The sequence below is a fragment of the Dermacentor variabilis genome, chromosome 4 (genome assembly GCF_050947875.1).
Source record: "Dermacentor variabilis isolate Ectoservices chromosome 4, ASM5094787v1, whole genome shotgun sequence".
Classification (NCBI taxonomy): domain Eukaryota; kingdom Metazoa; phylum Arthropoda; class Arachnida; order Ixodida; family Ixodidae; genus Dermacentor; species Dermacentor variabilis.
In genome coordinates this window covers 135,690,674-135,757,955 of record NC_134571.1, presented here as the reverse complement: position 1 = coordinate 135,757,955, position 67,282 = coordinate 135,690,674, and the positions used below count along the sequence as shown (strand labels likewise).

The 67,282-nt window shown below is 47.0% G+C and overlaps 1 long non-coding RNA gene across 2 annotated transcripts; it reads right to left on the bottom strand.

The window, feature by feature from the left end:
- Positions 1–24,333: 24,333 nt before the first annotated feature.
- LOC142579816 (uncharacterized) lies at positions 24,334–35,274 on the bottom strand. Of its 2 annotated transcripts, XR_012827467.1 has the most exons (4): positions 33,493–35,274; positions 30,270–30,487; positions 27,856–27,940; positions 24,334–27,114 (listed from the first exon to the last, which is right to left on the bottom strand). It is a non-coding gene; the product is annotated as an uncharacterized LOC142579816 (long non-coding RNA). The 2 variants fall into 2 exon arrangements; XR_012827466.1 differs by lacking the exon at positions 27,856–27,940 and having other exon boundaries at positions 33,493–35,269.
- Positions 35,275–67,282: the final 32,008 nt, after the last annotated feature.

Sequence of the window (67,282 nt, the reverse complement as noted above, 5' to 3'; positions counted from 1 at the left end):
GGTAGTTTTCGCGGCTGACACACGACGACGTCGGGTTTTCAGCAGAACGAGCTATCACGTAATATAGGGAACAAACAAGCTGCGCAGCCGTAACTCGCATCTGCCTGGGCTATCAAACAGTCAATTCGTGCATGAGACATTGCTAGCCCAAACAGGTGTTGCCTAATTGTTTCAGTTGCTGTGCGCTTGGTAGTCATCCTTAACGGTAGTGCCGAATCTTAATATCGCCCGAAAAATATGTGGTTGGACTACAATTGCTGTATGCAGTAGTTTGAAGGAACCGGAAATAATATGGATTGCAAGGGTTTTATTCACAAATGAGAAGAATGCACGCAAGGCGCAAAGAAAACTAGTGGCTTGTGAAATGTCCCTGCAAAGCGATCACTTACGCAATCCGCCTTGGCATTGAGTTGTAGAGCGATGTAATCACATCCGGTCGTCCACGTAACACCTCCCATTCCCCCTTCACTGCATCCCATAAGGAGTCGGCCGTAGTGGGAACATCACGGTGGGTGCTGAGTTGTTGTTTGAGTAGGCCTCATACATTTTCTATAGGGTTTAGGTCAGCTCCTTTTGGGGGCCAGTTTAGCTGGCGCACTACGTAGCGGTGGAGGAGGGCTGCCACTTTACGGGCTGTGTGAACTGGACTTCTGTCCTGTTGGAACTAAAAGTCACCACCAGGGAAAGGGCCGTCAAGAACGAATGGCAACAGGTGATGAGTGATAATGTTGCAGTATTCTTCCGATGTAAACGACCCTTCGATGCGAACAAGGGGGCCGAGCCCTTCCTTGCTGATCGCCCCCACACGTTTACAGTGCACCGCCCGCTGCAAAAAAAAATGTTTTGAGTGTAATCCGGGAGGTAACAGCCGATGCGGAGACGAAGCAGTAGAGCCCGGTCTCGTCGGTGAAGGCCCGTTCGCGGCAGCAGTCTCGGCGGGTTGCCACTGGCGACGCGGGGGTCCGGGTGTCGCGCTCGCAGCATGCCGGCCACGGTGTGACGGGCGACATCGAAAGGCGTCAAGACGAGTGACCGAGGTACAGGCGCCGTGTGGGCGGCCTTCGCGAGCCGGTCCGCTTCCTCGTTCCCGTGTATGCCAGTGTGGGACGGCACCCACTGCAGAACGAGGTCGCATCCCTGTTCGCAAACGCGGCGCATCTTTCGTAGGAGGCGCTGGATCAGCTGGGGTCCGTGGTCTGCCCTGGCTAGCATGTGCAGCGCTGCGCGGGAGTCCGTCAGGATGGCCGCCGCAGGGATGCGCTGTCGGTAGATCAGCTCGGCCGCCAAGTCGATGGCCGCCAGCTCCGCGTGTGTTGACGAGACCGCGCTCAACACGCGGCACTGACGCTGCGCCGGGATCTCAGGAGCGACGCAAGTGGCAGCGGCAGCACCGGCTTTACCGCGAGCGATGCAGGCGCTCCACTAGGTTGAGGGCCCGCCCCTCGGCTCGGAGAGAGATGCGTGCGTCTATTTGTCGTACAAAAATCCCTCACGTGACCTGATCCTAGGTGCCTAGGGACAGCATCGTTTAGGGATTTTTGAGAAGCGCGATGCTGGCGCCGAGCGACGCCGTGGCGTGTTCGTCCTCGGCGTGATCGTTCTCTGGACCCCGCGTTATTCAACATTGCTCATGTCATTGTATGTGCGTTGCTTGTGTGTTGGTTGTAGGTTCTGCGTTACTTGGCGTAAAGCCGCGAGTAGTGGTGGTGCGGCAGTGCGGCTTTCGCCTCGGTGAGCTCTGGCAGTAGAGAATCTGCGTTGTGTGACCCGTGCTTGCTTGACAATTGAAATGTCGAAGTGGCCTAGCGCATCGGCAGCGAAGTTCTGCGAACCGCGATGTGGCGTCGCCGTGTCCGACTTTGCTTAACGGACATCGAGGGATGTGCTGCTCGCTACAAGTCATGTAAATGCGACTGCGTCGACCGCCCACTGTTCAGTGCTGAATGTGTGTTAGGTGTGCTGTGCTTGAAACGAGTGGTTCAGCCGTGCAGCGGGGGGTGGTGGAGGAGCAGAGTGGCTTAGGGTCTCCATTTGCACGTTCACAGATATGTGCTCCCGTTTTGGTCTCATTAGCGGCTGTCGCGGAATTGTGGTGTGCTCCTTGCCTAGTATGAAGTTTACGATGCTAACACACAGCATGTTCACGTTTTTCCGTGCTATATGTCATTTGCATGACGACCGAGTTGAAAACAAGGCATATGTATCTGTTGTTTTCGTTTGTGTGTTGTAAATTACTTCCTGTTGTGGAAGTTCTGGAAGTCTTATTACGCAAGGAGTACGAACGTAAACATATAAACATATTTCTGTGTGTGTGAAATTATGAATTACCCAGAATAGCCTTTACGACTGATAAGTGGGCTACACAGCCTGTGTAAATCAGCTACCTTTTGTTGCGACGCTCTTCCGTGTGGTAGACTGATGCATGGTGCGCGTTTATTTCTGTACTGTTGTAAAAACCATTTGTTTATTCACTCAACACAAATGTACTGCTTCTTCGACGCAGTGCATTTTAGTTACGCGGTAAAGGATACTAAAAGTGGGAGGGGGCCGCTATCACCCAGCATAGTATGTCCACTCAGGCGACCTGAGAGGCGGCGGTTGCGCGAGTGTATAATCATAGGGTATAATTAAAGAACTCTTTTTATGTCCAGTGACAGTGGCCCCTTTCCACTTTTAGTATGCTTCAACGCAGTACATTGTTTAGGCTTCACCGCAGAACATAGGTGTATTGCAAAAAAGGTAATCTTAAAAAGCTCAATTATGCAAAGTTTCTTTCGTAGCTTGCTACACCGCAATACAGAGGTGGAAATAAGCATCGTGCAGTAAAGCATACTAATAGTGGAAAGGGCACATAGGTTTGCTCATTATTTTCAATTGTGATATAATTTGCAAGTGCATCTGTGCTCTTGGTAAGCTTAATTGACAATTCTTTGTACATTACAAATTCATATTGCAGGGAAGCTTACTAAGGCACATTCGTCATTTTGTAACGCATTATTCACCTTCAATGCAGGAGCACAATGCGGATTCATACCTATGCTTCTGGCTGGACTGCACATGCTCTTTGAGAATTGATTCGTTTTTCATAAGTGCACTGGTACTTTACTCTAAACTGGAGGGCTGAAGTTTATACGGAAGCACAATTTTTATTAAGGGGACAAGATGTTGCCAAGATGGTTGCAGCACAGCTTTTTTTTCTTCCAGGCACCTTTTCTATTAGAAGCTTCCATTGCAGTGTTTCGAGCATCTTTGAGCCAGCATATAGTGTATATAAAAATCGGACACCGATTGGGAACATCACCTATGCTCTCTGCAGTAAGCTGTGCACAGGATAAGTTCATGCCTATGTATAGAAAGAAATGTAGCATGACCAGACAAAATAAAAGGGGTGGGCTGCAGCAATACTAGGTGTTAAATGGTGCCTTATCCTTTCCCTTCAGTTTTGTACTTTTTATTATGGATCCTCCACAGTAACCACACGAGTGCTGAACTTGAGCTTGTTTGTTTCAGATCTGATGGTTGTTACTAACAGAACAGTGTGATACACGAACAAGGGCTTGGAGACATCCGGTCACCTTGCTTGTCTCATGGTGTCGCTTTGTGAGCACCATGAGCCTCCAGACCAACTCGGAAGAAAGGTTTCTTGCAATCACTTCTGAACTGTATTGCCACCAAACCAACAGTGCTCTCAATGACAACTTTTGGACAGTAGAATGCTTGCACCCAGCAAAGTCTAAGAAGGAAGCATTCAGGATGTGCCAAGTGGGCCTTTTGAAGCTGGCAGCATTGCTGAAGGGGCTTTGCCTATCCGCCCTCTTTATGGACACACAAGGATGATTTCTTCTTTCAGAAGGATTGTTTCAGAGGTGTCACGTGGCAACAGTGTTGGGTGTTTAGTAGCAGATAAGCTTGCCTTTGGCCACTGTCAATAATCTGTTTCTTCTCCAGTGCCCCTGTGAAGTGCCTACTTTTTGGACACAATGTGCGCTCCATGCATGCATGCATTTTTAGCTTGTAAAGATGTATATTACCCCTTGCCTAAAGCCGGTCCTTGCTGATGTCAACCAAGAAGGCAGTGGGGAGTATGGCGATGCATACTTACAAAGCACTGCTGATACCAGTGAAACCAGATTAGTGGAGCTGCCGTTTTTTTTGTCCACTCCATCTTCATCAGTTACAATGAGCAGTTCTTTGTCCAAACAGAAGGCATATGTACAGTCGCCGACCGATTTTCCGGACTCCAAAAATTCGGACATGCCCGATTATTCGGTCAGCTTCGCGGCACCGCCATTCTCCCCATAGACCATAATGTATAACAACTGCCGAAAGTTCGGACACCTTGCAACCTCTCGTCTGATTTTTCGGACACTCCTTTAGCTAACTCGGTCGAGAGGTTCGACTTGCTGAACGCCATTTTTATTTTGAACGGAGCTTCCTTGCTGCCCCACGAAGTGGCGCTACTAGAAATCCCCGCTCATCATCATCGTTTCTGCCTGGTTAGATAGAGCGGCTCTGCAGCAGTTCCGGTTTCAGCTTAGTAAGCCATGTCAAGACAATCCAGCAGCTGATTTGTTTCCTCGCGCAAGACGCTGCTACAGTGGCTACAAGGGGGAAGTGTGAGGAGCGCGCCCGGGCAGGCGAAGCGCTTTGGAAGGAAAGGGGCAGATGGCGCTGCAGCGCGCATACACGTCAGATTCTTCGGCTGCAGCGTTGGTAAACGCGTGTTTTATACGCGGCGGACGCAGTTTTTCTTTCGTCATGTTTCCATGGCTCTCACTATATTACAGAAATCGGTTCTGCTGGACACTTGGTTGTACAAGAGAGCCGGAAATATTACTGAGTTAATTCCAAATTGAGCAGAATGTCAAGAGAAAGCAGACTTACCGTTTCCATGTTGGATCGCCCAACAGCGTAGATTATTTCGCGACGGGTTGATTTCTGCTGTACTCGGACAAAGCACCACATGTTCAAATGCGCAAAATTTCTGAATAAAGCTTTATTTTGCTAAGCTGCTCTGGTAGCGGCAAAATAAAATGATTTCCTGGTACTTGGGAGTGAAACCTCTTCCAAACAGTCCTTAGGTAACCCGCCTCAGTTTCAAGTGCTTCTTTTTTTCCCGCGATGATTCCCTCTCTTTGTTAAGGGATTTCATGTAGAAATGAAGGCGTGTTAGCAGGAAAAACTTGGTGATGTGGTTGGTAATACTCAGCCCATGAAGTTCACAGCCAATCAAGACATTGTTCTTCCTGAGACAGCATGTCAGCTGATCAAGGCTGTCATAGTGCAGTTGGTTGTTGCTAAACCACATAGAAAAGGTGAGTTCTAACGCCTCTACAAACGAGAAAAGTTCGTGGGATGGGTAGAGCAGACCACCTTTGTCACAAAATTTGGTAAATGTCGAGAGTTCTTTGTTAGCATTCTCCGGATTCACGAGAAGCTGATCAAAACAGTCTTTGCAGTGAGTTTTCAGGATGGTCTTTCGTGCAACATACCCTGCAATGTAAAACACCAGGCGGCTGTCGCTCGTTTTTTCATTGTACACATGGTCAGAGAGAAGCTCAGATTTCTGGAGCCTTTGTGAAGCATCTTCTATCTGTCCTCTGTCAAGAAGTTCATCCACTTCACCGCCTGCTTCCTTCTCACCCAGCAAAAACTGCAGGGTGCCTCCTTCACAGTTTCCGCTGCTCGGCGCTTTCACTAAGTTATAAAAACTTAGGCAATTAACAGTGATGAGGAACTGGGTTGCGTTGGGGTGGTCATTACAGCCGGAAAACTGACGTATGACGCCAAACAGTTTTTCCAGGCTATCCTGACAAAGGCGGCTTGTCAGCAAGTACTTGTACCCAAGCTTGTCATGGACATACTTTAACAGATCTAATGTTGCATGGAGGGTAACCCTCAGTCCTTCAGCTGTGCTTGCTGACAAAAAACCTACTCTGGAAGGTGCCAAGGATCTTTCCCATTTGTTAAGGCACTCGATGAAATCTTTGATGTTTTTCTCTTGAATGGACCCAAGTCTTAGAGCTTCGGATGGAATACGTGCTGTCATCGCCTCTATTAGCTTGGCCATTGTGCTGACAAATGCCTCAGTTGCTGCTGGGTCACCCCAATTCCTTTGAATTTCATTCTTGTAAAAGAAAAGGCCACGAACGACTTCTGAGCTGAAAAGTTGGAATGCTAAGTTCACCCTCATTTTCTCAAAATTATTGGGCTTCACGTGGCATGCACTAATTTTTGGCATGACCTTGAGGGTGACTGCACATTTATCTTCCTCGTGTGCCACCCTGATGTGCTCAATGTAGGCAGCACCATCCGGAGTTTTGTAGAAGCACTTCAGGAAACCGTTCCAAAATGACGAATGTGCCTTAGTAAGCTTCCCTGCAATATGAATTTGTAATGTACAAAGAATTGTCAATTAAGCTTACCAAGAGCACAGATGCACTTGCAAATTATATCACAATTGAAAATAATGAGCAAACCTATGTGCCCTTTCCACTATTAGTATGCTTTACTGCACGATGCTTATTTCCACCTCTGTATTGCGGTGTAGCAAGCTACGAAAGAAACTTTGCATAATTGAGCTTTTTAAGATTACCTTTTTTGCAATACACCTATGTTCTGCGGTGAAGCCTAAACAATGTACTGCGTTGAAGCATACTAAAAGTGGAAAGGGGCCACTGTCACTGGACATAAAAAGAGTTCTTTAATTATACCCTATGATTATACACTCGCGCAACCGCCGCCTCTCAGGTCGCCTGAGTGGACATACTATGCTGGGTGATAGCGGCCCCCTCCCACTTTTAGTATCCTTTACCGCGTAACTAAAATGCACTGCGTCGAAGAAGCAGTACATTTGTGTTGAGTGAATAAACAAATGGTTTTTACAACAGTACAGAAATAAACGCGCACCATGCATCAGTCTACCACACGGAAGAGCGTCGCAACAAAAGGTAGCTGATTTACACAGGCTGTGTAGCCCACTTATCAGTCGTAAAGGCTATTCTGGGTAATTCATAATTTCACACACACAGAAATATGTTTAGTATCCTTTACCGCGTAACTAAAATGCACTGCGTCGAAGAAGCAGTACATTTGTGTTGAGTGAATAAACAAATGGTTTTTACAACAGTACAGAAATAAACGCGCACCATGCATCAGTCTACCACACGGAAGAGCGTCGCAACAAAAGGTAGCTGATTTACACAGGCTGTGTAGCCCACTTATCAGTCGTAAAGGCTATTCTGGGTAATTCATAATTTCACACACACAGAAATATGTTTATATGTTTACGTTCGTACTCCTTGCGTAATAAGACTTCCAGAACTTCCACAACAGGAAGTAATTTACAACACACAAACGAAAACAACAGATACATATGCCTTGTTTTCAACTCGGTCGTCATGCAAATGACATATAGCACGGAAAAACGTGAACATGCTGTGTGTTAGCATCGTAAACTTCATACTAGGCAAGGAGCACACCACAATTCCGCGACAGCCGCTAATGAGACCAAAACGGGAGCACATATCTGTGAACGTGCAAATGGAGACCCTAAGCCACTCTGCTCCTCCACCACCCCCCGCTGCACGGCTGAACCACTCGTTTCAAGCACAGCACACCTAACACACATTCAGCACTGAACAGTGGGCGGTCGACGCAGTCGCATTTACATGACTTGTAGCGAGCAGCACATCCCTCGATGTCCGTTAAGCAAAGTCGGACACGGCGACGCCACATCGCGGTTCGCAGAACTTCGCTGCCGATGCGCTAGGCCACTTCGACATTTCAATTGTCAAGCAAGCACGGGTCACACAACGCAGATTCTCTACTGCCAGAGCTCACCGAGGCGAAAGCCGCACTGCCGCACCACCACTACTCGCGGCTGACATAAAAAATCTGACATAAAAAAAAGACGTCTTTCTTTATCAACAGGATGAGCAACCGACGACTTCACACAGCTCGAGGAACCAGATATTCCAAATATGCGCCACATAGAGCGGTTCCATGAAGCGCCATCAGCTGTCACAAAATCAACCTTCAGGCCAGCTTTTTCGGCAAGAATCACAGCTTCTAGGACGATTTTCGACAACAGAGCTGCCTTCACATTGCCCCTTGAGGCAAAAACACCAAGTATTTGATGCCAAGAACCGCTTAGAGGTTGAAACATGACCACTAGACCGTGATCACAAGGCACATGTTTCTCACTTTCGGGGGTGAATTTTCCTAAGTCCACAAGTCCCTCAATCTTTCCCCCTCCAACTACACTGAAACACTCCGACAGTTTCATCTCATCTATTATCAGGCCACCGTGGCACCTGAATTCATCCATGGTCTTCGTTTTCTTGCCAATCCCTGCAAGCACAAGGGAGTTGAAGCCAAACCCGCTCTTATACTTCCGCATATATGTCTTCAAGCAGGTTCTGTTCGGGAGTGTTAGTATTCCCTCTCTTCTGACGTGCTCGTAGAGTCTTGGACTCTTCATGCGCATTATAATGCACTCGAGTAGCCAATCTGGGTTGTATTTCATCCCTCTCAGTGATTTGCGACGAGCTGCCTGAAAACACTGCAGTACCGCGAGCCTTTGCTTAGGTGGAAGAGCTTTTAATCTGTCTTCCAGGACGCTCTCTTCCAGTTCTACACTCTGCCTCTCAAGATCCTTGATGGTTTGTGTGTAGACTGACAACTTGGCCTTGAGTCGCCGAACAGTTTGCGTTTGAAGTTTTTTCTTCCTTGAGAGTCTGGGAGCTGAATTCTGGCTACGACGCTTTTTTGATCGCTGGTTCAAAAGAGCTTTTCTTAGATGCTTGCACATCACACATGGCCTACTGTCATGCGCTACACCACGACACTTTATGCTTGAAATGATTGCGTCAAAAAAGTGAAATTTCTTGCTTCCCAACGCAAACGGAAATTCATCGACTGTGCCGGCTCCAACACAGACTTCCATGCTGTCGACCTCTTTCAAAAGAGATGTAGGATCGGTGGATGACAGCCCCGACTGGCGCACTCCCTTTAAAAAAACATCTTGTTTCACACAGTTCGCTTCTTGTGAAAACACAACCAGCTTGCTTGCATATAGGACCCGTTTATCCTTCCCTGGTTTGCACACACTGTAAGCCACAGTCAACGGCGAAGGGTTCAACGTGTGCATGCCCCACGAACACGACGGTAAAGTGAGGTCCTGAAACGAAGCTGTGCAGTACGGAACCTCCTCGAAGCCCACACTCACAGAAACGGCACTGTCTTCTGCACATTTCTTCTTGGCTGGAGCTGTGGGTTCAGGCTTTGCGGGCCGCTTCCTGTCAGGCGGCAGTTGCTTCGATAAATACTTTGGTAGGTTTGGGAAAAGCGTGGGCACAGCTCCAGGAAGCAACAGAGGCCTGCTTCTTTCGATTCGGACGAGCTCTCCATTCACTGTGTGCTCAAAGTACCTTGAAATGTACCTTGTGTCGAAATGAAGCTCGCACACCGCAGAGTTCTTCTCGAGTTGTTTGTCAGCACGCGGTATAGCCCGCTGCCACTGCGCCAACGCCAGTTCATTCTTGGGTACACCAAACAGCGACAGTTTCATCTTGCACGATTTGTAGCCAGTAGTGCACCCAGGCACAAAACAGTGGCTCTGTTTTCTGGGCATCACCACACATACAGCGCACAAGAAATAACTCACACAACTGCCGGCAAAGCCGAGAGAAACACGTGCAGCACAGCTCACGCCAGCGTATGCCACCGCGCCTTGCCCATCGACTGACGTGCAAACGTCGTCGAGCGCCGCCTGTCGGATCCTCCTCAAAGGCCTCAGTGGACCGCATACGGCGAGCGGCGCGCTGCTCACACTTCCCCCTTGTAGCCACTGTAACGCTGCGAGCAGGCCGCGTTTTTCGTTTGTGCGACTGGTGTCGGCACGGTGGTGTTTGCTTAGTGTGCTGTGTCGAGGTTTCGGTGATCCAACGCGGCATGCGTAAACATCGCGTCAAGGGTCTAATGGCGCCGACAGTGCCCGCGCAGACTGCGCTGGGGAATGCCGGCAAGCGGGTGCCGGGAGGCCTAAGATTTGTCGCCTTCCGATGTGCTCCCTACTGACGCGGAAAATGTTCTGCCGAGACCTGCGCAGTGGTGGCTTTGCGATTCCGGACACCGTCTCATTTGACAGTTTCATAGGTGCTGACACTGCTGTATTGACATGCGCAGAACTCGACGACGGCAAGATCATTCGTTAGGTTTCTGCTGCACCGCCGGACGATGACTCCGAGTCGGAAGATGACGCACCATGTGCTACGCTGCCGTCGCATGCGGAGCGTGTACAAGCAGTGACTGTGCTTTCAGCCGCCAATAGTGACCGTACGACCCTCTCCGAGATTCAGGCTTATCTGATTACGCGTAAACGGAACAGTGTGCAACGGCGCATTCACGATTTCTTCCAAGGCTACTGCCGAGCCCGAATAAGTGCGTGGAAATAAAGGATTTCATTTTTTTTTTCTTAATCTGTTTTTTCGGACACCTGTTTATTCGGACATTTTCGCAGTCCCCGTGAGGTCCGAATAAACGGTCGGCGACTGTAGTTGGTCATGCATAGCCTGCGCACTTAAGATTTGTTGGCGTGTTACAAGAGACGTGCCTGAGAACCTTAGCAGTGCCTATACGCAAAAACCTTCTGATGTGTTGATGACTTCCTTCTCTTTATCACAGTTTGCCTGATGAAGCCAGCAACTTGGTCAATTAGATGTTCAACAGGGTTCCCACTAGTTTTCCCAGTGTCTCCTTTACCAGTGTGCTGCTCATAGATATCTGTTTTCTTGACCTTGCACTGCACTTCAACCATGGCCACACCTGCTGAACCTATAGTATGCGATCAGAAAAGTGCTGTACATCACGTTGCTCCAAACTCATGACAAGCTAGAAGGCCTTGAGGAACACCTTCATTAATTTCCGTCCTCATCATACTGTAGGAAGCTTCACATGACAAGTGCAACAATTAACATCTGCTGGTTTTTCAGTGCTATTCCTGTCCAGCTTGCTGAAAGCTATCCTGAGTGTTTCAAAAGCAAAACTGCTGCCAGACAAGAAGTGCATAAAGCAAGAGTAGCTATAACCATATGTCACACAAAATGAAGAAGGCCACCGAGTGTACAGGCGGTTTAATTCATATCCAACAAGCTTGGTTCTCTCTTTGCAAGTGAGTAAACCCAACTTGCCCCAAAAACATGGCCTGTGACAAACAATGTGCCAGATGCTGTGTCCCCTGCAAAGCTGAAGATGTGTACAAGATCCTGACACCCGCAGTGGCTTCTACACTGCGCAAACAGTTTACTATAAGAACGACTGCCTCAACTAGTATGCTAATAACATGAAAACGGGCAGAAATTTGGCTATTCATTGGGCCCCAGTGCAGGTGCAAGCCACTCTTCCGCCAGATGCGTGTTGTTCACAGGAACTGGAGCTATACAAATGCAGATAAAAACAATGATGTTTGAAAGTAGTAGAGTTGAACTATATTCTGCACAAACAGTGCTACTTGCAGTGCTGGTAACTTATAGCTACAATTCATGGCTGCCCCACCATGCAAAGGCACTATTCTTGAATTAACTTCTATTTATGGAGGCCATATATTGCAAGTACATATCATCCACATTGTGTGCAATATGATTAAATGATGTCAACTGTGATAGCCATTCCTAATCTGAGATACAACAAAAAAACTAATATAGGCAACAAATCGTAATTCAAAAAGACAACCAGTGCACAGGATAAGTGACAGACTTCCTTTTATTGAACAAAAGTCACATGTCAACAACAGTGGGTAGCAAGCTTGGGTGACAGAGGCAAAACTTAGCGAAATGCTACACTCATACTCAAATGTAAAACGGCCTATGACACAAAAAACATTATATTTTACTGAATGAAAGGGCAAGACTCCATCCAAGAATGCACTATGGCACCACATAATTGACATGGTGTAAAAGATGTTAACATGCCCTCTCCATAAAAAAAAGAAACACTTAAAACATGCCTTAAAAGGCAATGTGCAGAGTCTGAAAGCAAGGAAAAACAACCCAAAAAAGGTTTCGCTAAGTCTTTCAATGATTAAAATTGTCAAACTGTCTTGTCACTTCTTAATGAATCTTCACAGCGGAAAAGGATGAAAAGAAAGCCCAATAGCAGGGCCACAGAAAATGTCACCAAATAAATAAACCTTGCTTACCAAGGATACTGGTTTAGTTGTCTGACTCTGCAAAATAATTGTGTATGAGCTTTTCTTGTTTAGAACGGTTTAGCAGATAGCGGAAAAAATGGACATGAGAGCACCAGGTGCATGCATAGTCGATGCACGAAGAGCCACTGTTTTCTTACTTTTTTTCTCTGCTACTATTCACGAATATGTAAGTGCCTTAACAGCACTGCTAAAATCCTACTGCAAAACACAAGATTGGGCAAGTTGTGGCATAACGAAAATTGGAGTTCCACTCATACTGTGAAAGTGATGCAATAAATGGTGAAATATGCGCAGGAAGCTTGCTTCATTCGGTGTTTGTTGAAGTGAACACTTGCCAGTGCAAGTCAGTAATCTCCTTTAAAGTAAAATAAGTGGGAGTTGTGCCTCCCAGTGTTGAAGTGGAAAGACTAGTTTTCTTCCTCCTCTTTCACATCCAGACTTGGTCTCTGGTCTCTAGAAAAACAACCCTTTAGCTTCTTGCTGCTGAATTAATTTGGTTTTCTCAAAGCTATATTTGAGCTACCCATTGCTAGGTCTCGCGCTCTGCCCCATCAACCAGCCCCATCCAGCAAATCTGAGAAGCCAAGCACTAGAAGATTAATAAAGCAGACGCACCCAATCACTGTCATTACATGTAAGAAGAAAAATTAACATAGTACTGCCTTCACAAGTGGGGAAAGTGATGAGTAAGAATTTGAAGGCGTGGACGTCAGCTCTATATACAGCACGCAGACACTGAACAGGTGTTAACCAATCATGGCACCTGTTGGCTAGATCGCACTCTCCAGGATCGGTATTCGCCACGACTGTACCTTCAGCAGAGTGGCTGAAATGTAGAATTGTGGACTGCCAATCTTTTGACCATATGTTTGAATCCACACATCACAATGAGAACTTTATCTGCAATATTCTAGCAATAAATTTGGGAATTAGAGTGACAACACCAGTACACATCAGAACCAGGGGAGTTGGCCCATAGCAGCTATTGGTGTAAAAAAAGAAGACTGGCATAAGAAGAATTGAGATGTGCACGCTACATGCCTTTGTTCGGTAGTGTTCCACTACTTTGGTGCTACAGTTAATGATCTCGAATGAGTTCAAGGAGCAAGAATTTAGTCCAGAAAAAAATATTGCGCACAACAGCTGTACCTAGTTGTATCATTTGCCTATGCCGCTGTATATAACCCTGTCCACACTGCTAGGAAGGGAAGCGTAGCAGAGGGCGGCAGAAAGTTGGGTGGGCGAATGAGGTTAAGAAATTTGCAGGGACAACATGGCCACAATTAGTACATGACCGGGGTAGTTGGAGAAGTATGGGAGAGGCCTTTGCGCTGCAGTGGGTGTAACCAGACTGATGATGATGATGTCCACACTTACCTAAAGCACATGAGTGGCATCCTAAACAAAATTGAGCTTTTGATATTGCTTTGGAGAAAATTAATCTGTTTCAGCCTAACAGTATGTATACATATTGCGCATACCTGCATTCGGTGTGCCTTATCACCAACTGTTAAGTCACCTTCTTACCTCATCAGCGAATCACTCCTGCAACCAAGTGTGCTGGTCCGGGTTTTACCTGCATTTCCACCTGTGCAGTTGGTAAAAGTCTTTGGCTGTTTACTATAACTTCATATGCAAACATATGGTTGCATTAGAGGCTTTCACACCACTAATGACTGGGCAGGCTTCACGAAAGGCCACCGGTACCTCCTCATTGCAGACTGTGCTCAACATCCTTCTTGGTTGGACTGTGACTAAGAACCAATACATCTTTCCTCCAAAGCGGCTGGCATTGACGATGGTTTGATGCAGAAAGAGGCTATTGTCTTTCCCAGATGCTGGTTCAGCCTCGCGAGGCACATTCCTTCAGTCAATATGCACACTGTCAATGTGAGTGAGACTGATCAAAGGTTGTCTATGGTGTCAAGTTTCTTGCCTGGTTTCGGTAGTGGCATCATGACCAAGTGTTTCCACTCTGTGGGGAATTACAATATTCCAGATTTCATTGATTACAAGCAATAGTGCTTGCTTCCTTGTTTCGGCAAGATTCCTCAACATCTGAAAAATGACTCCATCTTTGCCATGTGCACTTTAAGTGTTGACATGCTCGAGAGCAACAACAGGTTCTGCCATCGTATACAGAGGCTTTCCATTCCTTCCTTGGCAAGTGGTCATTAAGGTGCGTACAACTCAGGCGACGGTCAGTTACTGTGAGGTGGTCGGGGAAAACATCTGCCGCTTGTTCCTCAAGTTTCTCAGATGTGCACTGAAAATCGAGCAGCATGTTTTCAATAGTATTACAGTATTTGGTGCATCCTGTTATAGCCAAGAATGTGTTACAGCTTACTGAGGCCTATATGTTTAAATGATGCGCCCAGTAAGCTCTAGTTAGCATGTCGCTCTTTGCAGTGTGTAAAGGATGCGTGTTGCTAGCGATTCTTCAACACCTTCACATTCTGCACACTCAAGTGCATCACAGAAATGGTCCCAGCCTGAAACCCCGATTTTTATATGTGGCACATTTTCACCCCTACATCAAGTATTATATCACATAATGGTCGCTGCCTCTTGGGGCAGAGTCGCATTGACACTCTGGATGAAGGCCCTAGTTTCCCATGCTAGGTAAGTGTACTGCCCTTCTGGTTTGAATGGAGGGTATACCAGTTGGGATAGTTGGTGTCATTTGTTAATTCGAAGTCTGTGGTGTCTGCTTCGTCAAAGTGGCATCCTCTTGGCCGTATGTCTTTGCATCCCCAGTGTGGGTGATGTGCACTGAGCTCACCTCGACTGAGTATTACGTGCTTGTGAAAGCGAATTTGAAGCTGTCAAAGCAAAGTGAAGTCGCCTTGGCTGTGGTGCCTGGTTTTGGGACAGAGGTAGACCAATGCCAAAACGGCTTTTAGCCTGCAGCACACCCACCGCAACTTTCTGATGAGACGTGTTTATTCAAGCAGTTTCTTCCTTGCCCTAATTCAATAATAGCCAATTTTAGCAGCTGCAAATCAAGCTGACTTCAGAAGACTGCTGATTTTTTAGCCACTTCTAGTAGATTATTGCATGGTTAATTTTCTAGTTGGGCATGACATGCTTCGTGCTTAAAAAATGAACTGTTTAAAGGGACACTAAAGGTTACCAGAAACTCAAGTTAAAGTGGTAGAGCAATCTTCTAGAACGTCTAAGGCATCAATATAATCGCGAACAGAGCTTTAGTAACCGAGAAATTGAGGTAAATGCATGAAACGATTTGAGACCCCCCAGCGACATTCCGGTACTAGCCCGATGACGAAAGGATTTCTCATAATTTGTGTTACTAATACTCAACTACTCGTATTAAAAATATCATTTCATTCGATTATAAGACGGAAAAAAATGCTACTTGTCTACGTCTATTCGATTCTAAGAAAAAATAACATTTTGACGTTGCCCTTCAGTAATATGGGTGTTCGAAAGGTTTCGTTTTCGCTAGACTCTGCGCGCTCGACTCTGCGCCGCGCACGCTTTGGAGTTTCAGTAGTTTCGTTATCGCGTCGTGCTGTGAGGGTTCTGCTGGCTCGCGAAACTTTCATTTGGAACAAGCAGCGAGAATGCCACGTCCATGTGATGTCGTGGGAAGCCCTCGTTGCTTTCCCGCTCCGGAGAGCCGGTGTCGAGGCCGCCGTCGTAGTACGCAACGACGCCGGCAGTGCGAGCCCTCAGCAGCAGGTCGCGCTCGTCGGTGCTCAAATCGCTGAAGTTGAGCCCACCATCGCGAGCCAATCTGTCGGTGTCAGGGTCCATTGCGACAAGCGTCGAAGTTAGCGTCATAGAATGAAGTACCAGCTTATGGGCGTCTTGCGCTGGAGTTTGAGGTATAGTAGCGGCGCCTGGTGGCGGTGCGGGAAACGACATCTGGGTCGTGCCAGCTTGGGTCGTATTGAGCCCTGGCTGTGGCGAAGCACGTTTCTAGGCCGAGTTTTGCGTCGATTCGCACATTTTTATGCCCTGTTGCGAGTGCGAAAAGGCTCGTCGCTTCTCATAGACCACGCCGACCACGCTGCGAGCTCGCCGCAGCCTATAGTTTAACGAAAACGGACTCTCCGTGTGCCGTGGGACGTAATGTGGGACGTAATTCGTTTCTCCTTCCGCTAGCTACCATACTAGAGTGTACTAGAATATTCTAGTACACTCTAACCATACTCCCGCTTTCGCTCTGCTCTCAAAGCCGTAGCGCCGTCTGCGGACGCCGTTCTACTCACCGATGGTGCAACGTCACTATGAGACCATGATGTCAGTACTCCTCGATCGGAGGGCGGGCGATTTGAACTGCGCTAGAGGTATGCGGACGCTTCAGAACGCATTTTCTCTTAAAATAAGTCTCTCCTTCGCACGAAACAAGCATTTCGAGGTTTCTGTGATGGTATTTCAACAGTCCACGTTGACTTAATAGTAACCTTTAGTGTCCCTTTAAAGAATTATTGGAGTAATATTAGGACAGGCAACTCTGACTGAATCATCACTGCTTTTGTCGCAAAATGTGGCAATGAGCTAGGCAGATGCTGTCACGAAACCATAGGTTGTACAAGTACAGAAGAAACAAAATTGGAGTTCTGAAATTTAAAGCCATATTTTTACAGCCTCTCTTTATACTGCTGACATTAGAGAGCTTTAGATTAGTGGACGCAAGCAGCGTGTGTAAACAAGCACCATGTTTGGGTATTTCTGGCACCCATGTGGTTTGCATAACCAAGCAGCACACGAGTCGCTTGCGTCCTCTTATGCAGTACTATTATTTTCATTGTAAAACAACCAATATCAAAGTAAGTCTGATCAGCCTGCATCAATATGCTAGAAATTTTTAAGCACTTAAGGTGTGTTGGTTGAATGTTTAAAGCACTTCACCACACCCTTGGTCACTAGACTTGAACTTTCCAGTATTACTTGCGAATCAACTCTTGAGGTGTTTACGTTGCTTTTCTGTGCCGTAAGATTAGTTTGACAGTCCTAATAGAATTGTTAAAGTGAAGGTGTGAGCTGTTGTATTGGCCATGTCATTCTATAACTGTTAGATCTGACACTGTCAAAGCACTTGGCAACATTAATCAGCTTCACCTCACTATATATATGTATTGCGGTAGGACCATTCAGCACGTGAAAATAAAAAATACCGGCAAATAGAGAGTTCGAGAGCACCTGAGATTATAGTAAAGCGGGCGGGGCAGTATGTTCAGGGTAACAAATGTGTTGCGGTGAAGTTATTGCAGAAGTATATACACATTCATTCGTCCCAACTTTGCACCGAACCCTGCGTCCCGTCCTAAGAGCGCGAAAAACGGGCACAAATGCAGCTGAAGATTACAGGGCACAGTATTCGGCTCCACCTCACTGTGCTTATCGCGCCCTTAGTAGGAATAATATTAAACATCTGCTCTGCATTTCGTGGAATTCTGGCAGATCATGTGACATTACTAAAGCTCCGTTATGTTCACAGCACTACGCGATAATTGTCGTAAAGCCCACGATAAAAGTAAATCACATGAAGTGACGGATAGTGCACTAGCGCTGAACACGATTGAAAACATGCGCTGCCCTATTTCAATGACGCGTGAACAGTTGTGAGCAAACACCACCTTAAGCATTATATTACTTACGTAAGTCGTGGCGAAACACACGTGCAATACCTCCGCCTACGAGTCCCGTCAAGTAAAAGTGCATGGGCGATGTGATGACGCTGCCGAAAAGGGGCGAACACGACGACGCTGCTGCACAGCGCCGGTTCGCAAATTGCATTGCCGAGGCGCTACGCCACTTGAATATTTCAATCGTCAGCACCAATGAATTCTTCAGAAATACGGATCTCACACCACCAGAGTTCACCGAGACTTAAAGCCGACAATCCACACCACTACTACTGCGCGACTTTTAGCCAACAAATACTGAACCCACTGCGGAGACACGACCAGCGGTCGGCGTGGGCCGGAGATTCAACGCACGCCACGGCATCGCGGTTCGCACAACTTCGCTGCCGAGGCGCTAGGCCACTTCGACATTTCAATTGTCAAGGAAGCACGGGTCACACAACGCAGATTCTGTACTACCAGACTTCCAGAACTTCCACAACAGGTAGTAATTTACAACACACAAACGAAAACAACAGATACATATGCCTTGTTTTCAACTCGGTCGTCATGCAAATGACATATAGCACGGAAAAACGTGAACATGCTGTGTGTTATCATCGTAAACTTCATACTAGGCAAGGAGCACACCACAATCCCGCGACAGCCGCTAATGAGACCAAAACGGGAGCACATATCTGTGAACGTGCAAATGGAGACCCTAAGCCACTCTGCTCCTCCACCACCCCCCGCTGCACCACTCGTTTCAAGCACAGCACACCTAACACACATTCAGAACTGAACAGTGGGCGGTCGACGCAGTCGCATTTACATGACTTGTAGCGAGCAGCACATCCCTCGATGTCCGTTAAGCAAAGTCGGACACGGCGACGCCACATCGCGGTTCGCAGAACTTCGCTGCCGATGCGCTAGGCCACTTCGACATTTCAATTGTCAAGCAAGCACGGGTCACACAACGCAGATTCTCTACTGCCAGAGCTCACCGAGGCGAAAGCCGCACTGCCGCACCACCACTACTCGCGGCTTTCCGCCAAGTAACGCAGAACCTACAACCAACACACAAGCAACGCACATACAATGACATGAGCAATGTTGAATAACGCGGGGTCCAGAGAACGATCACGCCGAGGACGAACACGCCACGGCGTCGCTCGGCGCCAGCATCGCGCTTCTCAAAAATCCCTAAACGATGCTGTCCCTAGGCACCTAGGATCAGGTCACGTGAGGGATTTTTGTACGACAAATAGACGCACGCCGCCGCGGCGTCGCTCGGCGCAACCATCATGCCTTCTCAAAAGTCCCTAAACGATCCTGTCCCTAGGCACCTAGGATCAGGTCACGTGAGGGATTTTTGTACGACAATTAGACGCACGCGAGAGAGATGGGCGCCCCCCCGCCTCGGCGAGAGTGGCTCTGCTTTGTGACGACCGCGGGAGGCACAGGAACTGGCGGACGACGGCTCGGTGATCCGCGTCCATCACCTTCCATTGCGTCGGCTGCATGCCCGCCAGGGGCAGCGCGTACAGGATCAGCGCCGAGGCCACGGAGTTGTACAGGCGCAGCGCGAGGGTCGGCGAGCATCCCTGGCCACGAGCAAGCAGGGAGCGCGCGGCGCCCGCCACGTGCGCGGCACCTTTCCGCAGGGCAGCCACCGCAGCACACCAGTTCAGCCGCCGGTCGATGACAAGACCAAGGTAGCGAACATGCTTCTGCCACGGAAGCAGCACTCCATGGAGTGTGAAGCCCGGCGTGTTGTACTGCCCCTCGTACTTTGGGTGTACGATGAGCGCCTTGTTCTTGGCTGCCGAGAGGGTGAGGCCGATGCCGCTGATGTAAGCGTCGACCCCATCCAGCGCGCGCTGCACACACGCACGCATGACAGAGCTGACACTGGTGGGGCCGCTCGCGAACAACGCGAATTCGTCTGCGTACACCGCGACGCGAACCTCGTGCGTCGGGAACTGGGGAATGTAGTCGGGGATGCGTGCCAGCGCGAGGTTAAGTGTGTCTGTCCATTCTCTTAGGTCTGTGATGATTGTGGTTGGAGATTCCTCTCGCCGCTTTCTAAATCTAACCCATTCTGTAACTTTTGGCTGTTTTAGTCGTTTTTCCTTTACTCCCTTCATGGTGGTGGCAATTATATAGTAATCGCTGCCTAAGTCTTGACCTGTATTTTCCCACGTTACTGTTCTGGTGTTTTTGAAGAGTGTTAGATCGGGTGTGGTATCTGCGGTGACGCTGTTTCCTTTTCTAGTTGGGTTTCCTGGGTCGGTGTGTAGTGAGAGGTTCAGTTCCTGTATATCCTCCCACAGCTGCCTTCCCTCGCCATCCCTTCTGTTGTATCCCCATTCCTCATGCATCGCGTTTAGGTCTCCTACTATGAATAGGGGGTTCTTTCCTGGTGCTTTCAGGGCTTTTCGAAAGATGGGCCTAAACCTGACTTTTTTTTGTCTAGGACTTGAGTAGATGTTTAGTAGAAATAGGCTGGGCTCTTCATTTCTACCCGTAAGCATCTCCACTAAGACTCCTTCTGTGTCCCTGGATTGAATCTCGTGTTCGATTGTTGCTACGTTTCTTTTCACTAGGGCTGTTACCCTCGATTTTTTCCCCTTATCACTGCGAAACGCCTGATATCCTGGGAGGGATGCTAATTTCCCGGTTTCTTGCCGCGCTATTGCTAGCGGCTTTTCTTCTAGTGTGTCTATGTAGTTTTGCAGTAGCGCTTGCTTGCGTTGGAACCCTCGGCAGTTCCACTGCCAAATGATAGACTTAATTCGTGCGTTTCTGGCCATATTGGATTTGGGTAAAGGAGTCCTCTAAGTTTTTCTGTCGCTCCGCAAGGGCAACCAGCTCGGTTCTTTGTGTTTGTAGTTCAGTTCTCTGTGCCTGTAGTTCTGCTGTTATACTTTCAAATCTTTGGTTTATATTTTTTTTTGTATCTGGCTGAGTGCAGTCATGACCTGTGCCATGAAGTCTCTTTGTTCTGTCTGTATCGTTTTCATTGCGTTCCTATTCGCCTCGCATTCCTTCTTTAGTTCTGCCCACATGTCTGTTTCGTTATCTCCTTTCCGTTTAAGTGGGGGTCTCCTGACTGTTTCTGATTCATCCATTTTCTCTCCTTCCATTTCCCTCTGCTTGGGTGTTGGGGGAGTGGTTTGTTGGGCTACCTGCTTGGGTTGTGTGCGGGGAGGGGGGATGTTGCCTCCTCTCTTTTCTTTTTGCGCTTTCATAAGGTTATTTATGAGCCCTTGTAGCTCCTCTACCTTTTTCTTCAACTGTTCTATTTCTCTGTCCTTATCATCTTTGGCCTGGGAGGACCCTTCTACAAATCTTACTTGTTTGGGCTCTCTGCTTGGATCCCTGCTTCTGCTTCGTCCCTTGCCCCATGGGTCCTTTGGGTCCCCTGGTCTCCTGACTACCGGGGGTCAGCAAGTTTCCTTTGTTGTTTCCTCCCAGCTTGGGGAAGTCCTCCTTGAGGAGTTTCTCAGCTCCGTCCGCAGGGGGTTTCTGTTGTTGGTCTTCAGCTCCTCCTGCTTGTCTTTCTTCTTCTCCCAGATTTTTTTCTTGATTTCGTACGGTGTTCTGTACAGCTCTTTGCATCTCTTGTCGCCGAGTGGGTGCTCTTTCCCGCAGAGCTCGCATTTGGCTTCGCATTGGTGGTCCTCCTGCGGGTTTTCTTCCCCACATCTTCGTCATTTTTTGTTGTCCGGGTTTGGGCACACGTCCGATCTGTGTCCCAATCGACCGCACGCATAGCATACCTCGTACTTTTTCTTGTACAGGACGCATCTCGTTGGCGTGGGCGACAGGTACACTTGCCTCGGAACTGTGCTTTCTTCGAAGAGGATAAGTACGGCCTTCGTTTCCTTGCCCAGCCTTCGCACTCCTAGGATTGGGGGGTTCTTCGCACTGAAGTACTCCATTCTTTCTTTGATTTCGTCTTCAGTCCAAAATAGAGGTACGTCGTATATGACGCCTTTTCCGCTGTTCTCTGGCGCCGCCACGTATGCGTTGACGTTCACCTTTTCTTTGCCTATCGTCAGTTCTCTGATCGCTGCATACTTATTTCTCGTCGTTTTGTCCTTTGTAGCAATGGGGATCGATTGTTGCTTCGTGTTGAACGTGATGATGTCGTTCACTCCTCTGTGTACGTCAGTTGTCCCGGCCGCCGCGCTGAATTGCGTCAGCCACGAAAGCTCCTCCGAGTTGGAGCAATTTCTCTAGTCCCCCTTGAGGTCTCATAATTATCTTCTCGTAGTCGGGCGGAATTCTCGTATGTTGCCTTTCCACCGACTTTGCCTTTCCTCTTCCCTCGCGTCGCTCCGCAGCACGCTCCCGTATGCCTCGGTTCCCGGCGACGTGGCCGCCTTCTTCCAACTCCGCTGGTGCTATTTTTCCGCTCCTCTTCGCTTTAAACCACTGGCCCGGAATCTTCAGCTCGTCGGGGTCAATTTCCGTACCTTCTACAACCCCCATGTTGCACGAGGTCGTCTGGGCACGGCCGTTAGGCCTAGCCTCTATCTCTGCTCCCTAGCGCGTCTAGGCCTCGTTAGGCCTAGCGGCCCTCGCGGCACGGTGCGGCTTCGTGAGCTCAGCAAGCTGGAGAATTCGGTCCCACCTTCTTAATTCCGGTGAATCCGCGTTCGGACCTCTCTTCTCCTTGATTCCAGCCAGATGTTCACGCACTCGGTGGTCCGAGTACGCGTCAGTCCCCTGGTGTCGACGGAGCTCGTCAGACGCACGTCCGTTCGCTTCGGCAGCCGGCAGAGGAATCTCAAGGCCTGCGCACTCCGTCCGTGACGTCACGTACCTTGCCCGACCCCGCCGGAGTGCGCCTGCTTACTCCCGCCCGTTCGCCTTTCAACCGAAGCGAAATGGGAGCGTCCAAGAATTCAATGCACGACCAGTATTTAGTGTCAATTTATTTCTCATACCAACATGAAGTTCCATTTAAAGGCCCGCGGTTAAAACCATTATTTAATGGTGTCATGCTGTCATGCAAGCAAGAGAGTGGTCGACAGTAGCATTAATAAAAAAGGTTTATTTTCCAATACTACACTCTTAAAAAAAAGCTAGTCGCAAGCGACTCTTTTCGGGGTGTATCTGCTCGTCGCACACATGATGACCTTTTGGGTGGTAACCCGTACTCTCTTGAAAATACAGTGCAGGTGACTCCCTCACAGTACCGGTGACTCTCTCCCGCAAGACCTACTGAGGTGTATGTATTACTCCCAAAGCAGGAGTTGATGCAAGTACCTCAGTGGTCTATGCAAGTACCCCTTGGTAGTCAGCGATACCCCTTTGGAATGGCAACAATGACCCTTCCTAGGGTAGTCATCTGAAGACTCACAATGGTGGTGTGCATGACTACCATGGCAAGAGTTGGTTAAACTACCTTTTGGGTGGTAACACGTACTCTCTTGGAGACACAGTGTGGTCGACTCCCTCAGTACCGGTAACTCTCCCGCAAGAACTACTGAGGTGTATGTATTACCCCCAAAGCAGGAGTTGATGTGACTACCTCAGTGGTCCATGCAAGTACCCCTTGGTAGTCAGTGGTACCCTTTGGAATGGTAACAATGACCCTTTCTAGGGTAGTCATTTGAAGACTCACAATGGTGGTGTACATGATTACCATCACAAGAGTTGGTGAAACTACCTCCTGGTACTTAACCAGACCCCTTGTAGCAACTGCTGTGACCTCTGCCTGGGTAGTGAATAGACTATCTCTACACTAACATGGAAGCTCACAACACAATAGATTTTAGTTTGCATGTGCAACAAATGCGTAGTTATTCAGCCACCATTATATGTTATGATAAACTGCAATACTATAAACAACTAAAAAAAAACACTGAGCACATAACACTACATTGAGTGAAACACCAAGAGCAAATATTTCGCTACTATCCCTGTATTAACCTCAAATGCATCAATGGACTATACCTGGCAAAAACAGAAGACAACAGTCTGATTTGCTAAATTGGAATCAATGGCCAACCTTGAGAAACATTATGCTTCAGTTTACAAAGCATACTAAACAGCTGCAATATGTCCAAACTTATGAGGTAATTTAGCATTTCAGGCATTTGAAAAAGGATTTAATCCTTTGCCATGACAAAGGACTCATTTATTTGAATATGCCATGGAGGCATACATGGACAGAGGAATTAAATTTTAATATTGATATTAAGCGACAAATTTACAATCTCACCAAATCAAAGCAATCATACAGCATTGATGCTAATGGAAGAAAAGAAATATGCCTAAAGGCCAGATAAATGCAAAACCGGACATTGTAAATAGCGCCAGTTCAATATCCTCGTGGTGCCGGCATAGTAAGTACATCCCATAATGTTTCAAAAGTGCAACTTCTTGGCCGTCATTTCATCCAATTTGTCAAAAAAGACTATTGTCTCACCTCCTAAATGTTTCCATTAGCACTGCCTCCATGTTTGCGTCAAATGCTGCCTGCTCCGGTTAAGATCTGAAAGAACAGCACAACTGTTAAAACTTTGTAAACATTTTATTCAATAAGAACATGAACACATTACAGTAACCTTTAGCAAGAGCACGTATAGTAATCACAAGGAACACTTATTTCTTATAAGCAGAGAATCCAGTTTACAGCAGGAAGAGAGGAGCGAGAGAATAGCTATAATGCATCCGTAGATGTTCTCTTTGAACGAACCATAAATGGCCTTGCCATCAGGGCATATCACAAGCCCACACACGTGGATACACAATAGGCAGAACATATTTAAATAAGTATAAGAATATATGTATAAGTTCATTTTCCAGATTCAACTTGAGGGTAGGTTTTTGGCAAAAAGCTGCCTGCACAGCTTGACTGTCCAGAAAACCCCTACAAGCAGTAGCACAAGAGTGGTGCAGGAAATCTTCAACAGACACACATAGAATAGTCACATTCAATAAAGAGAAACATTCACTATTTATGCATACAGAGTCTATTAATCTTTGCACAAAATTTGAACAGTAAAATCGAAACGCTGAAATGGTCACGCATATGTTCAAAAATAATAAAAGTAATAACCAAGCAAACATGCAGCATCTACTAGCAAAGACATAAAATCACATTTCAACAAAATATTTCCGCAGCTCAGCTTTGGTATACCCTTTTGTATGTTTATACGTGTTTAGAACATGGGGCAGGTTATAAGACATTTGAAATTTATAATTAGCGCAAAAACATGGTATATTCCATGTATTAATAGGTCTTATGTGTATGTTAGCACGACACATGTCCAAAGATGCCAGAGTAGAATGAAAATTGGCAGTGGATGCCATTGAGAAATAAATTTTTTTTAACAACTTAAAGTTATACAAGTGATTGATGCGGACAGTGTTATGTGCTTCAAAAGCACACTTGGAGGTAGTTGTATTGTCAACATTAGCGATTATTCGAACAATTTTCTTTTGCAATACGAGAACATTATTTATGTTTGTTTTGGTCATTGTGGCCCATACTAAACTGCACATGTACATTGTACATGGCTTCACTTTGCTGTAAGTAATTTGAGACAACAGCTGTCTTCCAATAATGGGGCTCACTGCTGTGAACTTATAGCATAATGCCCTCCAATGTCACATTTTCACATGAAATCTACAGAATGTTTCTATTATACATGAATGAAATGCAAGCTGTGATTCTATAGGGGAATGGCACTGAGCTAATGCCTACTAAACAATCTGCGTAAGTGTGAATGACAGCATCATTAACAAGACCTACCCTGCTGCTTTGCAAGGAGTCACTCCATCTCAGTAACATCAAAAGTGGGTTGCGCTCATCACGGAGATGAGACAAAATTCCATATAATGGCCAGAATTATGTAGTATTGTTTATTGATGAAATAATTCTATGTTCTTTCAAGTTAACAACACCACACATAACACTGAATTAAAATGGCCGCCGGCAACTCAGTGCTGTGACATACCACGTCTAGCGACTGCCTCATAACACATTTTCCTTATGTAATACTCTAATGGCACTTTCCTTTTGCAGCAAGCAGTTAAAGTATTAAAGTACTGCAATGCACTTGCAAAGCAGTTATTTCCCCATAGTGGGATCAAGACCACATAATAAAAAGTACACCACAGGTACAGCATAGAAGTGTATTCTGCAGTACTGTATAAGTGCTGAAACTTCCTTCTTGGTACTGCTGAGTGATTTTCATGCTGCCTAGTTCCTGTTTCGTGGTCTCACAAAGATTATGGAATGATCAACACATTGTGACTAGAGTCGCTAAAGTTATACATTCACATTCATTGGAACCACTTTATTTGTTTAACCCTTTAATGAGCACGCATATAAATACAAAACAAATTATTTTATACCTAAATGTGCAAAAGACATTGAGAATAAGCATAATCAACGAAAATAAAGGATATTTTTTAGAAACTCCTTTAGTAGTGTGGGGGAAGAAGTGGGCTTCTCCCCAAGCGACATATGGCTGCGTTTGGAATCTGTACAGAGAGCTCTTTGCATTTTGTGTCTGAGGTCACTACAGCAGATCTTGCACTGGTCTGTCTCCTCTGACCGTGCTTTCCAAAGAAAATGAGTCCCATGTCCTTTTTTTCCCATCCTGTGTTCCTGCTCTAAACAGACAAATGACACTTGCTGCCATTCAGTGTTGGCTCAATACATTTAACAAGAAACTTCTTACTCAATGCCAAAAATCAGCAAGAAAAATTTATATTTTTTGGTATGCTGTATGCAGAACTCATCAATGAAGGGTTAAAACAACTGAAGTGTCAGAGCAGCATAGCCACACACTTTTCACTACATCTTAGTATGTATATCAATATACATTACAGTACGAATGCTGTATTACTAGTCTATAAATGCATCTACCACTACATATTGAACTAATGTTTCACTCTAGGTTCAAGGTGGCGATGCGATATGATATTTTGCTTCTTTGATCACCTACAAAATCTATGACAGCATTGCAGATATAGTTGCTATAGCTGGATTGCATGTTTGCATTTGTTAAAGAAAAAATGTAAATGAAACGAACAAGTACATCGAGAGAAGCAACTTAATGTTTCAACTAAGCCACATAACAAAGAAGGAGAGTCAGTTTATCTAGTGAAATATGCATGCAAACTTGTAGCTGATCACCCGTCTTCAAAATCCAGATTTTGAGCATGTGTCACAATTTCGCTTGCCTTTCTTGCTTTCACTTCTGCATCGACTTCAGGGCATCCTGGTGGCATTCACTTTTGCATGTTTTTGTACTTGTTTCTTGGACACATATACCATGAGAACTGGAATGAAATGAAAGAAATTGCCTTTACATACCTAATCAACAGTTCAATGACTTCCAGTTTTCAGGTTTTTAAAGAAACTGCAAACACAGCACAGTTAAACATGGAGTTGCCCTAACCTTAGCTTGCTTTTTGCACTGTTTCCTTCATGTTCCAAAATGTACCAAGTGAGCTATTTTAGCACACCTTCCAACACAATATCTGAGAATTACTTTCAGTATTGGTGTTGGTCAAAACTTTAATGCATGAAAACGGCTACAGGTACAAAAATGTATTATTTAACCAAATACATATTTAGCTGAGCATGCAATTAATTTTACAAGAGGTGGCCATATGCATGCCAGATGCAGAGGTGCTGTTGATATCTTCATATTCAGTTAAGCTGCAAAGCTTTAAAACCACCACATCTCTACTCAATCACAAGCACACAGACCTGAACAGCTGCAAGCAAGGATGGCCATAAACTTTACAAAGTAGTAAGAAAGGCTTTGGCAGCATGCTTAATGTAAAAAAAAATTATGGGGTTTTATGCGCCAAAACCACGATCTGATTAAGGGGCATGACGTAGTGGGGCACTCCGGAAATTCGGATCACCTGGAGTTCTTTAACGTACACCTAAATCTAAGTACACGGGTGTTTTTGCATTATGCCCCCAATGAAATGCGGCTGCCTTGGCCAGGATACGCTTAACATCTAAAAGTGCAAAAGAAATAATAAAAAGTTATAAGAAAATGCTATTACATGGCCAAGGTGCAATGTGTCCCTCAGAGCTGGGTACTTGTTTACGAGGCTCCTTGCAGCAACATTGCACAATTTATTTGGGTACCTGATGTTTAAAAAAGCATGCATCAACCTTCGACATCAAACAATGCACAAAAAACAATATGCAACATTTCCATGAAATAATATCAAACAGTTGAACTGTGAGTCATCAGATGGGAGAATTTAAGTAAACTGCACCATGAAAGCATTAGGTACGTGACAAGACCGAGGTTAGAGAATTGATCAGATGGATTTGACACAGGACAGGGGTAACATTTAATCCTTTTGTCCTGCAATAGCCAAGATAAACGGATAATCATGACCAGAGTTCACAAACTCCTAAAATACTTTCACCAAACAAGATGTTATAAAAGGTTTTAATTAATATTTCAAATTAGCTTATTACTGAAACATGCACACAAGGGAAAATTAGCCATGAATACAAACTTGAAGGAGCATCTCCTATAAGAATTTACAAGGGCAGCTTATTAAGCTAGTTGTTGATCCATTATCGTGAGTGTACAGTGCAAAGGTTAAACGAGGACATAGACACAAGCACTGACTACTAATGGAGGTTTTATTGCTGAATACACACAATAGTGATACAGCTATCTGAAAAATAACTACTAAAAAGAACAAAGCAGACCATCAAGAGGCACACGAAGAAATGTAGAGCTGCGTAAAAAATGCTGGCCGTAGGTTTGACTTCCCAGAAACTTGAGCTCTCTTTCAGATAAGGGAATGGATGGCTTGTTGATGCATGCACTCGGCTCCCATGCCAATTGTGCTACTTCAAGTATGATATGGGTAAGACCATCCCTGTGCTTGTGAATAACTGACATTCTTTCAAACCAAGGAGTGCAGCCACGCATGCTAGTATGATGTGCCAAAAAAACTTTCTCTGCCATTGCGCACATTATATGCATGTTCGCACAACCTCTCATGAAGGCATCTGGCAGTCTGCCCCATATGACAAGCGCCGCATGAAAGAGAAATTTCGTACACAACATTTTATGTGGATTCAACATGCCAAATCTTGCGCTTGACCTTGCAGATGCCTTTCTGACTGCCCTATCAGAAAAAGAGCTAAAGTTATTCTGGAAGTCACGTGAACGGCCTGTATTTGTGATGCAATCAGATTTTTTTTGTATCTCGATTTCCAGCATAGTTCATTTTTTGGCCACTCGTCTGCTTTTCTTGTTCTATCTTCAGAAGTTAATGTTTTTCAGATAGCTCTTTCACTTGCTTGTGTAAATTCGGCACATTGAATAATAACCTCTCTGTTGACAGTCGGCACTTCTGTCTATGTACCGTTTACCTTTGTGGTGTACACTACCTATAAGAACTGTAACCAGCAGCTAAAGAAGCTTTATTCAACGCGCCATTCTAGTGCGCTCGCCCACTCATTAACCCAAGACTCATGGCAAGGAAACCACAGAGGATATTGCTCCATTGAAGCATGACATAAATTATGACTGAGTGTTAACCTTCCTGTAGCTTTCATGACTGTTTTTTGTGAAGGAAAAGGAATGGAAGTAGAAGAAATGCTGCTGGTGGTAACCGAACTCGCAAATTTGACATGACGCATGCAGCACTGTACGAATTCATCTAGCCACACAACTGTCTTTCCATCCAATTCAGTTGGTATTTGTATACCCGCATAAAATGTAGCGCTGCTAGTGTCAGGGTTTATGTTGTTCGCCAGAATAAAGAAAATGGGCTCAGGGCTGCAATGTCGACATTGCCATTGAATATTTAAATTTCGAGGTTATGAGTGAACTGTAATTCAGAACTAGTCAACGATGTATCAGTGATAAAAAAATTTCGAACCAACAATGCCATATACACTGCTAAACACTTAAAAAGGCACTGCACAATTTGGACATTGTTCACTGCCCCAATGCAAAGCTTTAGGAAAACAATTTTTTTCCCCTCGGTTATCGAGCGTTTTCAAGGGGAACTACGCAGCAACTAAGTTATAATCATGAATTAGACAACAAAAACTTGTTTTGATTATAGACACCTTCCACTTGCCTTAGTGACATAACCGCATGAGAATGGAGCGTAATACGCTAATTAACATTGTGCTTACCATTCATATTGCAATACAAGGTTGGGAAAAATGCACGACTGAACATAATTGAGACATTACTGTGGAATGAATTCTCATTAAGTACATTCTATCCCAACTTTATTTACATCTGCCATAGGTTGGCAAACTGATGCATGAGTCGACTCACTCAGACTGATCTCGAAAGTGAGTCTCAGTGAGTCCGACTGAGTTGAATTTCTGTAGGTCTTAGCCCGAATGAACCCGGCTGAATAGAATTTTGGTGAGTGTGAGTTCTCATTATTTTGCTGACTAATGCATCCAGGTAATTGTTGTGACTTACATTGTCTGAGATGACGAATTGTAGGCAATCCATTCAATTTTCTTTTGAAGATTGTCAGGCATGCCTCCTGCTGTAATATTTCAGAGGTGTGCAGCAACGTCAATGGGCATCGGAGGCAGTGTCTACGTTGACTTCCTTGTACTCCTTTGTACTCTTTCCATTCCTTGTACTCTCCTTTGACTGCATTCTCCGCATGTCGAACTGCACTACCAGACAGCCTTAAAAAGAGAAGTATTCATTGAAATCAACAACAAAATCCAGTCCTAGAAAAACATACCGTATTTAACCGCGTATAACCCGCCCCTGCGTATAACCCGCACCCCTAACTTTGAACTCGGCGGAAAAAAAAAAAAAAAAACTCGCGTATAACCCGCACGTTTACCTGAAAAAAAAAAAAAAATGAGCGCTAGAAAGATGCAACTCACACTCAGTGATCATTTCGTTTTCAGAACATTTATTCAAACGACCGCCACCACGTCACTGGTTATCCGATTCTTAATCGTCGCCGCTCTCACTACTGCCATCCGAGGCTTCATCGCCACTCTCAAAGACGTAGTCGTCCTCGGAACCATCCAGACTATTACTGATCGCACATTTTTTAAAGCTTTTGCGCACCAAATCGGCCGGTATCGCTTTCCACGCATCCACGATCCACTGGCACAGCAATGGAATATCAGGCCTTCGCACGCGTCCCGTCGGTGTGCGAAGGCGAGTCTTCACCGCATCAGTGCAGTGGCCTCTGAAGGAATCTAGTACGAGCATCGACCGGCGTGCCAGCAAGGCACCTGGTCTTCGCTCCCAGATTACTCGAAGCCAGTCACCGACTAGGCCACTGTTCATCCACGAATTTTCTTCCGCACGCACAACGATTCCTGGGGGCAGTGGAATGCCAGGCAGCGTCTTGCGTTTGAAAATCACATACGGGCGCAGTTTCGTGCCGTCAGCCAAAGCGCATAGCATGACTGTGCAGCGCAGCTTGGCATTTCCGCCGGTCAGCACGCTGACTGATTTGGAGCCCTTTTTTTCCATGGTCGTGTCCATCGGCATCTCAAAGTACACAGGTGTTTGATCAGCATTTCCCACCTGAGACAGCAAATAGCTGTGCTCCTTCCGAAGTGCGATCACATATCGTTGAAAGTTCAACTTTTCCTCGTAGGCTTCAGGAAGCCGCTGGCACATGGTTGTTCGCCGCCGCATAGAAAATCCATGTCTTCGCATGAAGCGCTGAAGCCATCCACGGCTTGCACGAAACTCACGTGGAATGTTCAATTCCCGGGCCAACTTCAGGGCTTCCATTTGCGCCATCTCAGTCGAAACAGCGTGGCCACGACTTCTCTGCTCCTCAATGAACTTCGCAAGCTGCGTCTCGAGGTGGGGGTACGCGCCAGTCTTCGGACCCCGAAACGCTCGCCTGTTCCGGTTCGTTGCTTCGAGACTCTCTTTTTTCTTCCTCCAGTCGCGAATGCACGACTCGTCGACGTCATGCTGTCTTGCAGCAGCTCTGTTGCCGATTTCTTCGGCAGCGGCTATAATCTTTAGCTTCTCTTTCGCTGTGAAACACTGCCGTCGAGTCGCACTCATGATGCCAAAACAAAGCAGGCAAACAGTGCAAACTGGGGTAAGTACACTAAACAGCGCCTAACGCGAGGCTCAACAATGCTGGCCTTTCGTTGGCCCTTCATCGGCTTGACAAGCGTCGATGACGATGGGGATGGCGGACTACACGGGGAGGCCGCCGCACATTGCGGTGAAGCCGACCCCCCCCCCCTCCCAAGGAAAAAATTCGCAGATAACCCGCACCCCCACTTTTTAAACGCGTTTTTTCACATTTTGGTGCGGGTTATACGCGAATAAATACGGTAAGATGTGGTATCACAGACTATCACTCCACATGCTCAAATTTACCTACTATATAGTTAGTGACGAGCTAAGAATACAGGAAGGGCTCTTGATAAATATGGGCACATTTGCCATAGCAAATGGAGCCCATTGCTTTTCAAGGATAATGTGTACGAACAGCAAAAATCACTGACTGAGACAACTGACTTGTTACAGCATGAATGGGCTGTTAAAACGAAATTTAAAGAGGAATTTTATCACCCCCTATACAGATACCTCCTTACTAACACACCATGATCCCTCTCCCCCTTTTCGCATTGGTACCATGAGCAAGAAGCTCCCCCACCAAGGTGAAATAAGCAACCATAGTGATGCACCTGCAAACATTCCTTCTGAGGAAAACTTATTGCTAGCTAAATCGTCTACACAGGTATTGCTTTGTGAAGGACAAATACTGGGCCATAAAGTGCCAAGACCAGACTAGCATTGTCTTGGGACCAGAAACAGAGAACAAAAGCAGGTCATATGAAGGCCAAGGATGATTTGATAGAACAAAAATATACTAGAACATTCTGGTTCTCAAATACACAAACTAGACCGCTTGTGTTTATCCAAACATTATTAACTCCCTATCACATTTCTGGTGGCTAATGAATTAATATTTCAATGAACGCATTTTTTCTGATAACTTCTTGGTGCCTTTGCTTATAAGCTATAAGATATGGCTCACACGTGCAGCAATTGCAGTGCATAGGCAAATGTGCATTAATCTTATTCCTGGCAGACAGCTCATGTTCCCTTGCCAAAACGTTGGTGCAACAGCCTGTCTGGCTGATATGCACCTTGCCGCAATTTAGTGGAATTTCGTACACCATACCGACCGCGCAAGTCACATATGGCCTTGTATGATTTTTACCACAAAGGGTCAGCTTCTGTGGGTCTGAGATGCGTGGGCACAGGCCAGTAAGCTTCCATGGAGCCAAGAAAATAATAGGTACTTTGTACCTGCTGGCCACTTTCTTTAAATCGTGGGCCACTTCATGCATGTATGGAACAACATGCAGCCTTTTCTCCACTAGTGGCTTGGCAAGGGGCATCCAAGCGTTTTTTGGCTGTGACGCTCGCCTCCTTAAATCATGGGTTTGTGGAACTGCAATATTTCTATCTCAGCTATTAATGAGCCAATTTGAAAATTTTTGCAGTAGAATGCTCCCAAGAGGGCACCTAACAACTTCCAGCGTATAATTAAATTAGCTATGTGGCCTGGTGAGGGGCTCTTTAAAGTACTGCTAATAGCAATATTATAGCTTTCCAGCATACGACAGGTTTTAATGTTATACAGAGTTAATGCATGAGTACAGATTAAATAAGATCGGGTGCATACGGCTTTTTTGGTGCCTATGATGCTTCGGCGTGGCTTGGAGAGACAACCAAGTTAATCAATGCTCCATCACACACCGTCGTGCTTTCACCAATGTCGACGTAGTACTGGAACCGGTCGTTGGAAGATCTGAAAGCACACCCAGATGGTTTATCAATAGTTTTGCACATTAGAAGCGAAGCTGTGGGCACTGAACAGGCACTTATTAAATAAACAGCCTTTTTTTATGGTTGCTGTACTGTCCCAAACAGGTTTGTTATTTAGAGCCATCACAGCACAGCACAGCACTAATCCTGCTGCCCATAGGTGAGCTAAGTACAGGACGCATTAAGCTAACAAGGCTAAGCTTATTTATGCAATGTCAGCAACCACCAGTGTATAAGAACAGATGATTTCACAAAGATAGAACCATATTGCTGATTGCCCAAGGTTTTCATAGTCCTATTGCTGAAAATGCCAGCAATTTTTTTCCTCAGTTGGTTCAATTTAACTTCATTGCTGTGTGAATGTTGCAGCGCACAAATGACAACAAAGATTGAACAGGCAAACAACAAGTCCGTTTTCATCGCCTTGCCTGTTTTATTAGTTAAACGCTGAAGAAATTTGCAGAATATGGCATACTGCGACCAGTTATGCTAACTAAAGCACCATTACATTGACTGAAGCTGTTACTACTCCCTCTCCTACCAGATAGGGAAGCGATTGCACACCTTACCCCAATATCAGTAGTAAACGAACTGCAGAAGTTTTCAGAAGATGGAAGTCCTGAAAAGGCTAGTTTCCTTGCAGCTTCTCGACACGGCAATAATTATAGTTGAGCAACGTTGTGTTCGTACGGGCAAGTATGCGCTACACTTCTCAATTTAAGGTCAAGTGCATTGGCTGCGACGAAACAAAAATATTAGTAGTTGGCAGCACAGTGAAGTGACACAGAGCAATTTCCTAAGACTCGATCTGTCAGTTCAAAGCGCGGCAACCGAAGTTATTAATCGTGCTCGACATTTCCGCTACGCATACTGTTGCTACTTTGCCCATATTTATTTATTTATTTATTTATTTATCATACCCTCAAGGTACGGTTGTACATTGCAGAGGGGAGGGGCAAAGTAAATACAGAGGCAAATCACAAAATAAGGAAGGAAGGCAAACAACATTGCAAAAAACATTGTATACAAAATAACATAAAATGAACCAAACAATGACCAAATCCTCTTTGCGCTCCATAACGCGCAGTACATTTACGCTCCCCTGTATTAGAAGATCGTTGCCTGTCATCAGGTACACGAACCCTCCCGTCCGCAGGCTTTCGTGGAGGTCGGCGAGTTTCCGGGCGCCTGTGAGCTTCACGATTTTCTTTGATGGCTCCTGCGAAACGAGGCAAGCCGCTTCTTCCGCACCAGTCGGCGAGCGTTCAGTTGAAGCCGGATCGGACGACATACTGCCACCGTTGTCAGATTTCACAGGCGCAACGCAAGCAAGAGGCAAACCGCTCCTTCCGCACCAGTTGGCGAGCGTTCAGTTGAAGGCGGATCGGACGCCATACTGCCACCGCTGTCGGATTTCACAGGCGCAACGCAAACAAGAGGCAAACCGCTCCTTCCGCATCAGTCGGCGAGAGTTCAGTTGAAGGCGGATCGGACGACATGCTGCCACCGCTGTCAGATTTCACAGGCACAACGCAAGCAAGAGAGGAATGCCACTCGCGTTTAGATACTCGTTCACCGCCGTAGATAGCAAGGTGCCGTCAGAGCCATAGCCGGGCTTCTCATAGTTGCGAATCCAAAGTCGAAGTAAATACGAAAGCCGTAAGTCATGTGCTGGATCCTGAATATTTCGCTGCGCGCGTTCGCAAAACAGTTTTCGCTCACCGCTGCACTATCCTTGCTCAAATTTGGCAGAATGACCACATTTTGGTGCCTACTTCGTTTAGTATAACACTTAGCACAGTTAATTGCCCGATCTTTGTTTTAATGCAAACTTACCGGCGCTCATGAAAATGCGAGCTGCTGCCGCGACGGTGTACGCAAACTTGTAGCGCCGCCTGTCGTCAGCTGCAGAAAGCAGCATATCAGGGAGCGCTGCCGCGTGTTGCCTGCTCCTGGAACAGGCGACCGTCCTCCGTTAGACGCTGCTTTTTAAAGCTGACGGCAGGCGGCGAAACTGGTTTATGCTTGAGCCGTTACGGCAGCTGTTTGCAGCCTCAAGGGCACAGGCAAATTTGCGTTTTTTTTTTCTTACAAGCAAGGCACTTAACTGTGCCAAGTGTAAAGTCGACGCCAAAATGCGATCGCTCTACAAAATTTGAGCAAGAACAGAGCAGCCGTTTGCACGTTTTTTGCACAGGGGTTTGCAGAACAGTGCACAAAGTTTGCACATTCCATTGTGGCCGCAATGATGGTACAAACAGACCACAACGTTTTTAGATTCTAAATATAAAGCGTTGACAGACCACCACGCCCCACAGAAGCCTTCGTACGAGGCAATACCCCTCTAAAGGACACTGCTTCACAGAAGTGGTGCCTTTTCGGACTGTTACCTCAGATTTTCGCTTCTAAAATTATAGAGGGAAACGAAGGCTGGGAGGTTTACCTCCTATTCAGGGAAGTTGTAGGCATGCTTTTGTATGATGAGCTTCCCTCAGAGTCTCTTGTTTATATGGAGGTGAAAATTCAAGAATTTCTCCGTTCATTCGTTACCCGCTACCCAGAAGCCCGCATAATCCCTAAATTACATTACCTTGTGCACTACCCACGCATGATCTCTTTTCGGACCACTCAAACAAATCTGGAGTATGAGGTTCAAGGCATCAAAGATGAAAAACTTCAAAAACATATGTAAAACACTTGCAGAGCTTCACCAACTTTCTCAAAGCTATGAATTCCGTGAGATTGTCTTCAACCAACGCCACACCATGTCAGGCCTGAAACCTGTGCGAAGATCTGTTTTACATACGTGCATTGAGGAGCGCCTGCCTGCAGGTAACGTACGGCAGGCGAAGTCAGTCACTATGCCGCAAATGGCATACCATGTGGGAGATGTGCTGTTAATGACCAAGGGAGACTAAATTGACTTATGGGGTTTTACGTGCCAAAACCACTTTCCGATTATGAGGCACTTGTAGTGGAGGACTCTGGAAATTTCGACCACCTGGGGTTCTTTAATGTGCACCTAAATCTAAGTACGCGGGTGTTTTCGCATTTCGCCGCCATCGAAATGCGGCAGCCGTGGCCGGGATTCGATCCCGCGACCTCGTGCTCAGCAGCCCAATACCATAGCCGCTGAGCAACCACGACGGGTAAGGCAGACGACCCACAATTTGGACAGATTGCAGGTATTTTTGCGGCTCAGGATGAGGTTCTGTTCTTGTTAGACAAGATGGGACTTGTTGAATTCAGGAGACATCGATAAGCACGTAAGGTATCTAAACGCAATGTAGTCTGTGCGGCGCAGCCAGAAGATGAGGTATTACCAGAGTTCCTCGATCTTTATCTGGCAGGGAAAGTGGTACCCAGATGTGAATTAGTGGTTTCATTAAAAATTGTAATATTTGCTTAGCTTTATGTTATGAACTCTAAGTGGGTGTACTTCACAGTTTGTGTTCTGTTGACATTGTGTGTATATTCGTGTTGTATTTTTTTCTTGTTTTTTCCATTCTGTGCATGGGCAATCAATATTCATGCACTCCCCCCCCCCTCAAGGTATCTTTATGTACAAAATACATATTAATGTACAGTGCGTTGCATAAATATACCAACCAGTGTTATTACTTTTGGAGTTTGGTGTTGTACCACCCTGCTTCAATTATTTCTTACTGAAAAATTAAAAAAACAATTTGCCTTTCTTGCTATCCTGATTATGCTGTAATACAGCACTGCATGAAACGCATTTTACTTTTTGCGGCTATAGAGTTGAACTCGGGTAGTTACATATCGTGCTCTTTCCTTTGGTATAGTCAATCAGTTATTTGATTGAGTGAACCAACGAATCCACATTCACTGCAACCTATAACATCATATGTGCCTTTCACTGACTCCCTTCAAGCAGCATGGGAGTCATCCATTTCATGCGTCATTCCCGACTTCGTTTTGTGACTACCCTTGGAAAAAAAGGTAGTCAGCGACTGCAAAAAGAGAGTCGAGGTAGTCGTGACCCTCTTTTGACTCTCTTTTTTTTTAAGAGTGTGGTGGAGCGCATGCTTTCGTGCACGAAGGGATGGTGGCCAGTTGCCCACTTCCGCAATTGTCGCCCCTATTGGGAAGAGCGAGGGAGGCCATATAGCTCTCGCACAGCAGTACGGTGCGCCATGTCAATAGCGTTCCAGTTCGTAGCTCGAGCGTTGGTGATGGGGAGGGCGTAGAGTGCCCTCGATGTGGTCGCAGAGTTGTACACTTGCAGTGCGAGTTGCGGCGTGCATCCGTGTCCACGTGCGAAAAGAGCGCGGGGCGCTTGCGAGTTTCCTCGATTGCCTGCAGATGTGGGAGACAGCCGCATTGAAGTTGACGCGGCAGTCGATCTGCAGGTACCAGACGCTCTTGCGCCATTGGAGAGGGCAACGGCGCAGAGTCAGCGGCGGCACTTCGAAACGCGCTCGCTTGCCTCGTGGGTGTACCAGCAGTGCCTCTGTTTTGGTCGCCGACAGCTGGAGGCCGATGCTTCTCATGTACTGGTCCACCGGGTCGATTGCAGTCTCGACGGATGCGCGCACCTGGTAGCCGACTTCAGTAGGGCCAGTTGCAAAGAGGGCGATGTCGTCAGCTTAGATGGCCACCTGTACATCGTGCGGCTTCGCTTTTCGGATGTAGTCCGGAAGTCGCGCGAGGTCATGATTAAACAAAAAGGGACTTAAAACACTGCTCTGCGGAACACCAGAAAGCACACTGCACGGCTGGCTGACCGCACCTTCAACCTGCACCTGAAGCGTGCGATCAGACAAGAAGGCTCGGATGTAGTCGAGTAGCCGGTTGGTGATGCCGAGCTTGTGCAGCGCACTGACGATCGTAGGATGTGACAACCCATCGAAGGCGCCCTGTACATCAAGCTGGACGAGGTAGCCGGCCTCGTGACGGCCCGCCGCCTGCTCGAGCGTTGCGACAACCTCGGCCAGCACGTCAGCCGTTGCTCGCTGCCGGCGGAAGCCGCTCTGCTCGGGAGCGAATGCGTCGAGTGCTGTTGCAATCCACTCCAGACGACGATGTGCCATGGCCTCGAGTGTGTTATCGGCGACAGACGTGAGTGAAACCGGGCGGTACGAGCTCACGCTGCTTCGGGGTTTGCCACTCTTGAGGAGAGGCACCACGGTTGCTTCCTTCCACTCGGGAGGGACGACGCTGGTGCGCCAGACGCAGTTGTCCACCTTCAACAGCGATGGGAGCTGCTTGTCGATGTTTCTGAGCGTTTATGAGGTGAGTCCATCCGCACCCAGCGCAGAACGTCGCCTCCGAGTGTCGAGCACGATGCGAAGCTCGCGGAAGGTGAAGTCCTCCGTGCACAGTGTCTTCACCTGCTGCAGAATTCCGTGCATGGAGAAGTAGCGCAGTGGCGCGAGGACAGCGGCTTTATCGTGCTCAGGAAGCTCGAAAACTGGGCCATCCGGCGGAAGCAACGGCGGCGGCGGTGCAAAGGCGGCGGTGAACGCGTCCGCGAGCTGCTCCTGAGCTCAAGCCCTGTGCGACCGCGATGCAAACCTATATTTATGTTTTTTTAAAGTATAGTGGTAGTCTTGCCTCAGAAAATTCATTGATATGATGAATAGAATTTTTCTTACGGTCCCTGTGATGGTGATGATGCAATTAACTGCTAGAATTTAGAGAAATCTGACATGGCTCTCTAAAATGTCCTATACTTTTGGCATAATATTTATGACTCAATATGCGATAATGTCACTACATTGTGGATATTTAGTACACTCTGAATCACTTTTGCAAAGAAATAAATGATTCCATTCAAATGCTGCCATTACAATTAAATTGCGAGTTTCCAGCTACACATTTTTATATCAATATGATGTCCAGAAATATGCAAGCATGGCCATGAATGCAAAACACAATCTAAATAAATACATGTATGCTTAATACCTATAAAAAAGACCATGCAATCTGAGCACTTGCCCCTCGCTCAACCCTCAGTGCCGGGTATATCTCAAGCAGCTGTTCGAGGGACGGCTTCGAAGCTTCAATTAAGCTCCTCCGACTTCGAAACGTCTTGATCATAGATTCTTCAATTTGATCAAGGCTGCCACCTGCCTTGCGTAGCTCCCGCTTCATGATTTCAATGTAAGAGTTAAGACTTTTCTCGTCTTCTCCTTCATCAAAGGGGGCATTCCAAAATGCTGCCTGCAAATTATAAAGTAATAAGCATTATACACACATGTGCACACAAGGCATACATAAGTAGCAAAAGTGAACAGATAATGGCACGAACCTAAGCAATGACTGTGAATGCAAATGTTGCAGGTCTAAAACAACATTAGTGTAAAACGAAGCATATGTTCTGCAATGTGGAATGCATCTAGTTCTGTAGTTCCTAGTTTCTGTACACTGAAGTAAGTTTAAAAATACATGTTTTAATCGAAAAAAAAAAGGTCCTTGTGATTTAAGTCCAGATTAGAAGACACCAAGTTTTGATGTGCTGCCAAACTTTCATAGAAAATGTAAGCAAATAATCCAGTCGGATTTAATGCCCAAAGTGCAGCACGAAATTGCACAATCACCTAAGGGCAAAAAACGTGAAGTTAAATGGGAGTTAAGAAAACAGGACACTGGTATGAATGAGTCACCTTTCTGATACACGGTTTGACAGCATTCGTGCTGCCATCTGTCTCACTATGAGCAGCTTTTCGTTTCTGTGCTTTCTGCCGATTGGCATCAAGCTCTGCAATCCCAGAGGGCAACTTCTTCCTCGTGTTCTTCTTGAACTTGAGGGCATGCTGGCTTGTGAAGCTGCGGGATCCTTCAGGACGACTAGCGCGCTGGGCCCTCCGTCTACAGGAATACGATTTCGTTATTTGCTACAAAAGTGGCCGGCGACATGCTGACGCTGATTGTCTCTCTCGGATGCCACTTCAAACAACTGAATGTGATGTGGACAATTTTGATGAATACATCGCTTTTGTGTCCCCGGAATTTCCGCATATGGGTACCGTCATATCCGAGCAGCACAAAGACGAGAGCTTACAACCGCTCTTCGCGGCAGCACAGGAGTCACCTGCAGGCAGTCGCTTTCGCCTGCGTGATGATGGCGCGCTATATAAGAAGAGCTACTCGACCACCGGTGCACGCTACCTTTTAGTTGTCCCCAAGAACTTTCGCCACCAAGTATTACACGCCATGCACGATGACCCAACTTCCGGTCATCTTGGTTCCACACGTACACTATACCGAGCTCAAGAACGCCCAGGCAGCACACCAGCATTGGTCCAACCATGGCCCAATGCTGGCAGAAATTGGTACCAATGTTGGACCAATGTTGGCATATTGGCAAAGTGCAACCCAATCCATTGCTGGCCCAGCGTTAAAGCCAAGATTGGACCAATGTTATGCCAATGCAGCAGCCATTGTGCTGCCAGCGTAGGACCAGCGTTAAAGCCAAGATTGGACCAATGTTATGCCAATGCAGCAGCCATCGTGCTGCCAGCGTAGCACCAGTGTTGAACCATATCGTTGCCATTATTAATGCCAGCTTTGAGCCAATGCCCTTTGCATGACGAATATTCTAGATACGCTGGCTTTAGAGCACGCACACATTCTTACCGCAAACCTTTTGCTAGCGGCATTTCTTGTAGCAATTGTCCCCTTACCGTCTTCCTCAATAGTAGCTAGTAAAGCTCGATAAAAAGAGGTCAAGAAGCAGAAGTCTATATGCTTGCAAATAATCATAAAAGAATACTGAAATTGACGTTTATGACAGTTTATTTGCGAATAAATTTTCACAAACAGACATTTTCCGTGGACCTAGATGGGTGACGCTCGGCTATCTTCAAACAGTTTATTTACAGGCTCTGCCCTCAGGATAGGAATTGGGAAAGGTGCTGAGGACGGTGGGCTGGCCAGGGTTTTCAGGGCAGGGAGCTGACGTCGGTAGGCAGGTTGGACAGTGCTTGGATGACGGCGGGCTGATCAGGCCCCCGAGGACCACGATAATGCGGTGGTTTCGTTGATATTGCTACCATATCCCATAGCGACTTCACCTTTACTTGGAGGAAATGCTTGTACTGTAAAATAAAAAGAAACATTATGAGAGATGTTGGTATGACAAATGTATGTGGCAGCGTTTTCATTTGAAAAATCGCCATACTGCAACAATACTATAAGTCTGAGCAGAGAGTTCGAAGGGGTGAATCAAGAAACTTTCTTGCAAGAGATTTGTCAGGTAACACTTCTTAATATTTCGACATATATGGCATATCTTGTACAAGGTGTAACGTAATATTTAGAACAGACATAAAATGCGCAGGATCCGTCCGCCTTGTTTACAGCCCACACCTAGTCAGCGTAGCACTTTATAATTAAAAAATTGCAGCAATACTTGCTACAGCACAAAAAGCCTAGTTTCAGACTGTGTGGACAAAATGCGCCTTCGTCCGAAATTTTTAATGCGGAAACCGAGAAGTTCCGTCAGGAAACACTAGTAAAAGAGGCATTTATTATACGAAAAGAAAGAAATACTGTCGGCTGGAAATGATGCTTGACCTATAACAGTGAGAAGAAGCGTGGTTCCTCGGTATCACTAGCAGGATCAGGCCGCGCGCGTGGCTTGATAAAATCATAGTCCTGGAATTTGGGTGAAATTCACAGAGATTTACACGTGGTTCTACTCCGGGCACTATTCAAAGGCTTCAAATAAAAAGAGCTATGTAATTACAGGCACTCTACATTAGCCAGGCCTGTTTCAGTAATATATATACCGCGTGATATTGCTTGGGTGATATTGCTCCTTATAAAACTTATAACATGCGCAAGAAAAATGCACTCACCATTGTAAGATCCATGCTTCTGTGTATCCGAGTTCATCCCACATCGAAGACGGTGGCCACGAGCGCCGACTCTTTTTCTAATTGTTGTTTCGCCTATATAATTCTAACACTCACAAAAATTCGTGGCCACATTGCTGCGTATTTCAAGATGTAGGCTTCTCAGTAGGAATGACGACCGCAAGTGAGCATTTTTCACGAGAGGAGTGCGCTGGCAAGAACGGACAAGACGCAAGCACTCAGGCGGTGGGGCACCCAGTCGGCGTGCTAGCGACGCATAGAAGGAAAGAGTGAAAGGAAAGGGTGAACGAATACGGCGTAAATGCCACTTTCCCCCGCTGGACCTAGCCCGACCGCGTTTTGGGGTGGCAGCGATGGAGGGCGACAAGGAGGACAATAGTGACTCCGCCGCTTTCCCCCATGCTTCCCAGAGCACCCAATTCGACACAGCAGCTTATGGCTGTCTGAACGCTTGACTGATAGCATTGACCAGGCTCACGTGGATGCGTGGGGGAGAGGCAAGTGGGGCCTGAAGGACGGAAAGCTAGGCCGAAAAAAAAAAAAATCCGGAATGCGCCGTGCCTACTAAAGGCAAAGACAAGAGGTTGTTGACACGCAAATGCCAAAACGTGCAATTAATTTTTTTTTTCTGCCAGGGGCATTCATACAAGGAGCTTACTGCACATGCACGAACAAACAAATATATTAGAATAGGAGCATGATGATTATGTCGCTGCAACATGTCATGCATGCTAAACATCAAACAAAAGTTTCACTAATACATATGCGCTCCATCTCGATGCAATATAAAACGGTTCCATCAGCACTGAGGCACTGTAATTCTCGATTCTCCTCAGAATCCTGACCCACCAAAGCCGCGGAGCGTACATGCAAAATATACAATGCGCAGGCAAATTCGCAATACCGTTGCTTCTTATGGAAAGCTCATGTTCTTATTCACGATCAATAAAGCAGCGGGTAAATTTATGCGACTTCCCCTTCTTGCTACGTGGTACACTGGCTTTTCTCTTAGGGGACGCATTTCGGTAAAGGAGAAGTGCAAAAGTGGCGGTGTACCATGCATGGAGTTGACATGGGAGTGCATACTTCTGGTTCCTGCGCAGTGTGCCTGTGATCAGTGCGTTAGTTTTCAAAGCACGTTGTTCAATTTCAGCAAGTCGTAGAGCACTAAAATCTGACAAGGCGAAAATTGGCTTATTACGGGCCAATGTCCTCCAAAGAAAGCCAACTAGTAACTGATATTGGCAAATCCATACGAAAGTCGGACCGATAATTCCCGCCTTGTTGAACGGCAGGGCCAATATTGTTTACTGACTGTTTAATGTGGGCCAACACTGGATCTCTATCAGAATGGCACAGCCAATATTGTTTACTGACTGTGTAATGTGGGCCAACGTTGGATCTCTATCAGAATGGCACAGCCAATATTCGCGCCACGCTGTTAACCTTAGGCCATCATTGGGCCAGGAATCAGAATGGCACTGCCAATATTGGAACCACGCTGTTAATCTTAGGCCGTCATTGGACCAAGAAGTGCCAATATGTTTCCAACGTTGGCCCAACCTGACGTGCCGCCTGGGGTACGTTTTTACTGGCATAAGATGCGGAAAGATATCGAACGGTACGTCGCCAGCTGCTTTCAATGCCAGCGCTACAAGCGTCCGCCACAAGCGCCACATGGCCTGCTTCAACCAGTTCCCCCTTCTAGCGTGCCCTTCGAGCAAGTTGGTATAGATCTTCTGGGCCCTTTCCCGCGATCTTCCAAGGGCAATCGTTGGGTTATAGTTTGCGTAGATCATCTTACCCACTATTGAGACCGCCGCATTGCCATCGGCCACAGCTACAGAAGTTTCTATCTTCTTACTGGCTCACGTTATACTCCGACATGGACCTCCTCATATAGTAATCAGCGATCGTGGGCGACAGTTTACCGCGGACGTGGTTGAAGAAACCCTTCGTCTGTGTTCATGTAGCTTCCGCCATTCTACGCCCTACCGTCCACAAACTAATGGTCTGGTCGAGCGCACAAACAGAACGCTTGCCAACATGCTGTCCATGTACGTCGATTCAGCACACAAGAATTGGGACAGTATCTTGCCTTTCATTACCTATGCCTTCAATACCGCGAGACACGAGACCACTGGTTACTCACCATTTTTCCTTCTGTATGCTCGTCCGCCGCGCTACACCCTCGACACCATATTTCCCTACTTCGCTCATGACAACGAATCAATTGATGAGATCCTATGTCGAACAGAAAAAGCGCGACGCCTCGCTAGGCTTCGCACCCTAGCATCGCAGGACCGGTCTAAGATACGCTATGACGGGCGTCACCGCCACGTTTACTTCGATCCTGGTGACCTTGTTTGGCTCTGGACGCCGTTGCGGAAGCGTGGCTTGTGCCAGAAGTTTCTCGCCCACTACGTCGGCCCTTACGTTATTCTGGAGCGCCTCAGCAAAGTAAACTACCGCATTGCGCGTCTCACGAGCAATTGACGACGCTCGGCCAAGGCTGAAGTGACACACGTCGCGCGTCTGAGGCGTTACAACCCACGAGATGACTGACTCGCCCGGCGGGCTTCGTCTGCCAGCGGGGAAATGTCACAAGCTGTCATGAACCACGGCTGCCGCGCAGACAACCAGATGAAAAAAAGAGGAGAACGACGTTAGCCAAGCTGCCGCGAGACCGCTCTTCAACAACCGCGCCTATCAACCAGATTCATCTGGTTCTGCATTGAACACCTGGTGTGTAACAATACTATGAATGGCCAGCAGATCCTACAGATTGTCCTTCAGCACAAAAGGGACACGAAAGAAAAAAATAAAAAAGTCAAGCTAGATTGAAAGATTAGGCTTTTGTAATAGCGAATTAATTTGCAGCAACAACAGAGCTTTTGTAAGCGAGAAAATGACTAAAATGGAGAATTGGAGTGGCTCCACTTAAGTATTTTGGACAAATCTACTTCTAATGTGACATCATTACTGGCTGATTCACAGACTGGTATAAAGAGAGGTCGCATGGCAATCACATCAACTCGTTCATTTTGACAAGAGCGATTCAAATTGTGTGCCAGCAGCAGGAACTTTGGTGGCAATTTTCTATGCAGCAAAGTCATATATTGGCATGTAGCAAATAATGACATACATTAGATAAATAATACATAACTTGGTTTAACATTTTATTGTAGTGTCTCGCTTAATTCATTCAGGAAGAATACTATTAGACTAGTTGCATAAATTTTTAAAGGAGTGGTTTTCCCTATGTGTATATCATGGTATAAAGCTGCTTCCGTCAATTCGACTAGCAGTAGCCGTTCCTGCAATTGGCGTGTTTCAAGTGCGAAAAAAAGTGATCACGGAATTAAGTCACGCAAGGAATACAATGCCCTAAGACATCTGCAACCAACGTAATGGAGAAGACGTACAGTCTATTTTTTTAACATTTCATGTGCCAAAGTTTTCTTCGATAACTGCGCCTTGGGCCATATGAAAGCTGTAAAATTACAAACTTGTAATCAGCTCTTTCAATCGTGCAGAAGAACATTTGTGCTAAGCAATACGAGACTGCATTATATCAGGCTTTCTTTTTCATATGACAACCTCCTCGGGCAAACTAAGGTGACAATACGGTACTACCAGGAATACTGAACTACAGGGAAAAAAAATACATAAAAAAGAGCTCAGTAGCAGCACATTGGACCCTCCACGAAAGAAAAATGCAACGAATTAAGGACTAACGGTATTTGCAATATCCGTGGCTATGCCCGCTTCATTGACATTCAGGTTGATGATAACGTATTTAAGGGCGGAGTTTGTCTAGCGCAACGAAGTAGGAAAGGAAGGACATAGACTAGTAAAGAGCCTTAACTTCCAACTGATCTTTATTTGCGGACGAGCATAATATACTGGGTGTTTCAGCGAACACTTTCAAAATTTTTAAAGGTTGCCTACGGCAGATAGCTCAATTCTAGTATATGAGCCGGTCTACTCGAAGCGGCGGACACTACTAGCACAAAAAATTGAAATCCAGAATCGACTAGTTAACGAGACTTCACTAATTAGCTTTTAGCTAATTATCTTATGATCCATATTGCAATTTACAATTTCTAGCTGTGGAGTTCGCAAGGCACTTGGAACCAATGTTCAGGACACCAGTTTCGAGATGTAAATTCCCGAACTATGCAGAGAAATACATTGGCGTTGCAGTTACTTCTGTGCTTCAGTGCATGAAATAACGTTTTGGTAACAACTTAACTGGAACGCCAATGCATTTCTCCATGAAGTTCGGGAATTTATATCTCGAAACTGGTGTCATCTTGAAAACTCGTTCAAGTGAATCCGCCTTGTGAACTACACGGCTAGAATTCGTAAATTGCAATATGGGCCACAAGGTAATTAGTTAACAAGTTAATTAGTAATTTCCTTAGCAGTGTGTTAAATGGGGCTGGTTGGTTCATCTTTAGAATAAAAACAGGAACAGCGCTATACACGACGAGCGAGTAAACAGGACAGAGCGCTGACTAGCAACCAAATGCTTTATCTGCAGAAGCGGCATATAAATACATCATGAAGGTGACATAAAGAATAGAAAAAGAAGGATAAGTGTCAGCCACGAAGATAATCAATTTCTTTTGTTGAGAGCGAGAGGGACGCAAAGCTGACGCACGCTTTTCACTATACCTGCCGATTATTTCGCACTTGTTAAAGACCGGGGTGCAACAGCACGTCTTGCAGTGCGCAGCTAGATGACTGTACGGGTTTCCTTTTAGTGAAGCGGCATGCTCGCGCAGGCGATCATTAATGCACCTCCCCGTTTGCCCGATATGCTCCAGAACACCGTGAATTCTAAGCGCGCCGCCATATTGATGAGCGCCGGTCGCGCCATCTATACCAAGCGCCGCCTATCCCACCTCCCGGCGCTGCCACGCCGGGAGATGCGACCCGGCGCGAAAGCGAAACTTGGGCTTTTTAGCTGGGCGGAAGGCGTGTTTCGCGTTTTTTCTAACCTGTATTTTTCGCTGTCTCGATTCAATCGAACTTCAAGACCTCATGCAAGTCCGCAATGGCCACACTGAGTGCTGTGCAGACTGCAGAAGCGAATATATCGGGTAAGTACGCTATTACGTTTGTAGAAACCGCGCGCTATATGCTAGAACACGTGTGAGCTTTTTGGCACGTAACCTGTGAAGGATTTTACAGCACCGTGTTGATGCCATATATTATTAAAGCATGCAGAACATTGTCCTCTGCACTTTCAGTTTGGTCTTGTTTGTTATGGTCACTACTGGGTTGGCCACGTTTGGCAACCAACTGGCGAGGTCGTTTGACTGCCTGATTAGCAGACGCCTGCCCTTCGCCACCTACACATTGAAAACAAAATAGATGTTATAGTAAGAATGGCTGTAGTTCTTTCCCATGCCATCACTGTTGCGAAGATATAAAGTCCTCTCAACATGAAATAGAAAATACACCAGGCCAAATGTACCGTGCAACCACTTAAGAGTACAACATTCAGAACACAAGCCTACAGCACTCGAACAAGCAGCATATGATGCTAAACCTGCACTCATTGGAAAATTAGGAGCTGCAGTAGTTATAATGTTCAACTACTTGTGCAGTCAAAACCCGTATAACAGGGCGAGCATGACAGATGCAGGTGTTCTACAGTTGCACAAACCATGACAGGGCACATAAAATTACCATCCCTACTTAAAGCTGCACATCAGGGACCCCTTTGGTACAAGACAACAACCGCACCTGCATTCCAAGAAATTAGCCCCACCAACTGCAGCTACCTGGTATCAGACCTGTTTCGCTTGTGCGAGGCCATATCGGATTGTTGGCGCTCCCTTAGAAAAGAAAACAGTAAAAAAAAAAAAGCTGGTGAGAACGAGCAAAATTTTGTTACAAAATACAACAATAATTAAGCACCTTATTTTCCTCGCCATATGAACGGAACAATTTTGCGCTTTGCCCCGCATAACAGCCCGCACGCAGTTTAGAGCTCAGGAGTCTCAAATGAATTCGTTACGAATGACACCTGCAACACCAGCTCGTAAAGACAGGCGCGCTGCAAGAACACCTTCAGCGACGAGCAGTCGTCGTTTATGTTTTTGTGGACGCATGCTACGTGACGAGCAGACTTCGGTTTACTTTCGGTTTATTAGTAATAACGCTCACCAGCAGGGCAACATACTATTGCCTACAACTTGTCGTTCACGCTTAATGGTCATGCCGTGCACCAGCTGCAAGCATCGCTAACCGCAAACTCAACTGTTCCGCTTAACCGTCGGGAGCTCTGCCTGAATGGAAACACGAAAAGGCTTGCCTTTTTGTTATAGCCAAGACGAAGCACCGGCCCGGGATTCTGACCTGTAGGCTTGTTGTCTAGAAAGTGCTCGGAGCAAACCTGCGTGTTACACATATTACGTTCGTAGGGCGCAAAGTTGAACGTGGCACCAAAATATACGCAGATGGAATACTCACTCGTGCATTTTCACTGGGTTGGTAGTTCTTCCTATTTACTGCAGCTATCCACTGGTGGCGCAGCTTGTCATTCTTCGTTGCGGATGGAAATCGGTGCAGGCTGAAAACACCGCACCGGCACGATTCCCTACGTGTATTGTGCTCTTCGCAAACAGCGCTAAGCAACCTGCTCCTTTTCCGCTGGTTGTTTTGGCATCCAAACACGACGCAATGATGCCCAGATGACTTCTTGTACTTTAGATCCGCGTGAACGGGCACATTTCCGCGCTTTGTTGAGTCCTAGAGCTGGCGCTTGCCATGTCTGCTGGTCGCCGGCGAACACACTTTGGCAGCCCAGTACAAAATGGCGCTGGTCGACCGGGCAATCCGGGTGCGAGAGTATGCGTTCGGTTAGTCTGGGTGCGAGGCTAGCGTATTCTGGTCTATAGCAACGTTTACAATCAAGCGTGATATTATAGACGACCTGCGTTGTACAGTTAACAAAGCCCTGAACACGATTCTTGTAGCAGCTTTTGCGCGCGACAGTATCCTCCCTATTGACTATTTTGCACAACCCGCTCAGTTTATTAGGGGGCATTGCACACCACCCTCACTCCTGCCTTGGCCGCAATTTTCATAATGTTATGGGAAACACGGTGTACAGTCGCGATCAATTTGAAGCTGATCGCTCGAGCGGCGACTGAAACTAGCAGCAGCGCCACCTTACGTCATCACCGTCAGTCGAGAGGGAAGCATCAGATTGCTCCCCTCTTTCTCTTTTGCTGTTCCCTGAGCAGCTGTCACTCCCGCCACCCTTCACGAGGCAACCTGCGAATTCATTTCGATTACCTTATCAGCTTTTCCACAGAGGCGTCATTGTTAGCCAAGATATGCATGAGACATCGACGCACTCACATCATTGTCATGAAAGGGAAACAAACAAAAATGTTGCGAGTTAGTCTTGGGGGTGACGGTTGCAGCCTGGAAGAGCATAAAAGGGGAAGAAGGCAGCGAATTTTCATCTTCGCAGTTCCGAAATCGGCCGCTATGCTGCTTGGAAGGCCCGCCGGCCGATGCTCGCGCGATCACCTTCAAATTGATCGCGACTGTACATAAGGAATGACGGCAATCGTAGATCTGGAAGGCGGTGACTGCAAAGTTTGTTTTCCGGCGTTCTTTAACTCTTTTACAAGGTCACCAGCAACACTGCACAAAATGCTGGTCGGATATCTTGTTGATGTTAGTCTGTTGACTTGCGCTGAAAAGCTCTGTTCAACAGAGTGCTCGCACGAGCTCTTCAAAGCAGCTCGCAAACATGCCTTAGCGATTCCTCGTTTTACGAGTTTGGAGTGAGCAGACGAAAACGGGAGAAGCCCTTTCTTTGAGCGAGGCGAGTAGCTCCAGCACACGTGATGTGGTTTAAAAACGATCTCGATGTCTAAAAACCTTAAACGGTCATTAGTGGGCTCTTCTGTTGTTAATCTAAAATCCTTCATAATCGCACTAAAGGCGTCAATAATTGTCTTGGAGGTGAACTCCGTGCCACAAGGGTCAACTGGATAAAATACTAAAAAAGTCGTCTCCAAACCGAAATATTTTTATGGTCGTCAGCTGTAGGCGAGCGAGTAAGCTCCTGTCATAGCGTGCCAACAAAAGGTCGCTAAGTATTGGTGCCAAACATGAACCTATACACACTCCCTGCTTTCGAATTAAAACCTTTTTGTCACGACAAATGAATGTGGATTTTAGGTAGTAAGTGAGCATTTCCATGAAGCTGCAGACACTTCGTTCCACAGGCATTTTGAAACTTAACTACGCCGTACTTACCGATGCAATCACCGACTTCCTCTAAGATCAGCTTACTTGGTAACGAATAGTACTAGTCTTTGACATCAACGGAATAGGCGCGGCAGTCTGGTGGGCAGTCACTATGCAAGAAAGCAGAGACTTCATGCGGCTTCCGGATGAGGAAAGGGTCGTCCACTTCCAGATTTCCTAGGGATTTTTGCAGGAAAGCACCTAGGAGTCCCTGCCAGGTTCCCCGCTCCGACACAATCACACGAAAAGGGGTTTCCACCTTATGTGTTTTTCCCGAGAAGAACACAGTCAAAGTTACGCGCGTCTGAAGTCCTCACAGAGGATGCTAGCTTGGTCAGACCCGACGATTCGCACAGTTTGGCTGCTTCTGCCTTTACCTTTGCTGGTTTGACTTCGCTTGCGTCCTCAAAGTGGTTGCTCTGGGCTTGCTCAGCCCTGAAAACGTTGCTATACCGGGCAAACGGGAGGTGCACTAATGATCGCCTGCGCGAGCATGCCGCTTCACTAAAAGGAAACCCGTAGTCATCTAGCTGCGCACTGTACGATGTGTGGTTGCACCGCGATCTTTAACAAGTGCGAAATTATCGGCAGATATAGTGAAAAGCGTGCGCGGGAAATCTTTGAAGCATATTATATATTCAGAAGTGGCGACGCGTGCGTCAGCTCTGCGTCCCTCTCGCTCTCAACAAAAGAAATTATCTTCGTGGCTCACACTTATCCTTCTTTTTCTATTCTTTATGTCACCTTCATGATGTACTTATATGTTGCTTCTGCAAATAAAGCATTTGGTTGCTAGTCAGCGCTCTGTCCTGTTTACTCGCTCGTCCTGTGTTGCGCTGTTCCTGTTTTTATTCTATAGTAATTTCTTGTTAATTAGTCTATTTTGCATTTCAATTTTTGTGCAACTATTGTCCGCCGCTTCGAGTAGACCGGCTCATGAACTAGAATTGTGATATTGCCACAGGCAACCTTTCACGATTTTTGAAAGTGTTCGTTCAAACACCCTGTATATGCGCGGCGAGCAGAAAAACACGCAGAACCTGCACATCACTGATAAGTCAAATCACATCACGTGCCAACGATGGCCCTGCGCTCGGCCAGGTAATCTCGCTCAGGTCGTGTCAGAGCAATGGAAGAGGTGCTTACGCAGCGGTCACCTAGATTGTGAATGTACTCCATTTCCATTATTTCTCTAGTTAACTGCGACCAGTGCCAATACCATGCACTGATGAAGGAGGGGGTTGCACTTGCAATCTCGGCGCGATGAATGCCAAGATGCCTCGCCACTGTATTGTTCACATTGTTTCGATGCTGCCGGAAGCGGTCGTTGAAGCTTCTGCTAGTTCGGCCAACATAAGTCTTGCCGCACTTTAGTGGGATCGAGTAAATGACTGCTTCTACGTATGGGACGAAACCCCATTAGTGCTTGATGGAGTGCGAAGTGAGTGCGTGGTGCGTTGGCTCACTTGCATCGCTTCTGTAGTTTCTCTGGGTCCTCATTCTCAGACATTTTTTTTTTTTCTGAAATTGGCCCAAAAGTTCATCTTCAAAGCTGTCTGTCTTTCTTGTCTTCTTTTTCTTTTTTTTTTTTTGCTTGGTGGAGCCTCACTTGATCGCTCGGTTACCAATGTTGCTGGTACTGCCAATGATGCCGGCATTGCCGGTGGTGGTAGCTCAGGTGGGGCATCTAGAAAACTTTCAACTGCTGATGGTGACAGCGGTGTGGTACACATTCCTGTCAAAATGCTTTCAGCGGTCTCGCCAACATCATCACTGCCCGAGTAGGAAGGGGCTTCCATGCTGCATGTAGTTCTGCAGGGAAAAGGCTGACATTATTCGAGGAAACACAGGTGCGCAATTGTAAGGCCAAACAAATTTGGTTTTGTAGCCATTTCATTTGGCTACGTCGCTCTCTGAGAATGCTGAAGGCTGCTTTGGAGGAATATTGTTTATGTAAAGAGAATAATATAGCTGTACACTTCAGAAAAAAGAAGTTTTAAAAGTCGCGTGCACAATCGTAGTTAACACCAATGAGACAGGCAGTTCTGTCGACGTATTCAGTGTTCAGTTTATAGTTTCGTGCAAAGATCAAAGCGATATGAGAAAAATAGTGCCCTGAACATTTCGTACTAAAGAGAAAGAACAGGGCAGATGCGGCCAGCTCCAGCAAACTCATGTGTCTTAAATGAACACAATTAACATATTAACGGTGTGCGTTTGAAAAATGCAAAGCACAAAGTGGATCACAATCGCGTAAAGAGCAAGGTAGGTTTGCTTCACTGAACAACAGCAGTGTCATGCGGGGAATTTTTAGGAAAAGAACAAACGTATGATTACGGAATACAGCCATCAAAGTAGGCAAAACACTAAGCAGCAATGAACGTTGTCGCAGAACTGCATAATGCATAATAACTCAGTTTCTCGGACGGCCGCAATCTCTGTAAAAGGCTATCGACTCGGCGAACTCCCACGCTCGCCGAGAAACATAGCCGCTGCCGCTCCTCTTTGTCTGTTCAATTGCCTTCAATTCCCGTGTGTAGCGGTCTCTCAGCCGCTTCCAGAGTTTGAGACACTCTTCAACTAAAACAGGAAAAGCAAGGCGTAACAACAAATGGTGATTGCATACCAGGTTCTGAGAAGTATCCACTTTTGAGTATGTAGACAAAGTATGAGTACGTAAACATCGACGCACCTGTCGAGAGACAGGCGAACGAGCGGATCAGCTCCCAGGCATTGTTTTTGCGATCCACTTCGCGACAATCTACCCGTTTCGTGTGATAGACGTACGGATGCTACTTTACGGCGTCAAAAAATCTCTCGATAACGAAACCAGAGAGGTCCACCACGTTTTCGTGAGAAGCGGCCATTTTGTACTGGTGGTGAGTAGCTACGGCGACAAGAGAGGGCGCTCGGTGCTGACGTGTTCTGGCCGGCGCGAAATGCAGACGGCTCTATTGGGAGCCGGACGACGTCCAAGCGCGTCAGGTGCTGCCGGTCACGTCGGCGGTCGGGAGCCGTCGGACTGTAGAGGGTCGCGCTTCAGCCGAGGTAACGTCGCCGTGCCGCGCACGCACGCTACGTCGGAGTATATCTGCCCCTTAAAGGTAAGCTGAAGAGTCTGTCGAATTCAATAAGACGCTCATATACGGATGCGGGAACCTTATAAACCATGTAGGTAAAATTTTTTTTTTTTTTTCAATTAGGAGCGACGTAATCGTCGATTAAAATTGCGCTGTAGCTCCGCCCCCCGTCGTATGCCGCGCGCTGCTGCTGACGCTGACGATGAGAGCGGTGACCGGAAACCGCGGTGTTGTGACGCCAACACTAGTGTTCCGTTCCTTCGCAGCCTCCGCGACCGTGCCTGACCGTGCTTGTTTCTGCGTTCTGCGTTGACCGCGCTTGTTTCTGCGTTGTTTCTGCAGTTCCTTTACTAACACATGTTTAAATACTCACTTCGACACAGCTTGAAAAATGTTTGAACCCTGTGTACACTCTATTATGAGATGGATATTTCTTCCGGATAGCACACAGGACACAACTTGGCAGAATGCGTCTCTTGTGTTTGCACATTCTTCTCCATATTAGCCATGCAAATTGCCGGTATGCAGCATATCTCAACTGTCTGTGGAAGTGAAAGTAAATTATATTACAGCACATATCTGATCTATATCAGATCTCACCTGTTTGTGGGGTCTTTTCCTGATAATGTAGTACCTTGCTGCACAAGTGCCACTTCAAGCACATTCCTGTTCAGACAAACGTCTTTAAATTTTCGTGACCTTGTGATGAATTGTGCACGCTTCTGCTTATGAGTAATTTCGTTAATTTCTTGACAGCAGCAGCAGTCCTCTTCATTGTTCATTGGGATACAGTGATGGCACGAACACCTATTAAAAGTGAAGTGTGTTTAAAATGGCATCAAAGACTACCAAAGAAGCATTTGCACTCATGAACACATGCAAAGAACTAGTATCAAATTACCAAGTGCACCTTAGCTTGATACATTATCAAGCACGCAGCACGTATACGGCCAGCCCTGCAATTCGGCCTGCGCAGTTGCTGTATATGGCCACAGAATGAGAGAGGACTACTTACCACTAGCAGGCTTTCTAAAAGCAGCGCGAAAAGATCGGAGCAACGAAAACAAAGACGGCACGAGTGCGGACTGACTGATGATATCTGGTGTTGGAAGGCCTTATGAATAGACGAACTCGCCAAAACCTGGATTTTGATTTACTGCGAGCTCCTTCGTGTTAGCACGCTGAACGGAAGGTGCATGTTTATCTCCCGCCCTTGACGCAGGTTTCGTCGCAAAGCGCCGCGAATTTTCTATTTGCACGTGTGTTGTAAAACAGCCTGCATGCAGCTACCATAACGCAGTGCAAATGTAGAGTTTGCATGTGCTGGAAAGCCGGCGCACGCCAGGACGCTACGCTCCCCCCTTCTCTCGCGCACAGCTAGAAACCGACCGTCTCACGTAGCCGACGGCATTTGCCGCCTTTACGACTTCGGTTACGAGTAGTGTGCGGATGGCGCACAGATGAAGGTCACTACACGTACTGCATGAACCGGGAAGCTTTTCACGCGTTTAAACCGTCTTTGTAGATTGCCGACAGCTTTGGACAGCGCACAAATGCCGACGATCGCATCCCCGCTTACGTTCCACGAGGAGGCACGCAGGAGCACAACACTACAGTTGTTTGACCGGAAACGAGCTCACTAGATCGGCCAAAGATCGGCGAGATCACTAGATCGCTTTGCAAAAAACATACTCACCAAAGAGCATTTCCAACACGAGGAGATCCCAAGACTTCGCTTTCGTTCGCGTCGAAAGCACTGCTCGCACCAGCATCGTTTGCTTCTTCGAGAGGCCGGCTCTTCGCAATCGGCTCGTACATGTAGGGAGTAACGCCGAACTCCTCAGAAAAACGCAGTCTCTCTAAATTTTCCATTACCGTCTCGGAAAAACAGCACCAAACTACCTGGCACCGCGCTTCATGTGTAGCGGCAGCGGTCGGTTCGGACAAACACTAGTGTTGACGTCACGAGGCGCCCGACCAATCACAGGCGGAAACGAGACGCGCGAGCTGGGCGTGTCCGCTGCTGCACTTTTCGTCGAAATAAAATATATTTGCGCTTTCTTTCGTTGAATTTCGATACGATATTCGAATTCGGAGGTTTGAAAACCATTATGTACAGATGTTCACTCAATTTTTCTGGAAAACCTTTCAGCTTCCCTTTAAGGGAAACACATTCGCCGCTTTTTCCACCATCTTGCCCATATTTAAAATGGAGGCCATGCCCCTTTCGATCACACAGCCAGGGCGCTGGCCAATTAGAATGGAAGCCGATGCGAATCCAGGATGTGTCCAATCACCAGCCATCGGCCTCTGCTTGGTAGGGATCAAGCCATCCGGCTCCGTCGCGAGCTCCCTCAATGTTGTAAAGGTTGACCCGTCTGCGAGGTCTTGTAACTGCTGGTGTATTTGGCGGAGAACCGCCAGGATCTTTTCCTTTTCTGGTACGGTTTCGCCGATGCGGTCGTAGTATGCCGATATCACGTAAATGAACTCCTTCCAAGTTCTCCTCTGGGTGCTGGGTGCGTTGTTGAAGCTCTTCCTACAGGCGGCGCTTCGAATCGATTGAAGCAAACTCCGCGCGGAACGCTTGTATGAACTCTTCCCATGTGGCGAAAACGCCGACAAAGCGCCACCACAGCTTAGCGCTGCCCTTCAAGGCGGCCCGCACCACTTTACTAATTCTGGCAGAGTCAATACCAGACACAAGGCAAATGTTCTAAACGTTCGAGAAACACCTCCGCTGACTGTAGGTCGTTGAATCCCGAGAACTTCGGCAGCTCTGTTGCCACGTATGGCGTGCATGTCACGGCAGGCGGCTGCGACACAGCCACCGGCACCCCTAGGCCTACCGTCACGGTAGTCACGGTGGCGGTCATCACTCGTTACCTCAGCAGGGAGGCGACCTGTTCCCGCTGGATCGGCGAACCGTCTGTCTTATTGACAAGGTACTGCACTACTTCCTCCGGAGCACTCACGCTATCCATTTCCAATCTTGAAGGAGCCCCCACTTTCAGAAAGGAAGCGTGCACACCACGTCTCGAACAAGTACAACCCTTTATTCCCTCGCATTGGCCTCCCCACAATTCCGTATCCATAATGATGATGTCACTCTGTCCTGTGGTACTATCTCTTGGCTCCGTAACGGTGATGATGATGATGTCGCTCTGTCCGGTGGCGCCATCTCTCGGCCTTGCGGTGGTTGCCTCCGCCACACAGTCCTTACAACCCAGAAGACCCGTGCACGATGTAAACATTCCCGTACGAAATACCAAGCTCCCGGGAAACGTCATTGAGGCGCACACGCCAATCAGCTTTCACCATTGCATCCAAGAGGGAAATGTCGTCAGTCAGCGAAGCACGCGGCCGCCCCGAACGCCCATTGTCATGCAAGTCTTCACGGCCTTTTGCGACCTCGCATCATCACCACCGCGCACTTCTCAAAGCGAGACGCCTTTCCCCATATACGTGGGCTGCCTTTCCCTGTGGATTTCGATTGGCGTTCTTCCCTTGCTCTATAGAAAACGAATTTCACATCGTTGCTTGTACGCCGTGGACGTGTGAAGCATAACCGCCATCTTCTACAAGTGACAGCACCACCGTGCCGCGAAGCTACTGGCAGTAAGGCCGGGCCTTTGCAAGAAAGGTCCACCGCCGTCAATGGATATGTTGACTTCGCATTTACAGCCGTAAATTGGCTAATGGTGAATTCCAATGGCAGATTCCGAGCACTGCCGGTAGTAGATTTACTGCACCTTGCGGAGCAAGTCTTTATCAATTGGGAGATTGAGAGTGCCTCCCGTATCTTTTATTGGGGGATTAGGAGCAGGTTCTCCGCTAGATCCACTCCACGGAACAGCGCTCTCTACTGCGCAAATTTGACGGAGTCTACCGAAGGCGCTTAATGTGAGGCCACCCACAGCCAACTTACCGCTATGGCGCGCGCTCCCGTGAACGCGAATCCCATAATCTCGAAAGAAATGTGTGGTGCTTCGCATCGTGAACTTGCGCTTTTACTGCTTGCGGATAGCGATGCTTTATCTATCTCAAGTTCCGAATTGACCAGCGGGTGCTCAAGCGACGTAGAAGCTCCGGAAGCTAGTGTATTCACGCAAGTATTCCCAATATTTGTATGAAGAGGTAACAACGGCTTCTTTTTGGAAGTTCGCATTTTAATAGCCTTTGCTTGATGAGATACAGTTCCGAAGGCACTTAAAGCTGTGTCGATGTTTTGCCACCGAACTGCGTCTCCGATGTTTCCGACACACAATCACAGCGGACGGGAGACGCAGACTTGCATGTGGTGTGAGTTCTATTAGAGCGCAGGAGTCTAAAAAAGAAACATGAAGCGAAACTTTTCAACACAACGCTCATGCGAGTTCAAGCCGAAACTGACAAATAACGCGATGAATGTTGGGCGCTTTCGGAGGCGGATGTACGCAGGCACCCCCTGGCAGTTGCTCTTGCGGGAGTGCTTGTGTTCCAATCGCATTCTGTTGCCCTCCGCCGTAGCGGAGTCCTCCGGCGCAGAGTTTGTCGGTCACTCCGAATCTGCCATTGGAATTCAGTATAAAGAGATACTGGCGCAGACTTTCGTATTCACCCTCATGTATGCTCACTATATTCTAGAATGCGTGAAAAGACTGGAAATCACTGAACGAAATGAAACAACATGGAAGCAGAGTGCACACTAGAGACGAAACAAATTCGAAAGGTCTTTGTTGCTTTCAGAACAAAAATGTGTGAATGCAGTTCTACCTACTGTACCAAAAGAAAAAAAGGGAATTATTTTAATTCTGTTGCTGCCATCATGGCTAAACAAGGTGGCTCGCAGTCGTCTTGATTAAGTGTTTTCTCCTGAGATCTTGCAGCCCAGCAAATCCATCGCAGCATGTATCCACCACATTCTCACAAATATAACAACACTGCACATAATAGTTCTTAGTATTTCAAAAACGCATTTCAACAAGGACACTGTAACTATACTTACCTTCGCCAGACACAAGTCGGTTCAGCAAAACATACTGCACAAGGACACTTTAACCAGTAATGCCCAACACTGTAATGCTATTACCCAACATAGTCCTTTAAAGTAGGCGGCGTTGTTCATTGCATTTTTATAGCTCGTATCTGCGCGTACACGCGCATACGAAAATATGTATATACCCGTGACGTAATTGCGTCTGCTGAGAACTTATGTCAATGCTGGTATTTTGTGTGTCTGAGTATACACATATACGCTCAGTTGTCTGAGAGAAAAGGCTGCGTTTAGAACCTGTGGGATTCTCATCCGTGCTCTCGGGAGAAAAGAACAACACAGTTGTGCAAACAATCACAAGGGCATTTATGGCACCTTTCATAGATCAATGCATGCTAGCCGAGTTGCTATCCACAAAACATGCGGATGGGCGCGCGACAAATCGCGGAAGTCCTACTCACCGTGACCGGATAACGAGCGAATACGTTCACTCCATGATGGACACCAGCGCTTGGTCGTTCGCGCGTAGGGTCACGCGAATGGGGGCGCGTTCGAACGAGGCCTCGTGAGACGGTCTCGCAGAAGCATAGATCGACGCACGCGCGGAACGTCCGCGCCGCTTTCAGATCCGGAGCCAAAGAGGAAGCGCCTTCTCCTTTCCGCGCCCAAGTAACCTTGCTGTTAGGTGGCGTTAGCAGAGCCACAGTCGCGCCATCTCTCGAAATACGCGTGCTTCTCGCACAAGGTAGTACATGCAACAGTGGCCGCGTCGAGGAAATATCCACACGCTATCCATAACATGCGAGCCAACGTTGTCCTTGGGTACACCGCTAGCGTCCGCAGGTCACAGCAGCAGCTCTGCAGACTCGACGGCGCGATTCCAGGCCAGGACTCCGGAGACGGCGACGCGGTAGTTAGTACGAGTAAGCGTTGCTCGCGCCGAAGCACCCTGCTGGCGAGAGCCGCAGTAGCTTTTGGTGACCGCCGGCTCTTTTATCTGCCGCCGAGGGTTGAGAGCTGCATACAGGGGGCCGCCGAAGTCGCTGCGCCGAACTAGCCACAGCATCACTCTTGCCCGGGGTGACTCGATCGTAGTCCGGGGTAGCAGCGCAGACGATGTGCAGGTGACAGCAAACCATGGGTGACTCCACTCACGCTGCGTACACTCAACGCACCCGACGAACACTAAAGTAGTGCAAGGGAGAAGAATTATGGATGCACATCGTCCACGTGGTACGATGTTCAACTCGGCTAGCAAAAGATTGGGCGGCTACTCAGATGCTAAGTTCACGTGAACGAAGCTCGCCTCCTTGAGTCGAACAAGTAATTTCAATTCGTTTGAGGCTAACTAGAATGAGGGAAGCAAAGTGCAGCACCTGAACGCCACGGTCCACCAGGTTGTGTCCCTGCACGTGCGACAGGCAGCTTCGTGAAGCCTTAGGCCTAAAGCGTCGCTACCCTGACAACAATCGGCACCCAAAAAACACCCAAAATGGGCGCAGAACAGGCAGCCGTGAGGAGACGTCAGCTCTGTTGGGTGGTCCTGCCCCGCTCGGTGCACACACCATCCGAGTTAACGGAGCCCACCATCCCAGAGGTGTCGGAGCGCCCGGTGCAATACCGCAATACCAGTCAGCCCGTAGCGGCACCCGTGACCGGCGGCCATTCGGCTCCCAGAGCCGCGACTTCATTAGAGTCAAAGAGATAGAAGCCACTTACATAAGAAATTCAGACTACCCTCGAGGCTTCCGCACTTACTCGCTTCAGGCTTGCGAATGCTCCGCGGGCGCTAGGCCTCGCTCCCCCAGGATGTCGACCGCGTGGCTCTCGTACCGACGAATGTCATTTAAAAAAAATCATTTGTGCTAAGGCTTAGCATGTTGAAAAGTTCAAACACACTTCAAAACCTTAAGGGACAAACAAACTGCTGCTTGTTTGGTTTTGTTTCTGAGAATGTCAGGACGTATATTTTATACTTGTTTTACGCTGTCGTAGGTGCGCTGTAGAAGTGACAGGAGTTTGTGTATTGCCACCAAGTAAGACCGTGCTTCACGTTGAATCTGCGTAACCTTATTTATGTCCTTTGACCATGGGAGTCAGTCAAATAAGTTTTCTTTTTTTACATCTTTATTCCCTACTAAGCGAGTAAATATTGTTAGCCATGTAGTTTTAAAATGTATCTAACCATAACAATTCATATTCGGGCTTATTTATGTTTACAGTGCACAATGAGAAACTGGTGCTCAAGCAACCGCGTTGCACATGCTACAAGCAGAAAACAGCCCCGGTCTTTTCATCACAAATTGGTCTGTCTTGCAAAGGCTTTTCTGTCTAAAGAAATGTTATGCTGATTGAGGAATTTGACATGCAATAACGTTTGGTATACTGAAAATGATATAAAGCCCTAGCGCAACCCAGTATAGCGAAACTTTGAAAGAATGGCATACTTTGCTCCCCCCCCCCAGCCCTTTGCTTATTCATGTATTCATGCAGGGGTATTTGTAAGATTACCTGGCGGAAATTGTGGTCGCAGCAAGTGGGGGGGGGGGGGAAGCCCTTTTCTAGGAGGTGAAGCAGGCAAGAGTTTGCTGTGATATGCGTGTCATTAGCACGACTACCAAACGCACCCAAAAGAAATAAAATGAAGCCATGGTGCTATAGACCTATGCCACAGCACTACGTCATGAAAATGCAGTGGCGATATCGTTGGAAGTTACTTTCGCACGGTAGGCACTCCGCCGCCGAGCCTACCTCAGTAGCCGTTGGGTTTCGCGGCTGCGTGTGCGGTTCTTGTTCTACAGTTTTGCAACGAAGGAAACGTACTATGCCTAGCTGCGCTGCGCCGAAAAACGCGAGACTGTCAAGTTTTAAAACGCATCCTCTTCATTAATACCGTCTCGAGCAATCGGCCGCCGCACTAAAAAACGAAAGTTACATTTCGACAGCACATCATCGATTATACGCTGAACATTTTGTAACAGTTAAGCTTCTCTGCTTTATTGCGTGGCGTGAATTATACAACAAGGTATACTTCGGATCGTTAATAGCGTGTCATTAAAATTTCTCACCGCACTTTGGGAAAGCTAGATTGGGATGAGCCTTAGATGTTGGTCGAGTGAGCAGAGCATTCATTTTCAGCTGAAGAAATTGAGCCGCCTGCACTGTAAAATTTACACCCTTAAAAGTAAAAAAGGGTGTAAATATGTTTACAACTCACACCCTTAGGGTGTCGGTTATATAAATCACACCCTCAAAGTGTTAGTTTAGACACACTTACACCCTTTTTCACTTTTAAGGGTGCAAATTATTTTACAGTGTGCAGTGTAGATAGCTTAGCACATGATCACATACGCTGGAAGCACGGCCACAGCTGCGTTAATTACAGTGTAGATGTAATTAACGCGCTAAAGATGACTGAATTTCCGCGTGCAAAATAAAATGCACAGCATTGGAAGAGTTGCACCGATTGGACATCCGCTTCCCACAGCTCAGATTGCGCGGGCCTACACAGCTGGCGTCGTCGTCCAGCCGAGGCACCGCTTCTATCGCGGCTCACGGCGACATGGAAATCACACACAGTTTGTATTTCACATGAAATAGTACTTAATAGAACAAAATTCTGTAGAATGGTGCCTGTGTTTCGTAAAGCAGTGCCCAGTACTAAGCCACTGGCGTTATCGCGAGCAACGATCCGACGGCATTTCGTCTCGCAGATAGCAAGCAAACACTCGCCGTCTCAGGGAGGCGGCTCGTCTGCCATGGAATTTCTACGTTTAGATTGGTATTCGCACCAACGACACTGAGAAAACCAATACCGTTAAACCCACGTTAATCGTGTTCTAAAAGATTAGCGCACCATTACGAGCTGCGGCAACATTACAAGCGCCGTCGGCTGTCATTACGGTGGTCAGCGAGCTGGGCCTGCCGTCACGTTCGGCCGTATTTCGATGGCGAAATGCAAGAACTTGCATTGGGTGCACCGTTAACGAACCTAAAGTAGTCGAAATTAATCCGCCGTCGCCCAATACCGGCGCCGAATATGGGCGGAGCCTACGGGACGGTGCCTACTGCTGTTTGCAAACATGATGTATCTATACTAACGTTAAACTTACATCTAAAATCGCTTTTGTTACTGTTTCCGCAATTCACTTGGTCGCTCACTTCAGGTGGCTGTTTTATGGGTGCATCCGTAAATCTACGATTATCCTACATCTCGAGTGCTTTTCTCTAAATGCGGATGACATTGTTTCTTGCAGAAATTCTCTTGGATGCCAGACCAGCCAACTTTGTGCTTTTGCTTGCAGCAAATCAAGTACACCATAAAACACATGGGAAAAAGTAGTGCAGTGCACGTTGAAGAGGGCGCCATGAGCAGCAAATATGTATTGGGGCATATTTCAGCTTCATCAGGACGGCATGTGCGTGTGTCGAAAACATTTCCGCGGTGATCTCGGCACATCTATTTCCACACAGTTACGTATGAATCTGTACTACCCCGTAAAGATGTAGTGTGCATTCCAGGCCATACTGCGATGCTGGGCAATGAAGGAGTAAACCAACTCGCTCGAGATATTCTCTTCCGGGCTCCCAGCATCGCAGGGCCTAACCACACTAACCAACTTACGGCGGCCCCCACTCTAAAGCCCAACCTATTATCTAGGCGCGTTTTCCCACGCCTAGCCCTTGAAATCGCACGCCATCAAGGAACATGCATGGCACAAACACACTGCTCACCCCTGCGCGACTTCACCTCTTGCATAGCCTTACCTCCGCTGACCGATGGCTATGCATCCATTATGGACGGCATTCTGTGGTGAGGCGCACACGAACGACCGCTCCCCCCCCCCCTCTCCTGCAAACCCGACTTCCACTCCCACCTCATCCGAGGTGACTGACTACAGCCGCCAGTCATCAGGACCAGTGCTACATGGCTGCATACGTCAAAGAAGTACTTCGCACGTAACCATTTCAGGAGTGCCCTGACAACAACTTTACACGGCCGCACCACGTCAGGCCAAGCCCAAAGTGGAGTGGCAGAGGGGCACTGGAGTAAAGCCCACTTGCTACCCTCACCCCCAATCAACCAAATGGGGAAAAATATTTATCTCTGGTTTCCTCTGAAGGGTTTCATCTGAAGAAACCATTAATCAAATGTTTGTGTCCCACGGCCTTGTATTCTAGAGTTTGCGGGGGTTGGAAGATGTCTGTAAAGCAGTGTCGCTGTCTGGATCGAAATTGCTTTCAGTACACAGCTCTGCGTTGTAGTCAGTTATCTCTTGCATGCTCGTTTGCATCGCAGAAGCAGTCGACCAGTACCACGTTCTGGTGCTGCATGCTGATGACTGAGCAGCAGTCATGTCTGGCATTCTTTAGTTAGACTTCTGGCACTGATTTGGAATGTCTATTGAGAGTTGCTTGACATCCGTGCTTTGCAAAACAGCTAGGATTTCTAGGCCTTCGACTCTCAAGGACAGAAGTCTGTTGAAAATTACTACTGTATATACTCGATTCTAAGCACCCCCTTTTTTTCACGATCGCTATGCCCAAAGTGAAGGGGGGGTGCTTACATTCGAAAAATCTAGTATGACCCCCCCTTCCTCTTTTCGCTGCGACATCACGACGAGATGGTTGCGAGAAATAACATTTTATTTGCAAACATTCAAAAGAAAAATCGGTGCAGACAGTGAACCCAGCGCTCGTGTAGGATGCTCAGTCACTATCACTGCCACTCGAGTTCGTCGCACCGCTTGAACCGCTGCTCTCGGTATCCCACAGCAGGTTGTCTTCCGTTCCGTCGAAGTTGTTTGTGATCGAGCACATCTTAAATGATTTGACCACAACGTCCACTTAGACCCTCTTCCACGCGTCCGAAATACACTTTGCCATGGTTGATGGGGACGCTTTCTGCAGCTTTCCCGTCGGCGTCTTCTTCCGGTCAGGGTTTTTCACCCACTCTGCGTACTCCTGTCGGAGATTGGCTTTGAAGGGCTTGTTGACTGAAATATCGAGGAGTTGCAGCACTGGCGTCATGCCACCCGGAATCTCAACCACATCGCTATTGATGTTCCGAAGCTTTGTCTCTACTTCCGGTGTCAGATGGCCGCGAAACGCGTCCAACAGAAGCATCGACCGCGTGCCTGCAGGTCCACCGTGCAATGATTCCAGAGTTAGCAAGCGCGTTTGGCGGCCTTGGCTACGCGTTATTCCTAGCAAATAGGGGGATGCTTAGATTCGCATGCAAAATTTTTTGCTAACTGTTTCGCGAAAATAGAGTGGGGGTGGTTAGAATCGCGAAAATACGGTATTGTTCTTTCTACTTCCTGCGTTGTTTGCTGAGGATCCTTAATGGATGTGCCCCGGTGAGCGTAGAATGGATTGTCAGTGTCGACGACTTGCTTTGAACAGAAATCGAAAAGAATATGTCCCGAGGCATTGCCCTCTGCAGCATGGTGGCAATATTGTCCTATAAATATGTCAGGTTTCCTACTCAATGCCTCGAGACTGCAGATGTCTGCTGACAGTGTGTCGTAGAAATGGTGACGGCGCAATACGTCTCCCAAAGAACGCACCTGCTTGATGTCCAGTTGTTTCCTTAAAAGTTGCTGCACGAGGAGCTCGTTGCCGAATCACTTCATCAGCTGTGTGGCCTATCGTTGAGCTTTTATCATTGAGACGTAGGTGACAGAACAGCAAACGCAGCTACAGTGTGCTCCGTCAAGGACGACCTAAGGTAATGGAATTCGTCGATCAGCGATAATTACGTTTGATTAACCACTTGGTGGAACACTTTTAAAAACTGCTGTCAGTCGTCATGCCATCCGGTGAACTTTACAAGATCTAATCTAGGCATTTTACGTTCATCTTAAGCTGTGGCGAAGTTTGGCTGGCTTTGACATTGTCCGCTAATTCGGTACTCTTTAAGTGACTGCGACAAGTCACCTGCCGCTACAGCCGAGTGAATGAGGCACTCCCCAGGGTTATCTTGGGGCTCATATGTATGCAGAAACTAGCTAGCTGTCTGTGTCCTCTACCTGTTACATGCAGTGGCTTAATTTCGTTTTTGATGGCACTTGGCATTGTTTGCCAGTTTGTCAGTCAGGCGTACAGAACCATCACTTTGGGCACTTCTAGGTATCCTTGACAATTTTCGTTTTCTTTGATGAACCGCGTTACTTGCGCACATAGAACCTTCTGTTTCTTGATGAGACGTTCCAGGTCCTGAAGCAGTACATTGTCCAGTCGAGTTTACTGAAACTGAATCTCTTCAGAGTCGATGCCGAGGCATGGAATCGATGTTGCACGATGCGAAGTCTAAGCAGGATAATAAAAGAGGGTTCTTATGACTATAATAATGAGCTGATTTAATGCCTCAGTGTCTCGATGGACAAAGGTCCGCAACTACTGCCTGGAAGCGCGTCTTTTTCACTCGTCGACGCCCCCTGTCTCTTGTCCCTCAAGGTCGTCGGGAATATGGCAGGCCCATAGACGACCGTTCCGGGTGTCTTTTGGTTTTCGTGAAAACCATCCTGGAATACTTCATTCGTCCATCGTATCCAGGCAGTGTCGAAGCTTAATGATCGCCTTGGTCTTTGCTGTAGGGTTTTGCCCAGGCACGTCACGCATAGTTCCATGCCTGCTCGTATGGCTTTACTTCTTCTAACACTTCACGTCATGCACATCATGAAAACCCGCATGTGCCAGACTCTCCTAAAGAAGTGCACCAGTCTCGTACTTACGAATACTTAAAATCTGATTGGCGACGCGTTGAGAAGCTCCCAGAAGCAAAGCAAGCTCATGGGAGTACCATCGATTCTATCGTGGATTTCTGAACTTTTCAAAAGAATAAAGTAAGGAAGTAAGAAATAATGGCCATGTCCAGTGTTCACATGAATGAGATTGTTATGATCACGGAGTAAGGTTTTGGGTCAGCTCACTCTGGCACTGGCCAATACGCGTTTGCTGTGTTTTCTTAGCGAAGCAGCTAGCCACTCACCCTCAGCGGGCGCAGCATGCCGCCTTGCTCTCTACCTCTGTTGCTCGCCCTCTCCACAACAGGCCTTCACTTGTGTATCGTTTGCAGTAGCTGCTCCGTGCAGAAGGCTTTCCTAATAAATGAAGAGCAAGGTTTTGTGCATTTTCTATTAAAGAATAGTTGTGATATGATAAAATGACAGAAGGCAGCTAATATATGCTGTGCCTGACTAAAAAATGATTTGATTGACATTTTAAGCTTTCGCTATATCGTAATATCCACGGGTCAATTACCCCCACAAAGTCTGCCCCAAGAAATCGCATCAGCTTCTTACTTTTGTTGCTGACACGACTGCGGCGGGCTCAGCACCATCGACACCACTTGCTTTATCAAAGATGTGCTTTAACCTATTTACCATCCTGCCAAAAAAAAAAGGAAAGCCAAACTAAGAACAAGTGAATTGTACCTTGGTTGAAGGTGCACATGTTCATCTG